We start from the raw sequence: 71,282 nt of genomic DNA on the forward strand, positions 1-71,282 counted from the left end.
AGGTACACCATTCTTTACTACACACTTATACTAAATAGCTTTCAAGTTACGTATTCTCCATACTGACTTAAGCATCGGAGAGGGTTTGCCAGTCTCCGGTCCCTGTCTCACAGTTTTCTTCATTTCCAGATAGCATGAAGTCAACAGACAGAAAGTAATTGGATATTTTGATATCAATTAAGATTATGTATTACATATTTCTACGAGGAAAGTATAAAAATTCTGAAACTTTTGTATAGTTCCAATCTTATTTGAGAAAGAAGACTACTAATTAAGGGTTAATTCAAAAGAAATCTATATGGTTACACAAATGGATGACTTTTTTAGTTTTTTTTTAAATGTGATTGTTTGATATTTGCAAATTGAGGGATATTGTTAAATTTGACGGTTAACGATTTCAAAATGAAAATTTTTAAGAATTAAAATTGTTTAATACTATCATATATACTATAAAATCATATTTTTTATTTTTAAAATTATTATTTTTGGAGCTTTTTATCCCATTATCAAATATTTAAATGATTTCAAAACTTAATAAAAGGTATTAGAAGGTTTTGTTCTTCCTTTGAATACATCAACTTCAGTCATGTTTTTAGAGAACAGAACCGAGTGGCGGATCGTTTGGCGGTTGCTGGACACGAGAGGATGCTGGGCGTCACTGTTGAAACACCTTTCCACAGGATTTTGATTTGACAAAATTAATTAAGTGAAAGTAAATATTCTATAACACACTAAGTTTAAATGCTTTGATTTAGTGTTACTAATGTGTTTGTTCAATGTTGAGTTTATAATTTATCATAAGACATAAAGATCATAAGGCTCAAGCCCTATATGGAAATCAAGGCCCAAGTCAAACAAGCCAAAGATCACTCAGCCCGCGTATCTCCAAAACGTCGCCGTTAAAGTGATGAAACGCATGCTGAGTAAAGAAGGATCGAGAAGATCCACGTAGACAACTTCGGTATGAAGCTGCTGAGCTGTCTCGACAAAACGTGCAAGACAGCTACTGACCATAAGACAGCTTCCAGACAAAGTATTTCCTCATTAGGTAAAGGTCAGAAGACACAACAAGCTGTCTGGTTGACATTACCCAAAATGGTGGAACATACTGACTCACTGACCGAAGAACAGAAGATGCTGGAATCTGATTGGCTAACGAGAACTGCTGGCAGACTTAGTGAAAGCGACCTGTAGCCGTTTGTCTCCAACGGTTATTTCGAAATTCGAAATAACCAGAAGCTCTCACAGCTCTCTATAAATAGTCCATTCAGAATCCACATTCTGCAGAGAACTTTGAGCAAGAGCCGCTACGCTGACCAAACGTATACAAAAGTTCTCCATCAAAAGCAAAGCAAAGTTCTTACACTACAAAGTCTATTCATTTGTGTAAAAGTCTAGAGTGATTGTTTTTCAATCATCTAAGGTGTTCTAGCAATTGTTGTTTAGGACAAAATCTTTATCATTTCTAGAAGTAGAAAGGAGAGGCTGGGTACTCGGTTTTAAGTACTCAGCGAAGAGATTAGGATTGAGTAGAAGTATAGAGGAAGGTACTCTTGTCATACTCAATTGCTGATATTGTAAAAGGTTTGAGGCTCTACCTTTAAAGAGCTCAATAGAGGATTTGAAATCTCGGAGGTGTTCCGGGGAGAGGACGTAGGCTTAGAAGAAGCCGGACCTGGATAAATCTGCTGAGTGAAGTATTTCTAAACCTTAACTCCTTATTCATATTGCTTGCTTAAAACAAACTAAAACTGACCAAGTAAAAGAGGTCAAGCTGAGTTGTGCGCTACCAACGAGAAGGTTCAGGAATAGACTCTAAGTGCTATTTCCTGACCTAAGCAATGAAGCTGTCCTAGTCACTAGTTGACTAAGCCAGTGTCTTGCTGAGTGGTAAGCGCCGTTGTTAGATAAATTTTTTTTGAAGAAAAGAAATCTGCCCAACTTATCTTAAAAAAAAGGTAAAATAGTTCCTAACCCCCCCTTGGAACTATATTTGCAACCTTACAAGGGACTAACAGTCACAACCTTCTCATATCCTCCTGTTTATCTTTCTTCTCTTCTCCTGGAAGATGTGGTGGGGGTTAGCTTCCCTAGGCTAATTCCGGATTAGGTTTTTTTCTGTTTGTTTTCTTTCCTGATCCTAAAAAAAGATTTCAAAACTAAAACGTTAAAAAAATTAAATTATTTAAATTTTTATTAAATTTTTAAATTTTTTTATTTTGAAATCAACGTAAATTTCATCAATTTACAGACAAGCCGCAGTCCTCGATTTGGAAATTGGAATTAACACATTAAATAATTGATAAACAAAAATTACTAGAGTGGAGTGGGTTGCACGTGTGGGTGTGAGAGGTGTTGGTAACTTTGTCTGACAATGACTGACTCATAGAGAAACCCCACCTCACATCACATGTCAACAATATCAATCAATAAATAAAGGTAATTAATTTATGGGTAAATTCCAAAAAAAAACCCTGTGGTTTCACCGATTTCCAAATAAACACCTGTTGTTTGTTTTTACCAAAAAAAAGGAGCGTGTTTACGCCGTTACCCGAAAAACGGAAAATCAGTTAACAGTGTTAAAAATGAGGGGTAAAATTGGAAATTCCGAATTTTTTTAATTTTCTCTTTTTTCTTTTTTTCTTTCCTTCTTCTTCTTCTTCTTCCTTCCTTCCTCCTTCTTCTTCTTCTTCTTCTTCTTCTTCTTCTTCTTCTTTTCTCCTTCTTCTTCCTCTCTCTCTTCTCCTTCCTCTTTTTCTTCGTTTTTTTAATCGAAAATCTCAGATTTCCGATTTCGGAAATCTGGAATCTCCAGATTTCTGGAATTCCAGAAATCTGGAAATTCTAGATTTCCAAAATTGGAAATCTGGGAATTTCCAGATTCCTTATAACATTACTCCTCTCTTCATGAAACCGCGATGACAGAAATGAAAATTCCAGAAATCTGGAAGAAGAAGAAAGTTAAAAACGGAATCGATGGTAGAGTTAAACGGAATCGGCGATTCCAAAAATCTGGAAATCCATGGAAATTTCAGAAATCTGGAAGAAGAAGAAGAAGAAGAAGAAGAAGAAGAAGAGGAGGAAAGTTAAAAACGGAATCGATGGTGGAGTTAAACGGAATCGGCGATTCCAAAAATCTGGAAATCCATGGAAATTTCAGAAATGAAAATTCCAGAAATCGACGGTGGAGTTAAACAGAATCAGCGGTGGAGTTAAACGGAATCCATGGAAATTCTAGAAATCGAAATTCCAGGAATCTGGAAATCCATGGAAATTCTAGAAAACAAAATAAATTGAAATTATTAACTAATTTGTCGTGGAAATTCCAGAAATCAGGAAGAAGAAGAAGAGTGAAATCAGGAAGAAGAAGAAGAGTGGAAATTCCAGAAATCGGGAAGAAGAAGAAGAGTGAAATCAGGAAGAAGAAGAAGAGTGGAAATTCCAGAAATCGGGAAGAAGAAGAAGAAAGGAAAATAAAAAAAAATAAAAAAAATTTGAATTTTCCAAATTTACCCTTCGCCACGTCAGCATTTTTAACGCCGTTAACCGATTTTCCGTTTTTCGAGTAACGGCGTAAACACGCTCCTTTGTTTTGGTAAAAACAAACCACAGGGGTTTATTTGGAAATCGGTGAAACCACAGGGTTTTTTTTTGGAATTTACCCTTAATTTATTAGTCCCTATATTTTAACAAAACACACTATTTAGTCCCTGTATTTTCAAAAACACACGGTAAAGTCCCTAACATTTTTCTCGGTGAACTGTTTATTCCCTAACATTTTTTTCGATGAACTCTTTAGTCCCTGTCGTTAGACTCTCATAAAGATTCTGTTTGACTTGCGTTCTTTTTTTCCTTTATTTTCCTTTCCTTTAAACTCTAATGCATCTGAAATCAACTTTAAGTATTCTTCTTCTTGATTTTCTTCTTAATCGTTCAAATTCGTAAGCATTGGATATGTTCTTTTTCTTGTTCTCCATACAAATAGCTTCTTCTTCTAAATTGGACTTTCTCTTCTGAAGTTTGAAGGTAAATAGTAAAAGGTAATTTAGTCATTTTCGAAGTCATAAAAGGTAAAAAATCTAACAAACAGACGGAAGGACTAAATAGTCCGTTGAGAAAAAGGTTAGGGACCTTACCATGTGTTTTTGAAAATACAGGGACTAAACAGTATGTTTTATCAAAATATAAGGACTAATAAATTAATTACCCAATAAATAAATTAAATGTAATGTTTACCACACCCAATTAATATTATTATTATTAATAATGAAAAGCTCTACATTATCCTCATTTCCAATTAGATTATGCTTATTTTATTTTTTTATTTTTGGGAACATGAAAACCCAATAGAATAGAATAATTTTGCCAATAACACATTATTTAATTATTTAAGTCCATGGCTATACTCATGCTCTATTTATAATTTTGATGTATTAGCTATAGGTTGGCCATCATACTTTCCCTTAACTTTTCAAACAACATACATGAGATTAAATTATATTTTAAAACAAAAAGTTAAGATAGTGTTTTTTTTTCTGAAAGATTTATATTAAAATGATTAATTTATAAATATAATTGATTCGAATAGAAAGATAGTGTTACTTCTTATTGCACAAATATCCGTAAATATGATTGAGCATCAGAAGATAGGATCACCACGATCTTATATTACCAGTGGCGTTCAACTACACCGATAAACGAGAGAGAAAACGATTGATCCACGATGCGTAGAATAGAGAGAAAGATAGAGGGGTGGCAGCTCACTCAGAGGGAGAGCAAGACTAGGTTAATTCATTATATTCTCTTATGCTTTTATGATAATAAGGTTCTAAACTTATCCTTATATATAGAGATGGTAATTAAGATCAAAATCAAAGCATTCCTTATAAGGATATAGTGTAGTCCATTCAGGCACGTCTCTAAGCATGGGCAGGAGGGGCGCCTGCCCAGGGCCCAATGATGAGGGAGGGTCCAAATATAATAGTAGGTTTTTAATTTTACTCAGAATAAAAAAAATACATAATTATGGATAAGTTACATATTAGTCATGATTAGACTAACTATTTACAACTATATGATATTCTAAAAAAAAATCTTAAAATGTCAAGTACATAAAAACTAAATTTGGTTTTAGCAATGTCAGCATTTGAATTTCTTGAGTTTGTCAAAACTATATATTGTTATCCAAATATTTCAATTGTTTTTTGAATCCTCTTAAATATGTTAGTGATCGTTGCATTTGCTGAAAAGAAGTTTTTTGAAGTTAAAATTATTGAAAAGTTACTTGAGATCATTAATGTCAAAAAAAAAAAAAAATTTAATAGTCTAGCCTTTTTATGTACTGAGAGAAGTATGTTAGGACATATTGATATAGACAATATTATTAGTGATTTTGCATCTAAAAATGCTCGTAGATATTGTTTTGTATGAGAAACGGAGTAATTAAAGTGATATAAAATGTTTTTTCCATATAAAATATTTTTTTTTATTCAAGATCGTTTGTTAAGTGTAATAGAAAAAATATCATTCTGAAGAAATTTTTCTTTGGACAATTAACTTTCATAATTTATTTTTTACTTGTACTTTATTTATTAGGGTCCTCATTTGGTTATTCGCCCTTAGGCCCCTAAAATCTCAGGATCGGCCATGAGTCCATTAATGGACAGACCCTAATATTTGGCCTATTATCGAATAAAATTCTAATAAAAATCTCACTCCCACGTAATGGAACTCATTCCGTATGCTAATGGAGCTCAATGGTATCTCCTTTTGGCTCTCATTCCCAATCCCTTTCTCGATCCTTTTCACACTCGCAAATAGTTTGTACGACCAACATGCACTCAAAAGGTCTGGTGTTATATACTCGTTGGAGACATATAACGACTTGATAAACATATATAGCCTTCATGTTTGAATATGTGCAGCTTTGGATGTGATGCCTTATTCTATAATCCATATCACATCCACATGTATTTCTAATAATCTCATTTACAACTTTCTATTATCACAAATATGCACACATGCATAAGTGTCCTGATAGTGACAAATAGAAACTCTTAGATGTGATCAAATGGAGTTATTTCCCTCATACTTAGTTCCTTTCATCATGATCTAATTTATTTAAATGGACATGTCCATTTACAATTCGAATTATCTCATGGACTTCAAATGTTTCTTTCTAAGATAAGCAAAATTAGATCATATTTTCAAAACGAGTTCTAGTCCTAAGGATAAATAAAGGGCAAGAAACCATGGTCTCACACCGTGAGTCTCGGACTAGGAAAAGTTAAGATCCATTATGTATAATACTTTTTCATCTCGTGGTTACTAAGCATGCATGGTATGAAATTCATGTGTCATGGTGTTCAATCCTTTTGTTGCAAAAGAAGAGCATGTCTTTCTAAAAAAACACCATACAAAAGTTTCAATTTACATGTGTCTAAACATCTAATCTCACTCTACACCGCATAGAGACTACTTATGGCTGTAAGGACAAAATATTTCAAGTTACTTCTAACTTGTTACTATATCAGCCTCATATATGTTAGTACAACTTAAAGTACGTACATAATCATTCTACGTTTTAAATGATGCTCATTTCATCCTTTATACAGGGCGACTCTAGCTCATATCCTCATCCTTACTCCTCTTATCACCAAATGACAAGATAAGGGTTAACACTCATTTGAGTGAACTACTTCACTGTCCAATATGCATAATAAAATTTTAACATCAAACATCATTAAATAACATTCACAGTAAAGGTTTTGAAGACTTTTATTGAATAAACATGTTCTCATAAATACATGAAAAATAGAAGTACATTTAGTTTCTACGTGAACCTTGGGATCCAATATGTTTCACATAAACATCTCTCTTAACAGGATTGGTAAGGGGACCAGCCACCATGTCATGAGTAGAGATATACTTCATACTAACTCCTTTATGTGTAATTAACTCTCTAACAAAATTATACTTAATCTCTGTTTGCTTGGTCTTGTTATGGAACCTTTGATCTTTGGAAAATTTTATAGCATATTGACTACCATTGTTTATTACTACGAGTGTATTAGAGTCGGCTAGGTTTAGGTGGCTCATGAATCTGTGCAGCCATACTACCTTTTGTGTCAAATTTGTATAACGATCTTTTTCACTTGTATTAACACTTTATATATACTGATTATAATTTATGGACCTCGCATCATTTGTGCGATAAAAGGTAATTGTCTTTAGTAGTAAATTATAACTATTTAAATCAAACAAACATAAATCAACATTTCGTTAATCAAAGTATCCTAAAATAGATTGTCTCTAAGACACTTATACTAATATATAAGAGTGACTAAGATATATCATCTCCAACAATACTCATTATATTCACTATTTATTTATTATTTCATAATTAAAATTATTAATGATTGTTATATTTACCAATAGTGAAAAGAGAGAGATTCTTTAATAATAAATTATTAATAAAAAATAAAGTTAGGAGACATTAAGAGATGGGGAGAGGCTCTCTATTAATAGAGAGGATGAAGTGACTCTTAGTGATTTGAGGAGCCACTAAAAGGTTGTTGGAGTTGATTTTTAATTCCCTCTCCTCAAATTTTAACTTAAAAGCCAAACTAAGAGGTACTTGGAGATGTTCTTAAAGCATCTCCAAAAGACTCTTAGTGCACTCTCTAAAAATAATATAAATAATTGACTCTTAGTGATTTAAGAGTGACTAAGACATATCATCTCCACCAATACTCCTTGTATTCACTCTTTATGTATTATTTTATCATTAAAATTATAATTGTTGTTATATTTACCAATAGTGTGAGGAGAGAGACCCCTCAATAATAAATTATTAATAAAAAAATGAATTAAGAGGCATTAAGAGGTGGAAAGATGCTCTATATTAATAGAGAGGATGAAGATGCTTTTAGTGATTTGAGGAGCCACTAAGAGGCTGTTGGAGCTGATTTTTCATTCTCCTTCCTCAAATTTTAACTTAAGAGCCAACTTAAGAGATTGTTGGAGATGCTTTTAGCTAATAGTTGTTGTTGTATACTGCTGCAGTATGCTGTTTGCGGTTGTTGTTAGCTGTTTGTTATTGGTTGTTTAATTATTAATGTTTGGTAACATTATATTAAACTGTTGATGTTAGTATTTAAAATGTCTAATATGGACATGTTTTAAATTAATCGATAAATAAATTATAAAATAAAAAATGTAGTATACAAATTAATAAAAATAATTTAAATAAAAATAAAATATTTATAACACAACAAAACCTTGTCCTTTCGATAATTATATTCTAGAAATAATGTTAAAGAAAAAACATATTTTGTGGAAATAAGAAGGATAATTTTATCAATAACAAACAACTGTTCATGAAAAGCTCAGAAATGATGTAGTTTCTAAAGAAAATACTAACCGATACGGTTGTATAAACCTAACTAAACGCTATATTTCTTGCGGTTTGAAATGGAACGCTAAACACTCTTCAGAAAATTGAAACGCAGATCCTTTTAGTAAAATTCGGTTAGGCAGGACCAGCTGGGCCTGAACCGATCTTGCCCATAAACATGTATGATTGCAGGTCTTAAAGAGCGGCGGAAAAGGAATTGCAATGACAGCCAAGCCCCTTTTATGCATATCTTTGTATTCACGCAATATAATTAGATACAGATCATGATTCATGAAATGCAAATCCAACGACCGATTAAAATGATAATGTCGTTTATATTTGATGAAAGCACCTTTACTTACGTTACATATTTAATTATACATATCATTGAGTAGTGTGCTTAAGAAAAAGCAAATATTAAAGTAATTGAATTGATTTTATAATAAAGTTTCAAAGATATATAACTATGAAAGTATGACACAATGGTTTAGGAAATGCACGCTGATTAGTGGTAATAAAAAAAAGTTACATTGTTGAGAATATAATTGAGATATCAAAATTGATGTAACGATCGGTTCGGAGTGAGTGTCGTCGGAGTAGAAGGTCTGAGCAATGAGTGGCTCTAAGAGATAACGATGAGAATATGAATGAATTGAATCCCATATCAGGAATGGAGAGAGAGAGTGTGACTGAGGTTTATTGGCAAGATGAAAATCTAATACATACTGACGTGTTTTAAAGCCTTAAGGGCCTAAGGTATTGGATTTGGGTCAAAACGTACAATATCTACATGGTATTAGGTAGGATGTTACAATTAGTATCAGAGACGACTCTCCACATACGATGTGTGGTTCAGGGACGAACCAGGCGGAAGCTGGTGAGCCTGTAACGGCCGGTCCGAAGTGGGTGTCGCCGGGGTAGAAGGCCTGAGCAATAAGCAGTCTAAGAGATGGCGATGAGGATATGAATAAACTGAATCTCATATCGGAAAATGAAGAGAGAGTTGGATTTGGACCAAAATGAACAATATCTACATAGTATTGGACATGACGTTACAAATGAAGATAACGATTTTTAGTTAAGATTATTGAAGGAGACTGTAATATTCTTATTTAAGTAATAATATCAAAACGTGAAGTTTAAGGTGTTGGATTTGGACCAAAATAAACCATATCTATATAGTATTGAGCATCACGTTACAAATGAAGATCACACTTTCTAGTTAAGATTGTTGAAGAAGACTGTAATATTCTTATTTAAGCAACAATATCAATTACTATATAACAATTATCAATTTTAAGGATTCACAGTTCTACTTTATCTCTAAGTAGTGAGGGAACTGCTCTGTTTTGTTCCTTAATTAATTCATAAATCAACTATACTTTTGTGCCAAAATATTTGAATATTATTTTTATATTATACATTCTCATTGCATTGGAATGTTATTAATATTCACATATTTTTTTTGACAAAGGAATATATATTAAATCTCAATCAATAACACGTGTAGAGATATGAGATTAAAGAGTATTAATTGTATTTAATTTTCCTTAATTAAGAAAGTATATTGATTTGTGATATAAATACAGATATAAACTAGTTACAGTAAAGAATAAAACTCTAACGGGAGGTTTGGTATTCTATTGGGATAGGGATAGGGATAAAGGTTGGGATAGGGATAAAGATAAATGGTTGAGATAAGGATAAAAATATGATAGTCGAGAATTATTATTCAATGTTTGGTACGTGGGATAGAGATAAAGATAAAATGATACATTTTACTATTTTAACCCTATTTAAACTACATAACAATAATTTGAAGGATAAGATGGACTTTTCCATCCTATTAAAATCGTTGGAGCTTATCCCACCTCCTTATACCACCCTCCTCTGGGTATAGGATTTAAGGGATAAGAAGTTTATCCCTCATCCGTCTCACACTTCTATCTCACAAACAAACACGGGATAACTTATCTCGTGTTTTTTATCCATATCCCACCTCCTATATCCCTTCCAACAAACACCCCGTAAGAGATAGATACAAACAGTAACCAAGTTAATATGTTCTGTGATACTTAAGGATATTAACAAAAATATATACGAAAAGATATTCAGAGATAATCTAGATAATATTGTGATTATCTAGCTTATCTCTAACACACACACCCTCAACCTGATGACGTGAGTAAACTGTGAGACGAGAACAAATAAGGTGGAATTGAGTACTCGTCAGAGGTTTGGTAAGTGCATTAGAAATTTAATCATCAGTTGGGATAAAGTGAACAAAAAAAAAAAACTAGAGGTGGTTTGTTCCCGAACAAAATGATAATCAAGTTCAGTGTGTTTCGTCTGAGTATGAAAAACATGATTGCTAGTGAGATAAATAGCCCCAACGTTATCATGCCACAATTGTACTAAAGTAGGAATAGGGTAGCCAAGGTCATTGAGTAGAATACATATTCCGCATTTAATTTACTTTTTTTTACAAACGAGTGATCAATTGATAGAGGGCTGACTGAATATTTTATATAAGTTCAGGGAACTATCGAGATACTTTGAAAATTCAGGGATCAATCAAACTTTTTGGACAAGTTGAGGCGGCAAATGATGTATTAAGCCTTTATATAAAATTTATGTACTAAGATGAAGATGAGCAGTTAGTTTTGATAAAATTCAAAAACTTTTAAAATGTATTTTTTTTTTTTTGGTAGAATTTAAAATGTATTTTTAAAAATAAAGAGATTAACTAATTTAATATATAAAAATATGCAAACTGTTAAATTATTTATTTATTCGCCTTTTATATATTTAGAATACTTTAGTATTTCATTAAGCTTGTATTGGATTTGCGTGCATCTCACGTGATAAGTAGAAATCAGAAATGAAAGTCAAGGGTTGTGAAACCAACACGTGTTAGAAGATGTGAAAAATCTCCATCCAAGCGAAATACACACAAGGACAACCCAAAAAATTAACGGGAAAAAGCAAAAGGCAGTTAAAAGGAAAACATGCATTTTCAATAAGAGGGAAAGATGAGAATTTGGGAATCGACGGAGCAACACAGCATCATTGTGTGGCTGTGGCTGGATGGCGAAAACCTCTAGCTCAGCCCTCCGGCTCCGGCTCAGGCTGGTGGTGGTGCTGTTCCTGCTTCGACAAGAAGAAAATGCCAATTAACTTCCTCTCATCTTCCTCCACTGTCTCGGTACGATAAAAGAAAATCACAATATCGCCATTCTTTTTTCTTTTTATCTTTTATTATATTATCCAACTTCGCCTCTCTCTTCCTTTCTCGTGCGGAGGAGAGAGCTTTTGTTTTGACCGAGACTGTGTTGGTGGTGTGGTGCCACCGAAATTCGGAAATTCCTCTTCTCGATCGCCAATTTCGATTTTCAGAATTTCGTCTTCTTCAATGACTTTGTCTCCTACTTGATGCGTGCATGCATGAATCTGCCGCGCGCTGCTTAGTTTATTGCCCCTCTTTTTAATCTGATCTCACTTATCACCGTGCTCTCTCCTCGTCTTCTGGATCTGGATGGTTTTGAAACCTGACGGTTACTTTTGAAGGTATTGTTTGCAATTATGCTCTCTCCTCATCTTTGCATCTTTCTATATTTTCCATTTTTACATTATGGATCTGAGGTCAGCTTAGTATGATTAAGATTCTGCGCACAATTAGATGGCCTGTTGTTTCTTCTGTTCTGTCAGTTAGTCTTAAATTATTGGAGGACTGTTGTCGTCGTGATCAATGATAAGTTAATTTTTGAATTGAGATGAACATTTCGTCTACTTTTAGTAAAGGCATGTTCGTGTATAGTTAAGCCACATGTATCTGCAGACGATTGTGGTCTCTGTACGACCTTCAAAGTTCAATCTATCGTTTTCGTGGGCCCTGAAAGTATGCGAACCAGGTGAGTCATTATTATTAGGACTGAGTCGTCGATATTCACAGAATACGAGAATAACCTGTCGTTTGCTCGGTGTGAATTTAATTCTTCTTTGAGGCAGATAATTTGTAACGTGGATAGTTACTTCTGCCAAACGACTTGTCGTTTATTTAAGAGCTCAGACTCGGTGGCATTTTCTGTGCCATGAATTGCTTTTTACTCTCAGCTGAGGAGCTTAAAAACTGCACAGAAACAATTTTTCAAATTGGTCCATTTGCGGCTCTAGAAATTCCTTTCAAGTCATTTCCCTCGAATTTATAAATCCGATCTGTTCTGAATCTCCAGAATAAGGAACAAAAGAAGAGATTTTCCCCCCTTTGATATGTACGATGTATGAAGGAGTTTTTAGTTGCGACAAAAGCAACTTGCGGACAAACTGTTTGAACACTTGGAATTTCCGTCGTATTTTTTTATCTAATTAGTGAACATCTCTTCTCTAAGCAGTTAAATCATTTGGATACATCGAAATGGCGTTGAAGGGATTTGTGCGGGAGCTTAGAGAGATACGAGATGACATTAGCAACATATCCATTGGCAAATCACATGGAAAGGGAATAGGTCGGCGTGGACGAGCACACATAGCTCCTGAAGATGGATCTGAATTACCAAGTGAAGTGAATAATCAGAGCGTGTGGGCAAACTTGCCTCCGGAATTGCTCCATGACATTATTCGGCGAGTTGAGGCCAATCAGACTTCATGGCCTGCCCGTAGAGCTGTTGTTGCTTGTGCTTCCGTTTGCAAGTCATGGAGGGAGATCACGAAGCAAATCGTTAAGACCCCTGAGCAATGTGGCTGGCTGACTTTCCCTATTTCGCTAAAACAGGTTTCTTTTCTCTTCTTATTCTTCTTCTTCTTCTTTTAGTTTTTCATGTTCCATAAACTTGCTGATTGCTAATGTATAGTTTCTTTTCCTCTGGGACTACTTTCAGCCTGGGCCAAGAGATGCTCCAATCCAATGCTTTATTAGACGGGAAAGGGTAACTTCAACATATCTTTTGTATCTTGGTTTAAGCCCGGGTACGTATTTCGGCTCATGGATTTTTTTGTGATGCTATTAGCATGATCATCGTCATCATCAAGAAGTGCATATAATTTAGAAAATGGTTTTCCCATTGTTGGGTGGGTTTGGTTTAAATTTCGAAACAAAAAGATGGGCTGTACCCATTCTTGACCTGATCAATTTAGTGTGTATTCATCAATAAGAATTTTTTTAAAATTTCTATTTTCTGTTAATTGACTAAGGTTTCTGTGAAGCTCAGTTGGAACAGCCTTACATTTCTCTATATGGGTGGGTTTTTCTGCAAATAAAAGCCAATCTTTTTAAGTGATGATTCACAATCTGATTGTAACTTCATAAACATGATTTTGGAATTCCATTTGCATAGTACCGCTTTATATTCATCTCTTCCATGATTAGATTCTTAGATGCAATAAACTTTGTGCTTCAGGCTGTGATGTGATGTTATTTTATTATATTGCAGCTCTATCTGGTGATATGAGTAAGCTGCTGTTAGCAGCAAAGAGGATCAGACGGGCAACAAGTACTGAATTTAGAATATCATTTGTTGCAAGTGATTTCTGTCAAACTAGCAATACCTTTGTTGGAAAACTGAGGTAGGTTTGAACTTTTTGTTTTTCTGACCATTGAATTGTTGCATTCTTCTTGGATACAGCTGAGAGTCAAGTTCTTTGCAGGTCTAATTTCCTGGGGACTAAATTCTCCATTTATGACAGCCAGCCTCCACACCCAGCAATGGAATCCAGTTCTAAGCCACGTAGAAAAATACATGCAGTTCAGGTATCTGCATCGGTACCTGCTAGAAAATACAACGTTTCCACTGTTTCTTATGAGCTAAACGTCCTCCGGACAAGAGGCCCGAGAAGAATGCAGTGCACCATGCCCACAATCCCTATCACTGCAATTAGAGAAGGGGGAATGGCTCCTACTCCAATGGAATTCGCAAGTTGCAGCGATGAAGGACGACCTTCATTGTCCATTTCAAAAACTAAGGAGCCACTCATCGAATTCAGTTCAATAAGCCTTCCTGAATCAATTGAACCAACTTTGAATAAAAGAGATCCCTTGGTTTTGAAAAATAAAGCACCAAGATGGCATGAACAGCTGCAATGCTGGTGCCTAAATTTCAAAGGACGTGTTACAGTTGCTTCTGTGAAGAATTTTCAGCTGGTAGCAGCTGCAGAGCCTAACCAAAATTTGCCAGCAGAAGAACAGGGAAAGGTTATTCTACAATTTGGAAAGATTGGGAAAGACATCTTCACCATGGACTATCGGTATCCATTGTCTGCCTTTCAAGCCTTTGCAATCTGCTTGAGTAGCTTTGACACTAAACCAGCTTGTGAATGATGATTCTATCTTAACATCTTTGGCCAGATTCACATCAGTATTCCTGGAAATTTTGTTGTATATATTTTCTTAAGAAAAAGCACCTTGGGAGTCCTATCTTTGTCATAAAATCGACCAGTACATTCTTGTCCTCGCAAGTTCAGCACTTATTTATTTGAAGAAATTCATTTCATCTTATATACTTCATTATTATAATATGCTCAAGCATTGTACATAAAATCTTGATGCATCCTTATTATCTATTTTCTTTGATTCATGTTATTACCATGTACATGGATAAGATACTGTGTTCATTGGTGATAGATGCTGTGAACTCATCTTCAGCTTAGCTCAGAGAATGCCATATTTTTGTCCTTGCTCATCATCCCACAGTTATACCGACAGCCATGTCTTCGGGGCTTTTCAGGATTATCGGGGTCCGAGTCACTTGATTCCAAGAAAAGCCCTCTAAGACATCTCCTCCTTATTGTGGGATCATAAGTAAGCTTCTGAGCAGGGGTGACCCTAACTTCAGCCTTGTGTGTCTCTAGAGGCTCAGACTTGATGGGTTCTGCTATGTTCTGATACAGAACCAGGTGAATACCAGGACTTCCTTCATTTACTGAACTTTCAAGCACCATTGAGTTATTGAGGCTCTGTGCATTGCTGTTTAGAAATGCATTTTTTTCTTCTCTTTTTGGATCTTTTGGTTGTTTCCCTTTTCTGTTTTCTTCTGCATCAGTGGTTGTTCCGGTACTGTCATCCGGGTTGAGCTTATAACCCCGGTGAATGTGTACAGACCCCTCCTTTCTCACTGGTTCAGAGCTCACATGCATAGATGCTCCTCTGTTTTCACCAGTTATTGTCACAATGCTAACCGGCTTATCATCCGTCGGATACTTTAGTTGCCCTGTGGCCAGCTTATGAACGAACTTGGTGATATCATCCTTAATTTCTTTCTGCAATGGAACTTGTTCTCCATTCGACATGCCTGGATTTTTATGAGATTCGGTTGATTTGTTCCTGAGCTTTGGGTGAGTTGAACTTGCAGTTTTTATTTGTTCCCCACTGGAACTGGCAGTGGTTGTCTTCTTCCTGTCAGCTTTGGTTTGCGCTGGCAAATCTTTTGCTGGGCCATTTTTCTTTTCTTCTGCAGGCTTTGGTTCTCCTTGTTGAGAAGGTGGTGGTGGAAACTGAGAGGGCTGAGAATTAACTGTTGGCGGCAATTGAGCAACCCTCTTTGGTGGAGAAGAGGGTGAGGAAATTTGGTTCGAAAGTTGAGAGGTCGAACGGGCTGATGATTGTGTTTGGGCGATTGTTTGCAGTTTTGGTTGAGGTTGAGTAGTAGTTCTAGTTGGCAATGGTGGCACGGATGCAGCTCTGGGCTGTGGAGCTGCACGAGAGGGTGAACGGGCTTGAGAAACCGCAGGGGCTTCACTTATACCACGATACGGTGATGGTGGCAATGAGGCAGCCTTTGCTTGAGTTGTTGCTCGAGACGGTGATGGTGGCATGGAAGCAGCCCTTGTTCGAGATGGTGAAGCTGGCTGGGGATTGATCTGAGATTCAGTAGCTGCACGAGGTGGTGATGGTGGCTGAGGTGGAGCAGGTGGTTGTACCTGGGCTATACCTGCAGGTCGAAACGGAGGAGGACGCTGAGGTTGGGCAGGGGCTAAAATTTCAACAGGGCGAGTAGTTTGGGGCTGGGGTTGAGGTTGAGGTGCAGTTACTGCCGATAGCCAAGGTAGACGGAATCGACCAAATGGCCTCTGATCTGCCATTGATAATGAGAAAAAAGATAATTGAAAAGCACAAAAAGGAGAACAGATGATGTTGAATTATTATTGGAAGAAATGGTATTAATAAGTATGTAGTTGATACCTTGGAAAGCTTTAAGCACTCAAGCACAGGTCAATTTGAAACTCACAGTTCTCATTTTCATTTGTTTGCCTCTTCTAAAAGGCAAAGAAGGTTTTACTTGGGTGTAAAAACATAAAAGGATTCTTTAGATAACTTTCCTTGTTAATGAGGAATAGAATTTTCTTAACTTCTTTTTATTGTCTTTACTCTTCAGCCATTTTATCTCCACTTCGCCTGAATCTTTAGCTCAAAAGTAACTTTTACAACTCTTTCCTCTGCAGACATGACTGTGTATAGGGATGGCAACGGGTAGGGTAACCGCGGGTAATGTCATTCCCAAACCCTTACCCTTTTATTTTTTAATTACCCGTACCCGTCCCATTAGGTATACTTTTTGCATCCCATACTCTTCCCATTTAATTCGCGGGTACCCGCGGGTACCTTTATCCATTAAGAATCAATAAATAAATAAAAATATTACAAATTTAACAAACTATAAATTTAATAAATCATCAATCTAAAAATTGAATAAATTGAACATTAATTAATAAGAATAAAGTAGCTCAGTGGTATCACTCAATTGTTGAAAAATAAATGATTGGGGTTTAAATTTCATGTCTTACATCTAAAAAACAATGATATTTATTAATATAAATTTTTTTTATGACGGGTAACGGGTACCGGGTACCCTAGGGGGTATTCCCATACCCGTCTCATTACCGTAACGGGTAATGATTTTGATCCCATACCCGTCCCATACCCTTTTATACAGGGTACGGGTAGTCCCATTAGGGTCGGGTAGTGCCAGGTACCCGCGGGTACACTACCCGTTACCATCCCTAACTGTGTAGTCAGCTATACCGGATTACTGGATGGCATTAAACAATCCAAAAAAAACAAATATTAAGAAGAAAATGTCTTAATTTTTATCCCTTTTTGTTTTTGACAGACTCATTAGTGTTTTTTTTTTTTTGATAAGGTACCAAAATAGGCCTAAGGTTTTTGGGAAAGTATCAATTTAGGCTCAACGTTCAAAATAGAACTAATATAGGCTTAACGTTTACAATATAGCATCAATTTAGGCCCCACGTACAAAATAGCACCAATATAGGCTTAACGTTTACAAAATAATATGAATTTAAGCTTAACGTTTACAAAATATATCTAATTTAAACTACACGTCACAATTAAATTAACCATATTATATTGTTTTCCTATTAACTTTATATGTTATCTTTTTTATTTAGTTCTATTTTCTTATTTATTATAATACAATTAATTAGTATTCTTGCCCATTAAAATCTTATATTTGTTTTTCATCAACCATTCCATGACTCTTAAATTTCATGGCTCATGTAATATTAGCAAACTAAAAGTAATTGAATATCCACAATATTTCGAAATATTGTGGATATTCAATTACTTTTAGTTTGCATATATTACATGAGCAATGAAATTTAGTAGTCATGGAATGGTTGATGAAAAATAAATATAAGGTTTTAATTGGTAATTAATTGTATTATAATAAATAAGAAAATACAACTAAATAAAAAGATAACATATAAAATTAATAGGGAAAGAATATAATATGATTAATTTAATGATGACGTTTAGCTTAAATTGTATATATTTTGTAAATGTTAAGCTTAAATTCATATTATTTTGTAAACGTTAAACCTATATTCGTGCTATTTTGTACGTGAGGCCTAAATTGATGCTATATTGTAAACGTTAAGTCTAAATTGATATTATGTTGTAAACGTTAAGTCTATATTGATGCTATTTTGAACGTTGAGCCTAAATTAGTACTTCCCTAAAAACCTTAAACCTTTTTGGTACCATATCCCTAGTTTTTTTTTACTAGTTATTCAATACATGTTCAATCTATTTAGATCACTCCAAATCTTTAAAATAAGTTTGTTAACTGAAACAGTTTCGTTATTTATGTATTTCGACAAGTTTGCAACTATGTTAATAGGGCAATAAACATTGGGTGTTGTTAAACCCAGCCCCAATTTCCCACCCCTAGCCCCGTGGAAGGACGAAATTACCCTTTCATAGGTTTTGGGGTGGAAAAAGCTATTTTTTTTTCTCTTTCGATGCACGGGCGTATGGACATCACGCCTCACCTCATGGTGGGGCGTATGAAGATCACACCTTCACGTGTGGTCGGGCGTGATAGGCCTACACCTCACCGTGTGGTCGGACGTGGAACTATCACGTCCGACCACACGGTGAGGCGTAGGGCTATCACGCCCGACCACACGGGAAGGCGTGATCTTCACACGCCCGTGTATCGAGAGAGCAAAAAAAATAGCTTATGTATCCCGTAAATAGGCCGTTAAACCCGTAAATAGTCCGTTAAGCCCGTAACTACATAAATGTACTTAACAAAAAAAATTTAAAAACATAAAAATTAAAATAAACATTAATAAACATAAACATTTATAAACGTAATAGAGTAAATTTAATATCTACAACAAAAAGTGTTTAAATGTATGAATGTGTACAACAAAAAATCAGCTCGCCCGACGCCACGCATCCATAAACTCATCCATCTCCCTCTTAATGCGTGGAACATCCTCGTCAGATCGGTGGGTAGCCGATAGTTGGGTGACACGCCACAACCAGCTAACCCACTGCAAAAAAAAAGTAATAAATAAATATTAAAAATTAAACACATATAAACTAATACTAAATAATAATATTAAATAATAATAAACTTACAAATTCGCTGTTGGCGCGAGCATGCTGTACCGGTCCAGCCTGTGGTGCATGAAGGAGATGGGGATGCGAATATTGCATATACCAATCCATATAAGCAGGATCATAGGCAGTGGGATCGTATCCAACTGGTCGGCATCTCCTCCGATCAATGCCCCGAGCCGATGGAAATTTCCGCCAGGTGTCCTCAACTGTGACTAAGGAATGCGTGAGCCTGTACGATAACGACTTCCATGGTCGTACTGCTTTATCAGGTCTAATACGCTCAGCTGGGATAGACTGAGTATATCCGACCTGTCGCAGCGCTTGGTCGGGCATATACGGCTCGACGATGTCTCTACACCGTATCCAACCGGCGTAGGACACTCGAAGCCGATCATCATCAGCGACAGGACCATAAGGCAACCACGTCACCTGGAAAAAAGTAATACTCAATAAAAAAATAATATACTATAAATAATAATTAAATAAATTCTAAAATTTTATAAAATACCTCTGCCGCGGTCATACGATCCAGCTGCCCCCGAAAGGTATCTAGTCGGGCGGTCGTCTTGCCTGGTACCCCAACCTCCCATCTCAGTGCACGAGCATGGTCAGCTGGGATCATGTGAGCTCCTCTATGCGGCCGAAAAACCGGAAAATACTCATATATCCATGCCTGCAGTAGGGTCAAACATCCGCATATACCTGAGCAGTCTCCTCTGCTCGCTATCCCCAGCTGCCGGTACAACATGGCTAGTGTGGCAGACCCCCATGATAGTCCAGCTGCCCCGCTGACACCGCTGTAAACCTCATGAAGATGGGTCAGCCTAATTGTATCTCCACTCTTGTCAACAAACAGAGTGGATCCAAGCATAAGCCACATCTACGCTGTGGCCCGAGTAGCGTCATCCCTACCCTCGGCGAGAAGCCCCTATACAGCCCCAACAAATACACTTCCACCTCCCCATAAATGACTAGTCGGCAACAGAAGCTCAGCCTGACTCACCCCAAACATCATCATGCACATGGCATGAAGCGAGTCAGTAGGGGGAGACTCGGACACCATCGGACCGTCGATCGGGATCCGAAGAATATGCCACACATCATGCAGCTGGATAGTCATCTCACCGAACGGCATGTGGAAGGAGTTCGTATCGGGCTGCCACCGCTCCACGAACGCAGTCAATAGCGGAGTGTCGAGGTTCCTGAACATGGCACGTGGAAGGTGAGACAAACCAGTCCTCTCGATCATCTCCCTCAGTTGTAAAATGACACATATACAATTTATACAATTACAGAATGTTTTGTATGTTTATAGTTAAAAATACGAATTACAATAAATGTTGACACACTATATTATTCTTACCTCGGGTGACGCACCAGAAAACCACTGACACAAATCTCGGCATGCTGATGATCTGTTGTAGCATGTCAGAAACGACTGAATCTCTCCTCCCAACATCCGTGAGGCAACATGTTCCAGAAAACTAGGAATCACGGAACCATCAACGGGACCACCAGCAACCGGTGCAGTAACTACCCAGCTCTCGTCCTCACTACCTTTGGGACGTTTGCTTGTCCCTGATAATTATAAAATTATACAAAATTATACTAGATTATACTAAATTATACTAAAAAGATACTAAAAAATACTAAATTATACTAAAATTATACTAAATTATACTAAAAAATACTAAATTATACTAAATTATACTAAATTATACTAAATTATACTAAAAAATACTAAATTATACTAAATTATACTAAAAAATACTAAATTATACTAAATTATACTAAAATTATACTAAAAAATACTAAATTATACTAAATTATACTAAAAAATACTAAATTATACTAAAATTATACTAAAAAATACTAAATTATGCTAAAATTATACTAAATTATACTAAAATTATACTAAAAAATACTAAATTATACTAAATTATACTAAAATTATACTAAAAAATACATGTACTCGCAAAACGACCTCCTACGCGCTGGGTCGGCTGTCTCCCCGGGATCGGCTGCTCATCGCTCTCCTCAACCTCGCGATCATGTGCAACAGCGGACTGTCACACTGCCCGGGCTACCACATCCAGGTAGTCCTGAAAAGAATCGCCATCGGGCTCTCTGTCATCAAAATCAGTCGCCCCCTCTGAGCCATGAATATCGGCCTGATCCGCAATCGGCCCCCTCCTCAACTGCTCCGTCGCAGCCCCTCTCCGCCTACGACCAGAAATATCTATACCACGCAATCTCGTATGCCGTGGTGTATCATCCTCGTCGTCCATATCTAGACGACGAGCAGATGACGGGATGGATTTCCCACCCCTAGTAGGCCGTTTCGTCTACAAAAAAAATTACACTAAATTAATAAAATTGTAAATAATGTAAATTATACTAAATTTATAAAATTATGCTAAAATACTACTAAACTAATAAAATTATAATATAGTTATTCTCAATTTATACTAAATTATACTAAAATTACACTAAATTACTAAAATGTTTACTATAATTAAACTAAATTTACACTAAATTTACTAAAATTTTAAAAAATATTAATTTTTATTAAAAAAGGGGCGTAAGGGAATCACGCCCGAACCATTGGTCGGGCGTATGCACATCACGCCCTATCAGTGGTTAGGGCGTATGAGCATCACGCCCTACCATTGGTTCGGGCACCGCAGATCGGGCGTGATGTTCATACGCCCGACTGCGATTCCGGCCGAAATTTTTAAACATCACAACAGATCCAAAACGATCCATAAATCAATGAAATAAAGCGGTAAATCGTACCATTTTAGCTTTTCCTTTACGGTTTCTATCACCATCCATGATTCGGCTCACTAATTTGTCCGGATTTGAGCAAAAATCGTTTCGGCTTCTTGAGAGGTTTTGGGTTTTTTGAAATTTAGTGCAAAGGGTATTTCGGTCTATTCATGGGGCTAGAAGTGTAAAATTAGGGCTGGGTTTAGTAAATCACTAAACATTTTACACATTTAACAGTTTTTTATGATTAAAATATATGGGGCCGACTTTATTGATATTTGGCCTAATACACAAATAACCCTCTGAACTTGTCCAAATGTTATAATTGTCCCTTCCAACTTTCAATTGTAACAACGTACCTCTTAAATTTGTCCAATTGTAAAACATAACCCCAAATTGGGAATTTTTTTACCCCGTACTTGAAGCAACCGTAAAAACGTTTTCCCGGATTCGTATCACGCCAGATATCTGATTATCATATTCCACGAGCGTTGCAACTTTTGTATTTCACGTGTTTCTTCAATTGTAGTCCATGTCAGCACTTTGTGATTATGTTTTACAATTGGACAAGTTTGAGGGTTATGTTTTACAATTGGACAAGTTTGAGAGGTAAGTTGTTACAATTGAAAGTTTGGGGACGCAGTTGCAACATTTGGACAAATTCAAGGGGTTATTTGTGTATTAGGCCTTGATATTTTAAGAGGTTGTTTATAATTGTATTGGTAAAGTGATGTTTGATAAAATTAAAAATTAAAAAAGATTCACACCTTTATTCTGTAGAGAGAGACTCCTCCTCTCTACATTTTCTTCTTCTTTGTTGCTCCTTCTCAAGTTCTCCGTCGTTGACGCCACAGTCACCGTCAACTTCCAATTTTAGCTTTCTAATCAGGTCTATTTTATGTTTTAATTTTCGTTTTTAGCTTCAGATGTACTTTTTCTTGTTAGTTTAAAGTCTATACGTTCTCGATTTTTTTTCCCTTCAGATCTACGCCTGTTAGCTATACTTCTTTCTTTTATTCTTTTTTCGGTCTTAGCAAGAGCGAAAAATGGTCATCTTGCTTCTAGATCTATAGATCTGCGTTGTTGTAAAAAAAAAGGAAATGACTCAGGTCCGAATGTCCGGAAGAGTCTAAACTGTTTTTTAATGAGTTTCGACTTATGAGGAGTATACAATTTCTATTTTTGTTATACTTGTACCTTTTATGGTTTTTATTGCTCTTTGTGATCTAGTTTCTTCCATTTGTGGATCTTATACTGACGCTAGCCTGTATGGATGAGAGATTTTATTCTTCTTAATTATGGTATTGTATTTGTACTTCGTAATTTAATGGAATGTTATATGACATTTTTATCAATAAGTACTAAATTTTAAATACTGAAACTATTAAATGATATAACTATTTAATAAATGCTAAAAATAGATATTAAATATAAAATATTAATTGATAATATTTAACTTAAAATTTTAAGTGATTAAATAATAACAGTTATCAAATACACTTAAATTAAATAAATACTTAATATTTTAATTTAAATTCAAATTATAAAATTGATCTTGCTTAGTATATTAAAACGTTAATGGTAAATTACACTTCCCATTACCAAAATGATTGACACAAATTTAAAACTTATCCAAATAAAAAATTAAAAAACGAGATTAAGTTCATTTTTTCTTCAATAAATTTGGGGCATATTATCAACTTGTAGGGATTGAACCATCAATTCCACTCTCCTTTCGCATTCCTAGATTAACAACGCCATTGTTTAAGGTAAAGCAATTAATAAAATTAGAGTTACTAATAAATGAGTTAAGGTGTAAAAATACCCCTAACGTTTTGGTCAGGAGCAATTTTACCCCAAATGTCTAAAATGATGCAATTTTACTCCTAACGTTTGTAGCCGAGAGCAATTTTACCCCTAACATTGATAAATTGGGTCAATTTCAGAAATAATTCATCAAACTGTCTTCTCGGTCATGAATCATATCATCTACACTTCACATGTGCGTCATTTTTATCAGTAACAAATCATAAACATATGTTGGGATGTGAAAAAAATAATAAGAAAAATAAAAAAATATACTGTCTTTTGTACGAATTAGACAAAAAAATTCAAAAAATTCACCGAATTTATAAATATTAATCTCCAATTCTATTGTTAAATTGTAAAAAACATGAAATCCTTTTTTTTAGAATGAATTGATATGCAATTGGTACAAAATAATGAACAAAAATATCTGTGTTTTATAATAGTGTCTAAAATTGACCCAAATTACCAACGTTAGGGGTAAAATTACTCTTGGCTACAAACGTTAGGGGTAAAATTGCTCCTGACCCAAAAGGTTAGGGGTATTTTTGCACCTTAACTCCTAATAAATTAGAAAAAACTTGAGAAAGTTTCATTAATTTGTTTGTCAGACTAACTGATTCCGAGGAATTTTACAGTACTCCAAAAATAATACACGCAATCACTCAAAAGTTTTGCATATGACTTCATGTGACGATTGGAACTGGAAGTTCCAGAACAGGCGGCTGGTATACCACCATAATGAAACTGCCTTTTCTTTTTTTTATTCGGATAGGATTTATGTTGGCCCAAGTCAACCGAGCGTTCTTCCTCTTTGTTCCTTCGACATGTTGTTCCCCGAAGCATTGAAAAAAGATAAGGGGGAACTAACCTAGTGAGAAGTCTTACGTTTCTACCTCTATTGGCAATCCCTCTTAAGAAGTAAGAAGTGGTGTCCGGTCACCAAGAAATTCGATTGATTCCGTTCAGCGAAAGGGTCGTGCGACATGAAGACATTGATAGCAATATGGGGGAAGTTCCCATCAGGCAACAACGGGGAAAACAAGAGAAGAAAGGCAAAAGAATCTACAATAGACTGCCAAGAAAGCAGCTCATTGCCGGGGCTCGGATATCTGACGCAAGGAGACCATAATGGGCAACCATCAGGAAACTGATGGAATACACAAGATAGCTCGTGCGCTGACCGAGTAGCTACAAGGGAATTCGCTCAAAAGCAGGTCCCGAAAGGGTTAGCGGGGCTGATCAATCCGCAGAAGCGGATAGCGATTTGCGATGAGACAGTTTGCGCCACTGCATATGAGTCGCCGGCTCATTCTTCAACAGGCACGCGGTCAGGTGCCACGAAATGATTGAGAACTACGACGGGGTCGAAATGAATTTGGTTCTTTGTATTCAATAAATATTGCATGACCGAATAATTCAAGGAGAGGCACACTGCAGGGAGGGCTGACCCATCATGCAAAAGGTACGCCGTTAGAGTAAGTGCGCTTTTGCGAGCGGAAGGAACGGACTCCCCAACGTCTTGGTATCGGCCTCAGAGGCACTAAAAGGTCTTGTCGGACGGGAAAGCACATCAGCAGTCGGGTAGGGGGAGGGGAAGGGGAGTAGTTCATCCTGCGTTGACTTTATTTTAATAAGTAATTAAAAAAGAGAGAACAGCAAGAGGGCGATGATTGGTGAACAAAAAGACAAAATATATACAATTAATTCATCGGAATATCTTAAATAATTTCCTGCCGACGACGGCGCTTTCTTGCTTTCCAAGAGGCATGAGCCTAAAGAGAGAAGCAACGTGCAAGAGAGGCTAAAATCTACTATACATTCCCTTTCCATTGTCCAGCCATTCAAGAAAAGAACTCCATGGAAAAACAATCATAAAAGTTAGAGATTTGCTTGACAAGATATTCTTGTGTCTTCTACTTCAAAAATGAGATTTTTGGATCTTAATTTTGTATCTTCATCATCACAACAACATCTACTTGTCTCAATTACTCTAGCTTCCTTTCAAGGTATGTTCATTCTTTCACAAATTTCATTTATACCAATTATTTTCCAAACTCTTGCATAAATGCATTAGATGATTTAATAAATCTAAAACTTTGAATTAATCGTTCAAGCGGCGAATTAGTTAAATTCATTATGATTTTCAGTAAACGAAATAGAATGCAAGGACTCATCCGAGGGGTAAGATCCTGCCAAGAAATACTAAAGCTTGGAATTGAAAAGCATTTAAACGGTGGTAAATTGATCGACAAGAAAAATGTATTGTCACGCTTTGGATGTGTCACCTCCTCTCCTTCAATGCCGGAGAAGGGACTCGATAATTTGACAGTGGAAGATGTCCTGAAAACAAAGGGAGATGAAAAAACCGGGTCTTGGATTTCATGCCTCAGCAATGACACTGTCTATGATGCTGCAAAGATTGTAGGTTAATTTCTATAATGTAAAAGGAATGAAATTAGTCGAAACTCGGAACATTTATGCTTGTATGGAAACTTGCAGATGACACAAAACAATATTGGATCACTTGTTGTTTTGAAACCTGGAGAACAACACATTGCAGGAATCATCACGGAAAGAGGTAAACTTGTCTACATAGATCTAGTTTATATTGGTCGAACTAACTATTTTGTATCATAGTTGAATTTATGCATAAATATCCAGCAACAAAACTCGAGACTGAATGCAAACATGATCAGGCTGAAAAAGTTCAATAAGATATTTTGATACTGTAAGAAGTGATCGGAAAACGAAGATTTCCAAAAGAACGAACTAACTGGGAACTTTTCTAGACTAGGATTTGCATGTATAAAATGTTTCTAATTGTTGTTTATGGACCAAGCAGACTATTTAAGGAAGATAATTGCACAAGGAAGACCCTCTAAGAACACAAGAGTTGCAGAAATCATGACTAGTGAGGTTATTTCTCATACTATATTTCTTCTCTTCGAACTAGGATACGTGTACTCTTATCTAAATATACTTCAGTTTTTCATCCATCACAGGATAAGTTAATCACAGTTACATCTGACATGAATGTTCTCCGAGCAATGCAGCTAATGACAGGTGTGTTTATATTCACGTAGCTGATATACTCTCATAAATATAACTAACTCACTTGCTGAATTTGACAGCATAGCAGCAATGGCAAACTTATAATGAGATTTCCTTTTGCAGATTATCACATACGGCATGTTCCTGTGATAGATGGGAAGATAGTCGGGATGATTTCAATGGTCGATGTTGTTAGGGCAGTGGTAGAGCAGCAAAGTGGAGAACTTAAGCGACTAAACGAGTTCATAAGAGGAGAATACTATTAAAATAGTACCAAAGTTTGTATCTAAAGGCAGCTAATTCATTGGATAATATATATGCCTTCAATATATAAGTTAGTTAAGAATTCTCTAAGTGCCTGATGCGCAGATGTAGGGAACTCAATAGGGGAAACAAGTGAAGAACAGATAAGATTGATATGGTCATCCAACAACAAACTATATATAAGTGTATTCAAAATTAATAGTTAACTATTAACTAATAGGAAATAAAGGAAGCTACTTGTTTTAAATTATTATAACCAATCTCATCGCATCAATATAACCGAATTAGTTCATGCTTTGTGAAAAATGCATAGCAAAACTCAATTGTGATGCTTGAGATGGTAAGCCACTTAATAAGTTACCTGCTGCCCCTCGGTTGATCACATACCACCTGTAAAAGAAGGATTGGAGTTGAACGATGACAACTGTATATGTTCTTGATCATCTCTGCAAGCCAAAGAAAGGCTTAAAAATAAAAGCCACCAGGTTACGAATTTTTTGGTCTCCTGCCGAAACCTTGAGCTGAACGCAAAGACATCTCTAGACGCTCTAGCTCGTCTTTGTGCTTTAGCCTCATGGAGGTAGCAAAATCCTGCTGCATAAGCTCATGTACCCTTTTAGCATCCTGCAGAAAGCCTCCTTCAAGAAGCCCTCTTATGACCCTATCAAAATCATTAAAGTTCAACTGCTCCTTCTTAGATTCAAGAATTCCCAGGGCTTGAAGAGCCTTTTTTTCATTTCCAGCCCTTGCATACATATCACAAAGGCTTACTTGAATCTCAAAAGGAGGAGCTTCACCCTGCTCAGCAATCTTACCCAAAAGCTGCTCAGCCTCATCGATCAACCCTAATTTGCCAAGCCAATCAACAATAACAGTGTAGGTAGCAGGTCCTGGCTCAAAACCATCCTGCTCAAGTTTCAATAGAAGTTCTAAGGCCTTGTCCAACAAATTTTTCCTCTCATAAGCTGCAATCATGCAAGCAGTAGTCTTGTCATCAGGCACATGCCCATTTCTTATCATATAATCAAGATTGGCCCTCGCCTGTTCAATATCACCAAGTCGCGCATGTCCTTCAACAAGCAATGAACAAGACTCCATACTTGGCTTAAATCCAGCAAGCTGCATCACGTTTGCAATTCTATTAACTCCAGCAACATCATCACATTGAGCAAATGAGCGAAGCAATGCCGTGTAAATCTCCTCTGTGGGTTTGATATCTCTTGTCTGCATTTCTCGTATCAACAATTCACATGACTTGGGATCCCCAGCATTTACATATGTCAGGAGCATTGAAGTATAAACTTTCATGTCTGGTTGAATTCCATGGCTCCTCAAGATTTCATATGCTTCTTTAGCACGTTGTACATTCCCTGCCTTGCAGTACATTTGCACCAAAATTGTGGCTGTTAAAATATCAGGAAAAATACCGTCTTCGTTCATTTTCTTCACAACCCTCTCAGCATCTTCTACGCGGTCCTCATTAGCATAGGCATCAATAAGCATGGAGTAGTCAAGAAGGCTTGGTTGAAAAGGTTTCTCTTTCAACAAATATTCACCTACCTACAAGTCAAATCAATCAATAGAGTCTCGTTAAGATATTGCATTTCAAATGAACAGTTCCCAACTTGAACTTTGCGTTATATGACTATATAAAATACAAAATGAAGTTCAGAATGCAAATGAAAAGAATAGTTAAAATGTTTCCTGAACCAGCTGGGTATAAAAAAAATATCAAACCTGCATTACTGGAAACATAAACGAAAGAAACACATCCGATTCATGTTACTGGCATAACTAGACCAGTCAATCTACCAATGCAGGATTTTGGTTACCCAAACCACAATATTAAGCAAGTTAACATCATTATTCATTAGAATAATAGCTTAATACAAATAGTCCTTAATTAGCCAACTGCAGATATCTAATTAGTTCAAGTGACATATTTGATCCTTTCCTTAGAATTTTAATAACCAGAAAAGCTATAAATAATGCATTATCTTCCTACTCATAAACATCAAACATAAGATAGAGGTCACAAGCTGAGGATCATCTAAGTGACACCATAAGAAGAAACGATTAAGAAAAAGAGATTCTAGTATGCCTTCATCCTCAAGGAGTATAAATAACTGAAAGCAATACACCTCAAAGGTAGCCATGATTCTGAGCAGGCATTTTTGAGAGCTGTTCTAGTTTTGACCTTTAGAAGAATGCTCATGAAATTGATTTGAAAGATTGATATCCAAATAAATTCTACGTACTTGTACATTTTATGCTACAATTCTTATTGAACTTTTTCCACAATGAAATTAAATCGACAAGTTATCTAAATAATGTCATGCCAACTAATAGTAATCCACTATGACAAACAGAAAAGAAAATGAATTGTTGTTTTACCTTATAGAATATGTGTCTGTTCTGTTCTTTCAACTTATCAAGCAAAGCCATCCAATCAATTCTGCTAGGTTGTAGAAGCTCTACCCACTCAGCAAGTAGTTGAGAAGGATCATCCTCCTCTTTCAGAGAAAGAATTTTCTCAGTAACTAGTTTGGTTTTCCCATGTATTGGCTTTGCTTCTTGAGGCCAGATGATCTCTCCTGTCTCATGAATCTTTTCAGCAACTTCAGCCCACTTAGGATCGGAGAGATCAAGTCCATAAATCTTGTACTTTATCTTTCCATGTCTCCTAGGAAGAGATATGACCTTCTCTTCCTCCTCACTTGCAATATCCGTTTCACCAAAGTTCTTGGCATTCATGTCATCCGCTTCCTCTTTTTCCATGGATTTTAATTCTTCTTTAAACCCCTCTAGACTGGCATAAAACTCACTCTCTTCCATCTTTTCATGAGCCCATTTAAACCTGAGCTCCCTCAGCATGTCTCCACGGATACCAATTTCACCAGCAAACCTACACATTTCCTTTACCTCGTCAGACTGCAAAAACCCCTTCATCTTCTCTTTTTTCTTTTCTTTTTCCATATCATCCAATACTGAGTAACTCACTTCCCATACTGTTCTCCACAACTCTTCACTAAAATCTTCTGATGGAGTGGACATTGAAGCACTACGCATCTGCTCCAAGCTATCATTTTCAATCCCCGATGCAACTTTTGCAACTATAATTAAAAGCATACTGTCAATTGTCTTCTTATCAAGATTTGAGTAAACTACAGATAACTTCCCTCGCATTGACTGCACAAATCGTGATAGGAACTCAGTCATGGTTCCATCTTCCTCCCCGGAATCACTGGAATTGGATTTTGGCACAATTCTCAATTCGTTTTTATTCCTATGTTGACTAGAGTACAAGTATCTCTTGAAGGAACAATTATGGTTTAAGAATTTAGGGTTCTGCAGAGCAGTTCGATCATAAATACTTGCTGAATAAATGGGACCGGAAGCAGATGCTGTAACAGTAGAGAAATCTCTATACATATAAAATGTGTAAGGACACAGCAATCTTCCATTGAATCTTGATATGTGGTAAACCGTTTGCCTATTGAGTAATAGCTTTAAACTCATTTCTCACAGATTACTCAAACTACTACTGATGCAAAAAAAAAAAAAAAATCCCAGCAAAATCTGCACACAAGTCAGAGATAACGAACTAAGTGAAGAGTTGAAGTATCTGAAATTGAAAAGGTTCAGGAATTATAGGTAAACAAACTGATCAATAAACCATACAATTAGAATACATTAACCTCGATTAGCTTCAAAGGGAGAAACGCAAAATAGCTAGTAGAAAGAATACATTTTACATTTACTTTCCCGAAAACTTAAAATAGATTTGATAATCGATTAATACAAAAAGCTTGGAAGGGAAATAATAGACACGGAAAAGAAAAGAAGAGAAAGAGAAGGAGAAGGAGGAGTACCTGAGTGAAGTAGACGCGATAACCTGAGGGAGGAATAAGTTTGGACGGCCGAGGTTTCACCGTTGAGGTTGCAGCGAACTGTGCAGAAGCTTATGTTTTACTCAAATGAACAAGAAGGAACCATCAAACTAACCGAACCCATTTCGTATCTTACAAAAGCCCATTTCACATTACCAACGTTTTAAAGGCCCATTGGGCCCTAATTTCTCGATTCTCACTCCATCCTTTCACTCTTTCTGACAATATGGATCAAATATTAAAAATGGCTATTTACATAAAAAAAAAAACATATCTAATTATAAAATTATAATTAAATTATAGTGAGAGAAGCTGGGTCAAATACACAATAGGGTAGCCGCTGATATACTTACACAGATCCCATCACCGATTATGAAGACTTAATCAATAAACTATATCTTCCTACCGATCGCCATATCCAATACGAAGAGAAAGTCTGAAGGATTCGAATTCAAATAACTCAAGCCACCATAGCCGATTTCGTTTTGCCTAATTGGAAAAATAAATGGGTTAGTTAGGTTTAAACTCATTCGCAATCGGAGAGCGGATCAGATCTTGAACCCTAATTCCTCTTCTTCTACTCCATAGCCGATTTCCCCAATCCCTAGTAATTAAAATTGATTTCTGCAAAAACTCAATCTAGCCTCTTATTTCCTTCTCTTCGCTTCAATTATGTGTGGGTTGTCGTATAACTTTAGCATTGCTGGTTGAAGGGGAATTATTTTGATTTAGGGTTAAGATTGTTGTTTGTGATGTTTGATGCCAACTCTTTGTTCACTCTCTTTGCTTTCTGAATCTCATTACAATCCTTGCTACTCTCCACTTTGATTTAATGAGATTTTTTGTTGAGGTGACAAATAGAGCTGCTATTGTCTGTTCAAATAAAATGAAATCTGAATATAGTTCATAGTTGTGGTTTTTTGTTCGATCGGTTGGGTTAAGTATAAAAATAATAGTCTCTCCTATTGGAGTGGCTTTAGGTCTTCTCTTCTGAGAAGTTTTTTCGTAGTTCTATTAATGAGTGTCCTGAGCTGGAACTGTCGTGGGCTAGGCAACCCACGCACAATTAATGTATGGAAGGATCTTGTAAGGATCCATAGGCCTATGGTTACGTTTTTAATGGAAACTATGATCAAAGAAGACAAGATGAGAGCGGTTGGCAGGAAAATTGTGTATGGAGGGTCTTTTATGGTTAACGGACAAGGTCACGGGGGTGGATTAGCATTATTCTAGAAAGACAATCTGTCAGTTTCCATTCAATCTTCTTCTATCAATCACATTAGTGCTTTAATAACACTACCAAATGGTCCTAAATTCAAGTTAACTGGTTTTTATGGCTTCCCCGAAAGGCAACGGTGGAGAGATTCTTGGGAGTTGCTGATCCCTCAAGGACCAAGATGATCTCGCCTGGTGTTGCATCGGGGATTTTAACGATATCCTTTGTTCACGATAAAAACGGGGGGGGGGGGGGACCCAACCCAACTGGTTGATGGAAGGTTTTAAAGAAGCCGTGGAGGACTCTGGCCTAACTACAGTTGGTATGATTGGTCATCCATTCACTTGGGAGGTCGGGCGAGGTTCAGACAGGTGGATTGAAGAAAGACTAGATCGGGCTTTTGTTAATATCAAGTGGAAAGAGACCTTCGCAGAAACTAATTCGAGGAATCTTGTTACTGTCTCGTCGGATCACTCGGCAATCCTCTTGGAATGTAAGGTTTCGATACAAGGCTCTAGTATTAAACGCTTTAGATTCGAAAATGCTTGGTTATGGGAGCAAGCTTCTGCGACAATTGTGAACGAAGCGTGGAAGTCGGCCCCAGATGGCAATATTACAAAAAAAATCGATGTGTGTTCAGAGGCTCTCAAGAAGTGGAGTTCGACCTTAGAATTGAATTTCAGTCGGTTATTAAATGCCTTTCGAGTTCAGATGCAAGAGGTTAAGGGGAGACGTGATGCTTATAGTGTGGATAGGTTCAAACAAGCTGCAAAAGCATATGCTGAGATGCTAAGGAAGCAGGAGGACTTCTGGAAACAACGGGCCAAATTGTTGTGGTTACAAGATGGAGATTCTAATTCTAAATATTTCCATGCATATGCTACGGATAGGAGGAAAAAGAACAGTTTCTCACAACTTAGAGATTCAGATGGAAATTGGCGAACGAAGGGCAACGGGCTGGACGATCTGTTAGTAGATTATTTCAGCGATATTTTTACAAGCCAAGGAAACAATGATGCAGCTCTGCTCCCATTTATACAAGTAAGAGTAACAAGAGAGCAGAATGATCAACTGTCTCAAAGGTTTTCTAAGGAGGAAGTAAAAGAGGCTTGTTTTTCCATGCATCCGGATAAAAGTTCGGGTCCTGACAGGCTGAATTCGGCATTTTATCAACATTTTTGGAACATAGTAGGGAATGATGTGTGCGAGGTATGTTTCTCTATTCTCGTGATTGGAAAACTCCCACAAAAGTTGAATGATACCCTGATCGTTCTTATTCCGAAGATTAGATTCCCTCTCGATACCACAATGCCTACTGGTCTGGTGAAGGATTTGCTAAATGAAAATGGCGCTTGGAACCTTGATCTCATCAGTAGAATCTTTAATAGAAGGGATGTCCAATTGATCTGTTCAATTCCGGCGCGAAGGAGGCAGCGTGAGGATGACTGGTTCTGGCCTAACGAAAAGTTCGGTAATTACTCAGTAAAGAGTGGTTATCTCAAAGCACTTGGATCCCGCCCTTCTAACACGGCAAATCTCTCTATGATTAACTGGAACTTAACTGGAACTTACAGGTGGCCCCAAAAGTTCAAAACTGTTTATGGAGGATCTGCACAAGCTGCTTACCGACTATGAGTAACCTGGCATCCCGGCAAAGCTCCCTCCCAAACTGTTGTCCAATATTCAATGCTTATGGGGAAGACGATCTTCATGTGTTTATCAGTTGTCCGCGAGCCTACCGAGTGTGGCAAATCTTCTTTCAGGACAATAGGGTATCGACGGTCACAGATCTCATCTTCTGGATTTCAAATTGCATTGGAGGGGCGTTAGGGATGGGAAATGAAGTAGCGATGCTTTGCTGGAGTATTTGGAAAGCGCGGAACGATAAGGTTTGGAATAACAGGGAACAGACACCAGAGGAAATCCACCGTATGGCCTTATCGGAATTGCACGACTGGAGAGAAGCTCAAATCGTCAATCTAAAACACCCCCAGCCACAGTCGGTCGTAATCGCAAAATGGAAGAAACCGTCGGAAGGAAGCTATGTGTGCAATATTGACGCATGTGTGGATGACCAGAATAAATTCAGCTCCTATGGGTGTCTGCTGAGGGATCATCAGGGTAGATGTTTTGCTGCTAAAATGGGGCACCTTGCGGATGTCACGGATCCCCCGTTAGCAGAGGCAATGGCGGTAAGAGAGGCTATGTCCTGGATTAAGGATTTTAATCTCAGCCATGTGGAGGTCCAATCAGATTGTCTCGTGGTTATTAGTTCCATACATCAGCAAAAACGTCAATTATCTTATTTATCGGATGTAGTGAATGATTGTTGTGATTTGTTAAGAGCCTTGAACTCATGTTCAGTCTCCAATGTAAAACGTTCAGCGAATTTAGCAGCTCATAGCTTAGCTAAGGCTGTTACATCTAGATCTGTTCGTGGTGAGTGGGCCTGTCCACCACCGATTATTTTTGACATTCTCGCTTCTGATCTTAGTTAATAAAGTTTACCTTATTTCAAAAAAAAAAATTTATATTACAAAATTTAATTCTCAATATGTCATTATTTTCTATATATCACAAATAAATTATAATTTTATCCCTTAATTTATAAATTTTAGACTTTAATTCATAAATCCTAAACTCTAAAAAATATATCTTAAACCCCTAATTCATAAAACATAGTTATTAAAATATATGAAAAACAATAATTTTCTTAGTTTGATATTATTTAAATTAGTACTTGATATAGTCGTAAATAATTTTTCAAATCTGAATTTTTATGTAAATTTCTCTATTAAAAAAATAATTCTAAGTCATTAATTTAAAACAATAAAAATTTATCAATTTGTTTTTTTTTAAATCATTAACTGGATTTGATAAAAATGTATAAAATTCTTATATATTTAAAAGAAAAAAAATATGAGATGATAAAATATAGATATAGAAGTTAACTAAAGGAAGTACATCCGCAAACTGTTGTTTCTGATTTTTCTTTTCTCTGGTCAAATTTTCATATTATATTGTAAACTTTTTCTTTTGAAGATTTAAAGAATGAAGTTTTTTCTTCTTCCTCCATCCAGGTTAAGTTTTCTATGTCCTTTTCCAATTGGTGTCCATATATTTGTTTTAGATTTCTTTATCTGTCTGATTTGTATCTGCTTTCTATTATTCTTTTATTTATACCTTTTCCGACTTTGGTTTTTGTTGTTCGTAGTCATTTTCATCCATTTATGGATATTGTGAGATCTTATTTTTTACTTTTTTTTATTGTACTTGTTCTTATTTCATTTAATGAAGATATAAGTATTTTAATAAAAAAAAGTTAGTTAAATGTAAAATAAATTTTAAGCTTCATTTCAAATGTAATTTTCTAAAAAAATTATTAATTTCTCATTTCGTCCTACACTTTTTAAACAAATTTTATCCCAATTAAAGTTTTTTTTTGTACGGCGGTGGGTTTTATCTGATTAGTGAATGATTAAATAAATTTGTTCAATCACCATGATTTATTAAAATTTTAGGACGGAAATTAAAAATCATCGAATGCGAATTGCATTCTCATAAATAATGGAATCATGATTTCCTTCTAGAGAGTAATTAGTTTTGATTCCCCTCAAATAAAAAATAACAACGTGTTTATGAGAAAAACTAACTATACCTTTTGATATTAGTATAATTCCAATTATTTTAAAATATAACTTTCATCTTCTTTGTCCTTTGCATTAGTTAAAATATTAAGAGGTATTTGTTTACTCCATTTTCTCATCCTGTTTGTTTTTCTAGACATTTTGGAAAAACAGCTTTTTTCAACAACAAACAGTAAGTAAACCAAACATATCCGAAAACTGCAATACATTTTACCAGCAACTTCAATTTCAAAAACATATAACAACACATAAATCTTTAAATTCTAATTAATAAATAGGTTTTATTAACTTATACTTAAATTTTAAAAAAAAAGTTTAAACTATTTACCTATCTTAATAAATTATCAAATACATATGCTTTTATTTGTTTTATAAAATGAAAGTTTGACAATAATAATAATAATAATAATTTTATTATTATTATTTTTATCATTGTTATTAATTTGATTAAATTTTGTTACTGTTATTTAAATATATATTTAACAAGTTTGTATTAATTTTGATTCCAATTATAAAACCAAACAATATAATGAAATTAATTATGTTTTCAATTAAACCAAAAAAAATAAAATAAATAGCCATTCCTATTTCAATACTTTCGCATTTTGTTTCTGATTTTCATTTCAGAGTTTGAACCAAACGCTTTTTAAATGTAATAAGCTTAGATCTAGCTCTATCAGTCACTTACTAAGTAAAAATCACTGTTTTTGTATATATTTGGAACTTGAACTCAAAAAGATTAAACGATTTGAAACTAGTAATCACTTAATTCAACTTTATTTGAAACTAGTAATCACTTAATTCAACTTTAATTGATTCTTTAGGGTCTCTTTCAATGAGGATTAGGAAAGATTAAATAATGGAAGGGGAGTTGAGTAAAAGGGGAAGGTGATCACACTTAATCTCCAAATTTCACCAATTTGGTAGGACTTAAAAGTGATTTTTAACCTCTAAGATAATTATTTAACTTAAAAAACGGGTAAATTACATCCATGGCCACTAAACTATACCCATTTTTTACAATGTGGCTACTGAATTTCAATTTTTTCCGATATGGCTATTGAACTTTACATTTTGTTACACCGGTGGCTCTGTCACTATTGACCACCATTTTTCCACCATTAACTCCCCTTTTAACCGGATGTCTCTCTCTTCCTCCTTTCTCAATTATTTTATACCCATTTTACCCTTATGAAACACCATCTCTATCTCCATCTTCATCCCTTGTTGTACTTTCTGGAACTTTTGCAATGTGGTTTGAAAATCTCTTGCAAGTTTAGCATCTTCAATTTTCTTACTCGCCTATACAAATTAATCAGACGATCATGCACAAATAGTAATCATAAAAAAAAGGTTGCTGGGTTACATTGACCTTAGCGTCTCGATCAGATTCACTAACAGATTTGAGCTTAACAGAAGTGTCCTTAACTAACTACAGAATATGGTGCTTCGTATTATGACTGACCATTGAAAGATTGAAAGATACATAGATCTTCATTACATCAGGCAAATTGATAAGCAGTAAAAAAAAATTTTTAAAAAAATCTAAGAACAAACAGCTTGTAAAGGGTTAGGGTAACAACAAAGCGATTAACCATGAAGGGAGTAAGGAGCGAGAGTAGATGGAGATGGAGATGAGATGTAGATGGAGATGGAGATGGTGTTTAATAAAGGTAAAATGGGTATAAAATAATTGAGAAAGGGGATGGAGAGAGACATCCGGTTATAAGGGAGGTCAAAGGTGGAAAAATGATAGTCAACGATAATAGTGACTATCGGTGTAATAAAGTGTAAAGTTCAATTGTCATTTCAAGAAGAATTGAAGTTCAATGGGCACAATGTGAAAATGAGTATAGTTCAGTGGTCATGGCTGTAATTTACCCCTTTAAAAAACCCTCCATCCAAGCTTGATGCTAGTTCAAACTATCTTTGCCATTTATTTTAGGCATAATACTCATATGGATCCCTAGACTGAGATTTCAGAGTTAATTAGAACGTTAAACTGTCAAAATCATCAAACAGGTCTCTAAACTAACAAAAAATCATCAATTGAGTCCTTATTCTAAAGAAAAATCTTCAATTGAGACCTCATCGAAAATCATTTGGTTGAAGAGTTTTAGACTCTTTTCCCTAAACTCATTTTGAACCAACACAGAGATTATTACAATCTATATCAAATAGTCACAATTTTTTATTTTAGGATATGATGAGAATTCAATTAATGATTTTTGCTTATTTCAGGGATCTAATTGATGATTTTGATAGTTTAAGATCTTAATTGTCTTTAAAGCTTTAGTTCAGGGACTCAAATGGATGTAATGCCTTTTATTTTACTTTATATTTCATCCTACTACTTTCTAGTATAAAAAATTGATTGGTTTTAGCTTTTATTTTTTATTTTTTTTTTGTAGGAAAAGGAAAGAAAAAGACAAACAAAAAAACAGCCAAACAACCTAACCCGGGTTTAGCCTAGGAAAGCTAACCCCCACCACATTATCCAAAAGAAGAGAAGACAGGAACTCAGAAGGTGAAGAGAAGGTTGAGACTCCCAACATCCTCACATTGCCCTCAGCCGCAAGACGGTCCGCCACCCGATTCTGCTCCATGAATATATGGCAGAAGCTGATGGAATCAAAGGAAGAACCCATCATTCTAATCCCTTTGATTAAATTCTGGCTACTTAAACAAAAAGCATTATTATTATAGATCATTTTGACAGCTTCGAGGTTGTCAGATTCCACAAGCAGCCTCTTCAAGCCCAGATTCTTAGCAAGCCTGAGGCCAGAAAATATCCTCAAAGCTCCGCAGAAAAGGAAGAACCCATACCCAGATTCTAAGCAAACCCAGACACCCAGGCACCACCAGCATCTCTCAAAATCCCTCCAACATCAATTTTACTGTCCTTTAGACAAGAGCCATCAGTATTTAACTTCATCACTCCTTCACTAGGCCTACTCCAGCCAAGGAGATAAACACCCTTCCTCTGGATAGACCTAGCTAAAGTATCCTCTTTGAAGCTGTCTGTAATACTACCAATCTTTTTAGAGAAGAAATCAAACAAATTAGGAATAACACCAGTTTCTCCTCCAAAAATCTCATCATTCCTCCATTTCCAAATCTGGTGACAGACAACCGCAAAGATGATAACACCATGCTCTAGCTCGGCCAACAGCTTTCCACTAACACCATCTACAAACCAGTCAAGATCAGAATGGGACAAAAAGCAGACATCAACTTTCCTCCACACCTCTTTGCTCTTAGCACAATCTCTAAGAGCATGGCAAATGGTTTCTTCATGCCCTCTACATCTACTACACGCACCAGACTCCACGAAATGACGTCTTTTTCTATCAGAATTAGTAAGCAACCTATTTTTAACACAAAGCCACAAGAAACTCCTAGTGCGGTACGGGACTTTCAAGGCCCAAATATACTTCCAAACTTCTGGGGGCGGAATCTCCAAATTTTGATTGAAGGCCTCAAAAGCAGATTTATAAGAATAAGTCCCGTTGTTTGTCAAAAACCAACAGTGACTATCCCTATCTTCCTCCTTGCTACTAATTTTAACTCCTCTAATTTTCAGGAGCGTTTCCAGACTGAGGTAAGAGTCGAACCTCAACCAAATCCAATCACCCTCAGAATCCACCACATCAGCAATCCTCCAATTCCGAATATCAAAAGGCGACAGAGAGTTACAAACCTCTAATAAAGGCTTCTTACCAATCCAGACATCATTCCAAAAGCTAATAGATTTACCATTACCCACCGCCCAACCAATCCCAGAGCAAAACTCTGAAAACACAACACTAAGGCCTTTCCAAAAAACGGAACAATTAATAACTCTCTCCTTAGGACCCCCAAAAATCCTATCCTTTCTATATTTTCCGCACAATAACCGAACCCAGAGAGAAGACGGAAGTTGCCACATCCTCCACAGAAGTTTCATTAATAACACTTTATTATTGTCCCTGGCTTGTCTTATCCCCAGACCTTCCATATTTTTAGGTTGACAAACCTCTTTCCAAGGAACAAGGTGAATTTTTTCCCCCTCCTCAGAGTCCCCCCACAGGAACCAACGATTGATTTTATCAAGATCATTGAGAATAGGCTCAGGCAATCGACAATCTTGCATTATATGATTAGGAACCGCACAATTGACTGACTGAATTAAAGTAAGACGGCCCGCAAATGAAAGGGTTTTAGCTTTCCAATTGGCACATTTTCTATTAGTTTTGTCGAAAGTCTCCTTATTGAAAGCTTTAGAAACTCTATCACTATGGAGGTGAATCCCCAGATATTTACCCAAAGAATTAGTCAGAGGTATACCAGAAATTTCACTCAACCTTTTGTAGACTCTTTGACTCATGTTTTTAGAACACAACATCCGGGATTTTTGGATATTAAGCTTTTGACCAGAAGCATAGCAGAAACAGTTAAGGATATCCATAATCACACCAATTTGCTCCTCATTGCCTTCCACAAAGATCATAACATCATCCGCAAAGAACAAATGAGTAACAGGGGGACATAATTTATTGATGGAAATCGGATGGAAAATCCCATTGCCAACAGCTTCTTGGATAAGATGAGTCAACCTTTCCATCGCAATAACAAATAAGAAAGGGCTCATAGGGTCCCCTTGACGGATACCCCGGGAAGGAGTAAACTCCTCTGACATATCCCCATTAATCAAAACTTGAAAAACAGGAGAAGAAATGCAGACCTCAATTAATCTCTTCCAATTATCTGGAATCTCTGCTCTCTTCAGACTATCAAGAAGAAAACTCCAGTTAAGGCGATCATAAGCTTTTTCCAGATCAAGCTTCAGAGCCACAATACCCCTCTTTCCCTTTTTGATTTTCATAGAGTGGACCATCTCCTGAGCTATAACCACATTATCCATCATCTGTCTTCCTGGAACAAAACTGCCTTGATTCTGGCTAATAATATCAGGAAGAATACACTGGAGTCTATTGGCCACAATTTTGGTAATAGCCTTGTAAAGTACATTACAAAGACTAATAGGCCTCATTTGTAAGAAAGAAGACGGCTTCTCCACTCTAGGGATCAGGACTAGAAGAGTTTTATTCACAAGCCTAATATCCTCGGAACCATTTAAAACTCCTTTAATAAAACTATAAATACCTTCCTTCACAGTCTCCTAATGTTTATGATAAAAACCGGCAGGGAAACCATCAACCCCATGAGCTTTAGTAGCTCCAATACTAAAGATTGTCTGATCAATCTCTTTCTGGTCAATAGGGTAAAAAGCTTCCAGAACCTTATCATCTCCCAATATGGGAAACGTAGTTCTAGAAAGAGCTTTATCCAGATCCACAAGGTCCTCTTTGAATAAATCTTTATAGAAATTAAGAGCCAAGTGACGAATATCCTCATCCTCATAAACCCAGTCTCCATTCGGATCTTTGTTATCATCAATCTGATTCTTCTGCCTTCTAATAACAGTAGAAAGATGGAAATATTTGGTATTGTGATCTCCATCTTTAATCCAAACTTTCCTAGATTTTTGAAACCAAAGTAACTCTTCCTGCCTTAGCACAGCTTCCAACTCCTTCTGGAGGGTTCTAAGAAGACCATCCAAACTATGATCAAACCTAACCTCCAAAATATGGTGGATGCCTTCAATCATGCTCAAAATTTTGTTCTTTCTTCTGATAATATGGCCAAAGATGTTTTTATTCCAGCCCACCACATTATTTGTAAAACATTAGAATGAGGCTTCCAATTATCCTGAACAAAGTTTTTAAACTCAGGGTGAGATTTCCAAGCCACCTGATACCTAAAAGTTCTATCCCCTTTAGGACGATGACCTCTCACCAGTTTGACTAAGATAGGACAGTGATCAGAGTGACGGAATGGGAGGTTTAACACAGTCACCTCAGGAAATCTACTTTGAGCCGAAATGTTAGCATAAACTTTGTCTAAACGAACAAAAGTACTATTACGTTTCCAAGTATACTTATTACCAGCGGCACCCAAATCTGAAAGCCCACACAAATCTATACTCTGTTTATGATTGAGACACCGATTCACATAGTGATTACCACCCCCTCTTTGATCGCTCATAAGAGCAATATCATTAAAATCACCAGCCACAAACCAAGCATCTGCCATACTCGTACTCATAGTATATAGAACCTCCCACAACCGTTTACGATTGGCCAGGACAGGATCAGCATACACAACAGTGATAAAGAAAGGTTTATTATCAGGATAGATAACTTTACTGTGAATAAATTGTTTATCCATACTAAGATATCAAAATGAACACGATCAGGCTTCCAAAAAAGCCAAATCCCTCCAGCCCGGCCAGTAGCCTCCGATCTGACACACTTCCAATTTCTAAACATTCTAACCACCTCATCAGCTTTAGCTCCACTGATCTTAGTTTCCAGTAAAGCAAAACAAGAAGGGTTAAACTGTTTAATTAAATATTTAACATGGACACAGGTAGTCTTGCTAGCCGCTCCTCTAACATTCCAAACAAACAAATCCATTAAAGACTACTGACCCGAGGCCCAACACCCTAAACCAGATACTTATTAGGGGCTCCTAAAAGCCTAGAAGAGGTACTTGCAGGCCCCTTTTTTCCAAAAACTCCAAAGAGCTTTGGTTATTTTTATGATTACCCTTAGGTTTTTTCATATTCATCTTATTGACACCCATAGCCTTTCCATTTCTAGGCTCAACACAGATTTTAGGGATACTAACCTCTTTGTACTTCTCTTTCACTTGTGAGACCTGAGCCTGGGAGCAACCCTGGACTTCTTCTTTAGACTGAAAGAGAGGATTAACAGCCTCCACATTATTACCCGCCGGCTCATCAGATTCTAAACCTGGCATGCTCAACTCAAGTTGCTCGTTAGAATGGTCAGAGTCTTGTTTATCATCAATAGTTAGAGCCCCAAATCTAGATCCTGAACTGATGACCGTAACATCACGAATACCTTCTTTTTCCTTCGGACATAGCCTCTCCTTATTTCCAGGATCATTTTGAATCAGAACAGTATCCTTAATGATGTCAGGAATGGTTGTTGTTTAATGTTTATTTATATACGGAAGATATTAGTTGATTTTTTTAAAAAAAAAATATATAAATACATGTTAGAAACTTTTTTTTTGGCTCATAATGAAATCTTTTTATATTAAGAAGTGAAAAACTAAATTTAACTAAAAAAACAAACAATTTATATATTTTATTCTTCCCTTCAATAATAACAATAAAATTCATTTCAAAAAAATAAAATAAAATAAATATAAATTAGTTAGTTAGTTTTTAAATGAAATTGATCTAAGTTAATCAACATGTAAACATGGCTAATTCAAACTAAAACACATATTTTGTTTAGCATATACCAAATTTCGCTAACTAATTACAGAGTTACAAAATTAGTAACTAACAATTCAAATAAATGATCAACAGAGCATTATTGATTATTAATTAAATTACTATTGAACAAAATTCGACCCAAATAAAACATATGAGCAATGCAATATCATAATCATAATTAAAACATGAACATCTATTTCATAATAGTGTTGAACCGTGTCTTAAATTATCCTTTGACCAAGGAATGAAATTCAGCCATGCATTAACAAACAAAACCTAAAAGTACAATAATTTTTTTGCATCTTTCTTGAGAGTAGTAGGACTTTCATCTCTACTGCCTCTCTCTGTGTCTCTCTTTTTTCTCAGCTTTAACCTCCATTCAAACTCCCACCTTGCATGATGTCCACATCCTTTAAGTAAGTAGACAAGGTTTCCCTCCATTTCTCAATTCAAGACATGTCTTTGGTAGTTCACAAGATTCCTAGATGGTGAACCAATAGGATAGATTTCTTGAATTTCTCATTGAGAGAATTGGATTTGGAGAAATGAGGTTGATCTTAATGGACTTCTGCATTTTTCTGATGGGAGCAAGAGGTTTGTGACTAGATGGGGCTGACAGTAGCTGTCAGCCGCAGAACCCCTCACCAAAGAAATGATCAAACAACAAAACTCTCAATATAACACTCTCACGGTGGTGCAAGACCAGAAGGAGAGACCTAGCGGCGTTTCGCGTTAGCTCAAAATCCTTATTTCTTTTTCTAGTACGGCTCACTTGTATTAATATTGTTTTTAACTTTAAATGTTAAGTCTAAAAACGCAATTTTATCTCTCTTGCATTTCTCATTCTACATTAAAGACATCAAAACAAATTTTAAAAGAAAAATTTCCACAACAAAACTTTTGTTATTTTTTTTTATGGGAGAAGGGTCCAATTTAATCCTAACGTTTTCAGTAAAATGCATATTTGACCCTTATATATGAAATGATCCAAATTTAATCCTAACATTTTCAAGCAATGCCAATTTTAGCTCTAGATTATCAAAAAAATGAAAACGTTGATTTAATTGTTATTTAACTATCACATCAAACCAACAAAATATTAATTAAGTCTAAGATTTAGTTACAAAAAAACATATTAAAATGTTAACAATTAAGTGTGTCACATACAAGTTAATCACAATTTTTTTTTCACCGTATCTACAATGTTAACTGTGTTACTAATATATCGACTAAAAATATATGAAATTGCTTTAATTTATCGACAAACTTGTTTGGAAGGTATGATGGGAGAGTTAAATAACATACGGCTAAATCGATCTTACTTTAAAATGTTAGACTTGAATTTGCATTATTCCATTCTTTAAAGCTAAATCTACACTTCTTAAAAAAAACGTTACGTGAAATTTGTTCCATGTCTCTTTAGTAATAGAAATAAACAAAAACCTTAGATTCTTTAAAGTAATTAACACCAAAATGAACCATAGTTAGATCATTGGTTCAGTTGGGTGCTTTCTATCTAGCTACCACTGGTACTAGAATCTAGCAGCCAACATGCAAAAAGAATATATCATCTTGAAGCACAAGATTTTACAAGGGATACACTATTAGTTGCCACAAGAATCTCAAAGAGTTCACTCCTTATCTTTTGGAACATTCCATAAGCTAAATTTCTTTTTTCTTTTCAATGCTTTTCAAAAATGAGATTCAATGATAATTAAAATGATGCAACCAAAAACAATTTTTCTTTTTCTTTTCCAAGATTCCCCAAATTGTGGTTCTCTGCCTTCCTAGCCAAAGAGCAGAAGGGTGTGGACTCTTCCAAATCATAGAAAATAATAAGCAATTAGGACCCCAGCCAGCAACTTTCATTCCCTTGATCCTTTCCCAAAAAAAAAATAGAAACTTTTGTGACAAGATAATATTCATGGTTTTTTATGTTAACAAAAAAATATATAGAAATATTGTTAAATCGCAACATATTTATTCAATCATTTCTCTCTACCTAAGTTTTCTATTTCGTTTTTTTTTTTTTTTTTTTTTTGTAGATAACTCAGACTACTTCAAATCGCTATTTTACTGAATTTTTTTAGCGATTTTAGCAATTGAGAGCAGATAATGAGTTTTATATTAGCTGTTACTTTCTGCCACATCATTACTTCAACAGTGATAGATGAGTTTCTCTAACCTTTAATAGTGTAACTAAATTTTTTTATTGAAAACTAAAGGTCTAATACACAAATAACCCCTGAACTTGTCCAAATGTTGCAACTACCCCCTCCAACTTTCAATTGTAACATTTGAACAAGTTCAGAGGGTTATTTATATATTAGGTCAAAACTAAACGTATCATTTTATAAAAAAAGAAAATAGTATAATCTTCAAAGTGTCACAACAAGAAAGGGAAGTTTTTTTAGAAAAGAAACTTTTTTCGGAATGAAAAAAAAGGAAGAAGCATTATGGGTAAGCTTGGACTTATACTGGAGTAGTGCTTCAACCAATCATAGGAACCGAAAGGGCTAAAAAAAAGAAGAAAATGTAGCTCTTAAAGCAAGGAATTTAGCTGTTGACATATATAGCTTTATTTTGGAATAATAAGGTTCTCAAGTGTTTAGCACAAACATAGCATTTTAGAGATTCGTTGCGCGTTTACCTGATTATAGCAGCATATTGATTCTCCTGTACGTTTAGCATCATCTCAACCTAACCATCAGCTCATCTCTCCAATTCTGCAACTCTCTGCAACAAATGCATTGTCTATAAAGTATACTAAACACAGTATATAACCCATAAGAAATTCTGAAGTAAGGTATAGGTTAAATACATTTCTAGCCTCTCCAAATTGGTTATAAAAGCATTTTGACCACTCAAACTTTAAAAACCACCAATTAGTCTGTTTAAAATGACATATTTAATCTCTAAGTTCCAGAGTAAGTGGATATTTGGACAACTTGAAGCATATATTAATTTCAGTAAATTCAAGAGATTAATAAGTTATTTTAAACGAGTTCAAATAAACGAGTCATTTAAATAAATTCAAGGCTTTAACAAACATCTCTCCAATCAAATTATTTGGCAGAGCCCTGATATATTAACTCCAAGTGTCTTCTTTGATGGAGTTAAAAAAAAAAATATGAAAGGGGACAGTAGGTAGGGTGAGGTCAAACTAATGACCTTTATTTAACTTTCTAACTCTTACCCCAATAAGGTTAGCTATCTAATCTTCTATATATATCCCCCATTTACCCTCATCTAAGTTGTTATAAAATATATTTACAGATCTTGCAGAAACGTCAATTTTGATTAAGATCCACCTGAAACAAGACCATAACTTGACAGTGGCATATCATCCTAATAATTAGAGAGCCAGATAATGGAATTAGGTAGAAATTTACCGATATTTCGAATCAAAACTGAATCGTTGATACGATTTGACTTCACGGTTTTATATGATGGTTCATGTTAGCCGATTCCGAATCATTTCGGGACTAACGCTTTGTTGTTATTGTTTATTGTTCGAATCAAAACTGCAGGCCTACTTGGGATCACAGTTAGCTAAAGTCACCTGAGCCAAGCATGTTATTTAGAAGAGACCAGCCCTGCCTTACCTAGGTGTAATTCCCATATGCAATTGACCAAATAAGCAAATATTTCAGAGCTCGTTTTACAACTGAAATATTTTCCAGGGACGCTTTCAACATAAAACTAATTTGTTAAACACATAAAGGAGAAATATTTTAAAAATTCATAAATAATATTTGCGGAGCTATATAGTGAGAATAAATCACTGCTTCATATAAGCTATGGATTGTAGCTCACTTAATAATATAGGCTGAGTTTGTGAAAAATGATCAATAGGCTGAGTTTGTGAAAAATGATCAATAGGCTGAGTTTGTGAAAATGATCTTGTGTTCGATTCTCAGTAGGATATTGTTTACAAAAAAAAAAAAAACATCTCACATGGATGAGACAGATGGTGTAAGGATTTAAGATTGCTACATATATAAACTGAGATTCCAACCTTTACTCTTGGTTAAGGATGGAAGAGCCGTTACCGTTCAAACACATCCTTTAATTATTAATCTTTACTAATTGAAAACAACTTAACCATGTAATTATCAACAGAGATAGTAATTTTCATTGAAGTAGAGAAGTTATAATAACCATTTAAGTTGAGTCCATAACATCAAAAACAAAAGTTGGAAAACACAATATTTTAACAATCCAAACCATCCTTACAGAACATTACCACCAATATCCAACAATTTGTTCTTTCGAAATTAGATAGGGGATCCTAGAAAAACAGAGAGAAATAAGACTACAAAACACAAACTAATCTGTTTTTCTTTAATAATATAGTAATAACTTTTTCTTTTGAAAACAAAATAATAATATAGTAATAACTTTTTGGTAAGTTAATTCTTATTTAAAAAAAAGTAGAAGTTCATAGAATTCAATTTTGTTTAGGTTAAAAGTTATAATTTCACAATGTATATTTTTCCCAAGTGAATTTACTTTTTTATAATTTCCGAATTAACTCTTACCTAAAGAAAGTTTCAGAATAAAATAATTGTCAATAGAATGAATTAAATTCTAGCACAAAACAAAAAGAAAGGTCCTTTACTCTAAACTTAAATGTGCAGCACCGTAATATCTGAAACTGCAATATCTAGTAAGTGCTGATACAGACACAGACAAATGGCATCACCGCTATTCTCTCTCAGATATCCCTTGGAACAAAAGAGAAGTGATGAGACACTATTTTCAAGTTCCAATATCAATGACGTAGCCAAATAAAAGATAAGCTTTTAACGACAAAATCATCCAAAGCATATGGGCATTTCTGTTCAATGATGGCAACTAAACGGTGCAGAAACCTTATGGCGCCGCTTCGTCTCGTGAGGCGGAATTTCAGACTCATCAGGGTTTAAATTAAATTTTAGTCTTAAAAAACAGGAAGATTGAATAAGACAAGAGAAAAGAAGAGAAGAGAAGCAAGAGAATCAGCACTTCCTATCTCTCTGTGCTGTATTGGTCCCAATAATTGAATAGATAAATGATGGACATGATATGAACACAAGATTTTATACCCGTAACTATCGTGGAATGGACAGGATTAGGATTCCGGATGAAGCAGGACTCAAACTTAAGGGTGTTTGGTTGCTCCTTTTCGTGCTCATGTTTGCCGTTTCACTTCGAAATAAAGAGTTTTAGGTGTTTGGTTAATGACCTTCTTGTTTGTCTTTTACATCTGAAAAGCAGCATTAGATGTTTGGTTAGTGACCTTCTGTTTGCTTTTTACACTTGAAAAGCAGCCTTTTACAAAAGTAGAGAATTTTGCTTTTTGAAAAAACAGCTTTTTCCAACAGCAACTAGCAACAGCAAACAGCAAACCATAACAACAAACAAAAATAACAAAAAACGGGCCCTTAATACAACAATTTCGTTTACAATGATTCATTTAAAAATATAATATTAAAATTTCATCTTTAAATCTTAATTCTCCTTATTATTCTTCTATAATTTAGTGGCAACAACTTAGAGAGGCAAATTTATATACGACCAATAACATGACACTAATTATAATTATAGTGTTTCAGTTTAACTTAGATAACGAATTATTTACAAAATTAACATATAAATTTTTTAGTTGAATTAATGTTGACCAGTTAATTTGAAAATGACACGAATATTTAATATTATTATCATGTTCATAATTATAATTATTAATTGCAAACACTATTTGACTTTTTCATGTTTTTGCATGTGACTTGTAAACATATTACATGAACCAAATATGATATATTAGCGGCTAACTTGCAAATCAAAAAACGACGTAACATATTTAAAAGTACTACTATATATATATATATATATATATATATATATATATTTTTAAATATCACTGTTAATATAGATACATAGTAAGTTTCAAACAAAAACGCGCATATAGTAAAATTATATGTGGCTTAAAAACGCAATATAAAATTACTAACCGAATTAGGTTGATACAATTATAACAAATAATTTTTTTAGTTGAATTAGGATTTACTCATTTGACATGATAATTGATAAGACAAAAACACGACATTAATCCAACAATTGATAGGACAAGAACACGCCATCTTCCTCTCTTTCACTTCCCGATAAAGAGCTCGAAAATTATTTTGAACCAAATTTGGATAACTAATCGGGGCCGAGAATGGATACTCGATGATTAATTAGATCCAAGTCTCTTTGTCCTTATTACCATTCCAAGTGTCACTAAAAAGAATGATACTCCATTCAACTTTTCTTTATGTTTATTAATTGCCAATTGCAAGAAACAAATCCAAGATCTTATTCACTCAAAAGAGTGGTCAATAAACAAATGCTATTTATATAAAAGGATAAATTACGGCAAGTTGCCCAAATAACTACCGGCAAGAAAATTCAAGTTCCACTAGTACGTACTGTGAGCAAAAAAGTTGGAATGGTGGTTCACATTTAGGATAGAGTCCGAATTGGGATCTAATCCCCACTCAGTAGCTGCTAAATTCCCTTTTATACAACTCAAGACAAAAACTTCATAAAGGGTCAGTCCTTTGACATAGATACTCTTATATTTTCTTGTCCTTGTTACCATTGCCTAAGCAAGCGAATCCCATCTAGTTTGTTAAAAAAAAAAATATTCCCCAACTTGCAAAATCCCACCTCCTCTCTCCTGCTTATAAGGAGCAGGCATGGCTATCTGTTCCCCATACCATCCCTTGACTCTCACTCTCACCATTTGACTCAACCACCTATTTGGCTTTCTCTTTTTCCTCTCTAAGTTTTTCTTCCTGCACTTCAAGTTCCTTCTCTATTGATACTCAATATATATAGTTAACTTGTCCTATATAATACCAGATTATCATTATTATTATTACTACTTATTGTTTCTGCCCCAAATTAATAAAATGGCATCTAGTTACTTCTGCTCATCTTCTTCTCATGGTTCTAGCTCATCCTGGACACCCAAGCAAAATAAGCTATTTGAGAAGGCACTAGCTATATATGACAAGGAGACCCCAGACCGGTGGCAAAATGTGGCTAAGGCTGTGGGTGGAAAATCACCTGACGAAGTAAAGAGGCACTATGACCGTCTTGTGGAAGATCTCATGTACATAGAATCTGGACAAGCTCCACTACCCAACTATAAGTCTAATGGAAGCAATGGTAGGAGTATTGGTGAAGAGCAGAGGTAGAGTATATATATATTACTTGATAATGTAATGCTAAAACGCCATGTTTTCTTGCATGTTATATGCTTTCATTTCTTACTATATAAGCCTAACATCAACTAATATATATATATATATATGGGAGATTGCATATGTTGTTTTTTGCATGCATAAAACTTATCAAATTCAACTCTATCTATATATATATATATAGAGAGAGAGAGCTGTCAGTTTCTTATACGATTTACCAAAGCAACCTGTGCAACACTATTACAATATATAAATCACATGATATAACACAGTAACCCATTTTTACACCCCCAACCTCTACAACATCAAAACATCAAAGAAAACACATTTTTGCAACTAAATTTTCTTGAAAAAGGCTAGTGTTAATCTATATATAGTGCATGTGGATGTCCTATTCATAGCAGAGAAAAACTTTCAAGAGAGGCAACTTGCTAAGCTGAGTTGCTTTCAATTACTCTTAATAGAAGAGCTTTCAGTAAATGAACATGTATTAGTAATTTTCTTTTTAGGGGTGATGTTTTTTCCCCCTTATTCTTCCTCTTTTTTTTGCCTAGTAGCTATGTCTAAGCACTAGACCAGACACCGACCCTGTTCCCCCTCGAGATGCTTTTATAGATTTTCAAATGTTTTATGGACTTATACTTTATCCATACCATTCAATCCAACTTTCTATGCAATAAGCCCACATGAAATCTAATCCTACTTATTTTAGATCACATGCACATGGTCCATTAATTTGGAGATACTATAAACTATTAATAAATTTGCCGGTGCTTCTAGTTTTGATAAGAATCAACATGTGGCGCAACATTATTTTTTAATCAAGTTTTACATCCCCATGCTCACTTTAAGTTCTCAGCTTAAACTTTATGCATCAGCACCAAATAACGTTAAGAAGATAAAACAAATCATGCAGCCAACGTACCTTACTCCTACTCAAAACGATACTTAAATCTCTACACAAAATTTATCATAAATCAGCACATGTAAGCAATTTGTACACCAGATATGACTCAGTCGTAATTCTATTCAAAGAATCTCAGGTGTCCTAAAGTAAAAATTTGAAACAGGTTGAGAAAAATTCAACTAAAATTAAGCATCTAAAAAAGATATTTCGAGTTCAAAGCCCTAACCAAATTGAATTTACTTAAAAATAATAATTTATATTTGTCTTGTACAGGTTAATGAAGAATCTGAGGCTCTAGTGAAGCACAAAGATAATGTAAAACAGCAAAGACACAATTACTTTCCCTAGCTATGGGTCTGTGGTTAATAGCTATATAATTTGTTTACATGGGTTTTTGTATGTGTAGTTTATAGATAAGTTAAATAACAAATGCAACGAGCACGAAGCCGTCCATGTGTCTGATTGAGGTCTTCATTCTTAAGCTTCTACCTACTGTAATTTTGTTCAATTCCTAATATTACTATAAATGTAGAATGTTGAGTGTTCTCTGTATTCTTTCTCTTTTATTCCAATTAGAGCCAATCTAAACAATCAATAACGAAAGAAAGGAGTTGCAGAACAGTGAATCGAAGGAAACTTCAATTTATTTTGAATCAAAATATGAAGAAAAAAAAAGAGAATAAAATTAAACGGAAATTTAATACATCAAATCTGAACTCACTGACCTGTAAGAAGCATGGTTTTCGAATTGCGGAGCGCAGTGACGTTTAAGCATCCACGATTCTACTTACTGTAATTTTGTTTCCTTTCTAATATTATTCTAAATATCGAGTGTTTCTCCATTCTTTCTGTTTTATTCAAAATAGAGCCAATCTAAACGATCAATAACGAAAGAAAGGAATTGCAGAACAGTTAATCGAAGTAACTTCAATATCTGAATCAAAATCTGAACAAAAAAAAGAGAAGAAAATTAAGCGGAAACTGAATATACCAAATCTTAACTCACTAACCTGTAAGAAGCAGGGTTTTCGAATCGCCGGAGCGCAGTAACGTTTAAGCATCCACGATTCATACGGTTAACAGTAGACAAGTGTTGATCCAAACAGCTATAATAGATAAAAAAAAAAAAAAAAAAAAAAAAAAAAAAAAAAAAGGGGATATTCAAGGGTTTTAAAATTAAGAATCAGAGTATAAAAAAGAGGCGGGAAAAATTAAATAAAGATTGGAGATACAGTGTATCGAACTCCTACCAACAGGCTGTAACGAGAGCATCCTACCATCTAAGCTACAGAATTTTCTTAAAGTCTAATCTCTTAATATTTATTTGTAATATACATCGAGAGTTGAATTTGAAAAATAAAAAAAAAAGATGGAGATGCGGGGTATCGATCCCCGTACCTCTCGCATGCTAAGCGAGCGCTCTACCATCTGAGCTACATCCCCAATTTGTTATGATTTAATTTCTTAATATCTATTAGATAGAGCATAAACTCAAAAATGAATTTTAAATGGAGATGCGGGGTATCGATCCCCGTACCTCTCGCATGCTAAGCGAGCGCTCTACCATCTGAGCTACATCCCCGAATGAAAAGTAATTTACATATTATATTATTATCAAATCAAAATTTCACAATTATAACCTATCTCCGTCCTCCTTATGTTGGTAATTGAGTCTTGAGATTTGCAATAAACTAGTCGAAGGTAGTGTGGGATTACATTTGTTCTCTTTAATAATTTATATAAAATTAATTCATAAATTGAAATCAAACAAATAACTTAAAAGTGAGAGTATCTATTTTGAATGGCAAAAGTAGGACTTTTTTTTTATCCACATTGAACTTATACTGTCATTTCATATAATGGTAGACATGTATATTTACACAAATCTAATCAACTCGAAATAGTAAGGCAACACAATTTACAATTCAAGCAAATTTTGGCATAAATAGAAGTTTGTGTTCAGATTAATCAATTTATGTACTCTCCAAAAAAAGTTCTATGTATTCATGTTAGTATTGCTTCTCTCATTATACCGGTATTATTGATATTGGTGTTCTAGATAGGCTTGTCAGTAGAACATGTAATATCTATATTGATTAGGTTTCGTTCTTTTAGGATTCGGGAATCCTCAATACCCATTTTTATAAAGTTAAGGATGGAAAGCAAACTTATCTCCATTTTCGGGGATGAGTTGGGAACACTAATAACGATCGTCCCATGGGGTTCATTAGATTTGTCTATTCATTTCTATTCTTCGTTTAATAAGACAAGTTGGTTTATTTCTCCTCAACTATACTTTTTTATTTGTTGTTTGTGTTTAATCATTATTAGAGGTTACACAATTTTATATTTATTTTTTAAAAATTAAATTATATTTAGTAAATCGTATATATTTGATATTAGTTTAAAAAAATTTACAAAACAGGTATATCCATGGGGATTTCCATTACCTATTGGTACAGGGACATGTACAAATTTATTTCCATTTTTCTCAACAGGGTGGTAGTGGGGAATCTCCGTTACGAATGGGAATGAGGATGGAATTGCTCGCCTCATCCCCAACCCACCCGATTGACAAGCCTATTCCTAGACGTCATTTGACTTGTTTCTCCTCTTATTTTTATGTTGTTGTTTTATAAAAAGGGCGAGCTGGATGGGGATTACATTTCTAATCCCTCCTCGTCGATCTATCGGAGATTTTCTGTTTCAGTTTTCGAAAGATAATTTTGTTCTCCTTTCCATGGAGATATGCATTCCTCGTTCCATTCTATTTTTTTATATATATAAACTTTTATTCTATTTTTTCCATATTTTTGGTATTTAATGTAGTATAATGACAAATAATAATATTTTTGAGTTTGAATTGAGTGACGGAAAAAAAAGAATCAAATTTACCTAACCTATAACTCTAAAAATAATATATATATATATATATATATATATATATATATATATATATATATATATGTATATATATAACAAAAAAAATAAATGTTAAATGAGGAATTGACTTAGGAATCCACATGGATTCCCGTGGAGCCATATCGAGGAAGAATACGACACAGGGATACATGTATATGTTATCGTTTGCAGGGGAAAACAATCTCCATCCCTGCTCTATTGGGATTCTCCGTCCCTGACGAGACGTATTCCCGACGAGGATGGGGAAACCACACCCTGTTTGCAACTATGTACTCTGGGGTATTTTCATTTTTATCCCAAATCCGTCACATATAGTTTTTTTAAATCCTATTCTCGTTTTAAATCTTTTTATATTGGGTTCTAATAGTCTCATTAGAATTGGATAATACAAAATACCATCAAACTTATATTCATTCTCATCTATGAATATACACCATAAATTTATTAATTTGAATTTTTAGCAGATAATATATGTACTGTCGAAAAAAACAGATAATATATGTTAACTAACACTACGCCATTTTCCATTCATATGACACAAGACGTATGACATACATTTGTTTTCGTGTCATCTGAATATTTTTTGTGACACTATATTTGTCATCTAAATGCTTATGTGAAAAGAACCTCAAAGCATATGCGGCCTTATAATGACACACGTCTGTCATCTAAAGAAAATGCGTTTTTAATTAAAAAGTTACTAACCATAAGATGACACCTGTTATATATGAATGTCATGGTTGTCTGAAAACAAAACAAAAAAAACGGCAAATGAAATTAAGTTACGCAGCCAAAACGCATCTCAAATTTAAGGCGCTCAAAAAGTTTGACTAATATTTCAGCTCATATATAAATCAAAACCTACAAAGTAAATTAGATTTCTTCTCCTTGAGCTCAATTCTTCAGGGTTTAGCTCCCCCCCCCCCCCTCTCTTTGGCCCTTCCATGGAAGCTTTCTACATGTAAATCTATGTTTCTGAGATCGAAACATAGAAATGGTAAGCCATATTTACTTTGTTCCTCTGTGTATTATGGTTTCATTATTCCTTAATCTATCTTTTTTTGTGAAAACCTGTAATAATCGTGATATTTGCTCTTGTAGATGTGTATTTCAGCTGCTGGAATAAGGATGTATTAATTGTCAATGTTAGACCTTTCACTTTGATACACTGATTTCTTTGTATTAGTTGTAAGATTCACTAATGAAAAGGATGGGTCTACACTGATTTCGCCATTTCAATTCATGTTACAGGTGGACAATATGCTTCATGATGCTATTGTGGATGATGCTGAGATAGGTAGATCTTGCTCTTTTTATTTGCTAATATTATTAACATTAGAGATTATGAACTAATCTGAGTCTCTTTTTATTTGAAAAAATATTTGCAGGGATATTAAAAATGCTTATGTACATGGTAAGATTGATTGAAGAGTATATAATATGAGAAGATTGTTGGTCCCGTGTGATTAGTTCCAAGGGGGGGTTAGGAACTAATGTAACTTTTTCTTCTTAATTATGATGTCTTAACAGTTTTGGTGAGTTTGTTAACTCAGCTTTTGGTCAGCACGGGCGATCTTGATATAAGACAGCTTTGGTCAGATGTTGACTAAGGCTGTTTTACTTGTGAGTTGGGAATTGACACTTTCTGTGGTCAGCTTCCAACTCATCACTCTAATTTACTTAGTATCAGCTTAAATGATTTATATGCTGAGTAAATTCAACAGACAACACATGCATATATATATATATATATATATATTGAGAGAGTTAGAAATTACTCAGTACGACTTATCCTGGTTCGGCCTCTCCGCCTACGTCCAGTCCCCAGAGTCCTCCGGGCTTTTAGAATCCAATACTGAGCTCTTTAAAGGTAGAGCACAAAACCGTTTACAAGGCAGTTGAATATGCAAGAGTACCGTCCTCTATTCTTCTTCTCAACTCCTACTAAGCACCACAACCCGGTACTTAGATTTTTCTACCACTGAGTGTTTACAACCAAACACTCAGCACAACACTCTCAATATCACGATTGATACAATTTGTTCTTTTTCAAATGAAGAACACTTTAGATGATTACAAATAATCAATCTATCATTTACACAGGAATAGAAAATGGGTGTAAGATATCTTTCTTGTTTTTTAGTGCTTTGAACTTGTATTTTTCTCTCTTGTATTTTTCTAGTTGTAATTCGGCAAATGATCCAAGGATTTTGATTGTCCTTATATAGACGAAAATCTGGAGGTGGATCATTTGAAATGATTTAGCCGTTAAGTCCAAAACAGCTCTTTTAGGAGACAGCTTCTGGTCAGCTTCAGGTTTTGCAGGCCAATCCTGTCCTTTGATTTCTTCAGACGTCAGACTTGTCTTCTTCCTGCAGTCATTGTCCTTTTGTGGCAGTTGTCTTTTAGCAATAATCTGTTGACCCATGCATCTCGGAATGTGTCTTTTGCGTAATTCCGAGGATTCAATTATTGGTGCAGAAGGTTTGCAAAACTTGTCTTCTAGTGAACGGATCTCTCATGCTGTCCTGAAGATTTACTCAGCTTCTACTTTATTCGTTGTCTTCGTTTGTTGTCAACTTCTATGTTGAGTGATGCAGATTCCGCGAAGAACCCGATCTGAGGGATAAGTGTACCCCGTCGTTATCAAGTAATAAATTTCTAGTTTAAGTCCAGGTTATCGTCCACAGGATTTATTTCTGCAAGTACCAAGCTACTCGGTCTCGGATGTTATCTAGGCTTAGGGGGGGTTTTGAGTTTGGTTTGTTTAATTAATCTACTCCTAGGTTGAATTATACTAATCCTAGCTAAGTTATCTAATTCTAACTAAATTATCTAAGTTATTCTACGCCTAACTAAGTTACTCTACCCCTAATTGATCTTTTACCAAAGCAATTAACTGAATGAACATGAAGGAATACAATGATAACAATGATAGAATGTTTAAGCAATTGAATTGAAACTAAGTCGCTTGTGTCCAAGGCGATTAACCCGACCTATCCTCCTAAAGTCCCTAGTTCGTGATTCCCTTGTAAGGCCGAAACTAGCTCTAAGGCTCAGTAATTTGGGCTTAATCTTCTATAGGTTCATCAATCCTATAGGCACTAACTAGGTCAGATTCAGCTCGCAATATATGCCAACCTAATTTTGGGATTATCGAATGAGTTAAACCAATCAGACTAAGCGTGAGACAAAGATTAAAACATCAAAACAATTGAATGAACAAAAACTATATTATATATCAAAGATGAATGTATTGTCACGAAGTTACAATAAACCTAGAATTCATAGCATGTATCAGAGGCTAGACAGAATATAAAAGAAGAAAAATCCCTTTCAGGGAACCTGTCTACCAATGCAGGCGTCTTTCTAGGATTTAAGGATGGAGCTTGAGTAATCCTCGGTGAACGGAGCTTCGAAGGTATCTTCAATGGAGGTTTGAAGGATATGGAGGAGGTGGAGAGGATTTCTCAAGGTGGAAGCTAAGCTAATTACAAAAGTAAAAGATATTTAATTTACAATTGAAAATTCCTATTTATAGACGCGTCTCGGGCCTCGTTTTGACCTGTTTTCGTGTCCTAGTTGGTGTAGGAAGACGTGGGGCCGAGCGTGGCTTCGTGGGGGCGGAATTGGTCTTTTTGACCAATTCCCGCAGGGCTGCTCGCCGAGCAGGAAAGGCTGCTCGGTGAGCAGGGCTGCTCGCGCCGAGCAGCCCCCTGCTCGCCGAGCAGGCGCCTGGTGGCCTGCTCGCCGAGCGTTTTCGCCCGAAGCGCGCTCGATCCAAGCTCGATGAGTTCCGCGACCTTTTTCGTCCGACTTCACACCTGCACATGCATAAAAACTCCGGAAAACATTAGTCCAAAAGCCAAATTGATCCGTCAATCGCTTATTTTGAGCAAACGCTTCGTTTGGTGCGACTTTTGACGGACCAATTAGCTTCAAAAGATAACGGAATTCTAATACGCATGCTATTTCGGCCGTATTTGCCTAAATTGATTACAAAACGAGCCTAAACGACGAAAAGTAAATAGAATGTTCTCAATTCCTAACTAACTCACACAAAAGCATTTAAACGCGAGAATTGCTCGCTTATTAGCCAAATAACTCTAAAAATCGTCCTAAAACCGTACCCAAAGATAGGGGTTTTTGACCCCTATCAAACCTCCTCGCACTTAAAACTTTACTTGTCCCCAAGTAAACTAAAAAACTAAACCTGCCATCACAAGCAAGCTAGAAAACTTCCCAGTTTGACTAGGTGCTTGACACAATTTCGAGTATCTGTAATTACATGCATTCGGAAATACAAAGTAGAGACACGATATCCAAAAGCCGCATTTCAATTACAATAGGTCATAGTTTTAAGCAAAAAGGACACATGTTCAATTAAACGAGCTTAAGGGGATCGCTAAGTAAAACACCTCACCATAGGTAGTTCACTCATTCACACAATTTTTGGTGGCTAAGGTGTTTACTCTCGGCTTATGTTCTTGCTTAGGATTACGTTGATTTTGCACGTTCATCCGAGTTCCTCTACTATGCTATATGACTCCGATGATATCAAAAACCGCCTCTAATTGGGGTTGTATTGTGGTTAGAGGGTTAAAGGTACAACAAATGTTAAATGTTCTAGTGCTACAAAAACAAAGTTTAAATGGCTTTAACAAATATGAAGTGACTGAGCTTTTTATTCATCCCTTATTATTTTCGTTTTGGGGTGTTTTCTTTGAGACGTTTTTTATTTTTCTAAAAATTGGGGAATGGAGTTCTTCCCTTTTGTTCGTCTCTTTTCTTTTCTTTTTCTTTTTCTGTTTTTCTCTTTCTTTTCCCCCTTTTTTTTCTTTTTTTTTCTTTTTGGGATAGTGATGCTCATTCACTTTTTAGTCTTTTGGCTTGCTACTGTAATGCCATAAACAAAGACAAAGCGCTAGAAGAAAACAAAGGCTCAATTCGAGCTTTGCAAAAACAAAAGTTAAGTGGCGAACCAAATTGTGGTTCGTAAAAACGGGTTAGAATGAAAGAAAAATCTACAAACTACAAAAATGTCGGCTCAAAGGGGCTTCCTAGAGTGGATGAAAAAGAAAAACAAGGTAAAGAAAAGGGTTAATTCTAATGAGGCTGATTCATCGTTTACCATCTCAAATCATTGCATGTAGGTTCAACACAGTATTAGGTGCAAAATCTGTAATCTTCCACAAGTCAAAGCATTCACACAAAAATGTCAAGAAAAAGAGCTTTTTGATGTTCGCTCTTAGGCTCAAATTCAGCTCACAATTCTTTGGGTTTCACTTTTGTGTTTACTAGTTTTCCCCAAACTCAAGTTTAATATCACATGCCTTCAATTCTTAAGTTATCTACCTAAGTAATGATTTTAGCATTTCTTCAAAAGTAGGGTCTAAATGCAAACTGTAGCTCATGCTTTTACAGATATAAGAGTTGTGTCCTACGCCTAAACTAGTTGTCATGCAATTTTAGATTCGGTTCTCAGCCCTCAAAGATAAATAACGAAGTTTAGATTCGAAGGAGGTTCACGGTTTTAGGTCCTAAACATGAGAAAAAAAAACATAAACAAAACCTAAAAACGCTAAACTAAACTAGACACGACGCAACAAAAATTTAAAATTTATACAATTTTTGTAAGTTTGTCTACCCCTCCTCCTCACACTAAAACATGCAATAAGTTCCAATATTGCATCACAAATCATGAAGTACGAGTGTAAAGAGTTAGGGTGGAGAAGACAACTTACTGATTGGCCGGGGGGTATGGCCAAGGCATGTTGTAGCGCTCGCAGTAGTCTGCTGTTACGTATTCAAGACCCGAAAGCCTTCAGTCCATATTCTGCTCAAAGTTGGTGAACCGTCGGTCCATCTGCTGAACAGTGTCACAGGTCCGTAGGTTAAGATCTCGCATTTCTGCCATCATAGTGTTGATGGCTTGGAACTGGGCCTCCGTCCCCGACGCTTGGTGTTCCCTTTGGTCTCCTGCTGTCGCAAGTTCTTCTTCCTCAGGTTCTTCGTCCCTTTGCTGTTGTGGAACTCGTGCTCTTTTTCTTCCCCCTGCGCTAGAGCTTGCTCCTCCGATTGGGTTCCTGTTTAAGACTTCTTGAAAAGTAGATTTCCCCAAAAACTTGGAGTTAAGAAAAGTGGGGTAAATAGCAATTTCGGGATTGTCCAAATTTTTGAATTGGCTCTCAAGTAGGTTGGTAACTAAGTGCCCAAGGCCTAGGGAACCGCATTTTCTACTTGTTTGGCTTGAGAAGCCTTCAAATATGGTCTTGACATTGTCCACGTGTTTGTGGTTGGCCACGCACCATAGTATGAGCAATTCCGTCTTTGAGACTTTATTGCTCTCGTTTTTGCCCAATAAGTTGTGGGCCACAAATTTGTGAACAAGATTGAGAAGTGGGTCTAGGAGAGCGACTGGGCTAGCAGTCTGGGAGTTAAAGTCTGATATGTTTGTGAGTTGTTCCCAAGCTATATCTTTTGTTATAGGCTTCTCAAAGTCTGAGATTGCCTCTGGGTCATTGTAAACTCCCATTAGGGCTGCTAGTGTGGTGCCATCGAGACGGTAGGGTTTACCGTTTAGTCTAAAAGAGTATTTCCCACCGCCCAAGGGTAGCTCTTTTTTCCAAGTGGTCAAGAATTCCATGGTAAAGTTGTGATAAACTGTAGTCTGTTTGGTGGCTAGTCTATACCAACCGTGGAATTTGAGGATTTCATTGAAATCCTTTTTTAAACCTATACTCGATAAATAAGTTTGATCAACAACTATGTATGTAGCAAGGTCTTGCTTGGAAAACCTATCGTACAATATTCCCTCACATTCATCAATAAGACCAAAGGGTGGATCATACTTAGCTTGGAGGCTTTCGTCGAACTCGACCTCAGATTCGGCTTCATTCTCGACGACGACCTTAGCTTTGCCTTTTCCGACCCATAGTTCCTGAGGAATAGACCAAAAATGGAAGAGTTAGAACATATTTACAAGTTTCAACATAAACCCACAAACAATCATTCATAGGCAAAAATCATAGCTTTAGGAACTTAGGGACTAAACCATAAGTATTTGGTCCCTAAGTGTTTCACCCGAAATTCACAAATTCATGCAAAATTTGAGATACCCAATGACTAAAAAATAAAAAGAATGCAATTCACAACTCCATTGATACGTTTTTAACTATAATTTGAATAGTTGAACTTTGAGCTAAAATGGGGATTTTACCCAAATTGAGCAATTTCTCCAAATATCCACAAATTGAGAATGGAAATCACACCCAAACTATAAATTAATCATCATGTCAACACAAATTGCAAGGAAATCAAGAATTTAAAAGCAAACAAGAGATTAATTTGAGAAAAGAGAGAGAAACCTAAAACCTAGGTTTTTCTTAAAACTCAAAAATTATCACCCTAAGCTAAAATCTAAGCCTAGAAACATGTTAGAAATCAAAAATAGGTAAAGATTCATACCTTATATCTTGAATTTGGGTTAGAATGGTGAATTTGGGGGGTTAGGTTTTTGAAGAAGCAAAAGGGGAAGAGAAGGGAAGAATGGAAAAATAGAATAAAAAGAAAGAAGAGAGAAGGGAAGAAGAAGGTGGGGAAGGGGATGATGAGTCACCCCCCTTTTTTTCTTTTCTTACTCTTTTTTCTTTTATTTATTTTTTTCTTCTTTCTTTCTCTCTTTTTTTTTTGGTTCGGGATTTTTAAAATCCCGAACAGCCCGTGTCGGCCTAGCCGGCTGACTCGGCCGACCAGCCCGGCGAGCTGGGCATTGCCTAACTCGCCCGAGTTGGGCGAAATTTGTTTTTTTTTTTTTAGAGTGCGGGTGAACAAAGTTTGACAGTGTAAATAAACAAACGAGATCAAAATTTAATTAACCAAAATAATAAAAGAAAATAAAAGCAAAATAAAAGCAAAAAGAAAAGAAAATGCAGAATCAAATTGTTCAAACTTTGAATTAAAAACCGAGGAGAACCCGATTTCTCCCCCTTACTCAATCCTTTCTCAGGATCTTTGGGTTCTTCTCCGTTGTGCTCGGGAGAGAACCCTGTGGCCTTTCCTGCCTGTCCCTATTAATCTGAGCCACCTGATTGCTCAAATCCTTGCAGAAGGCTTCGTTGTTGGCAAGCCTAGCCGAGATCTCCTTCAAAAGAGTGATCACTTCATCAGATTCCTTAGGGTGTTGCACTGGCCCTTGATTTTGCTGTTGGTATGGGGGCATGCCAAGCCCCTGCTCTCTATGCTCTTGAACAAATCCGCTAGGAGGTCGGAGCACATTTTGATTTGAATTCCCGTAAGAGAGGTTCGGGTGCTGAGGCCTCCTGTAGTTGCCATTGTTGTTCTTGTTGTAGGAGTTGTAGTTGTTGGGGTTGGAGTTGTTATAGTTCTGATTGTATCTCGACTGCCCACCAACATAGTTGACCATCTCCACCCCATCTCCAGTGAAAGGGCTACCTGCTTGACAATCTTTTCCATTGTGGTCGCCGCCACAGTGCACGCAGGTGGGAGGTCGGCTGAGCGTAGCCAACAGTACGTCCATTTTCCTACTCAAATCCGCAACAACCGGATTCTGTTCCTATTCTTCCACAGCAAATACCCGCTGTCTTGTGGGGCCAGTGAGCTTCTGTTCTTGCCACTGCACACTCTTCCTAGCCAGCTCGTTAATCATGTCATATGCCTCTGTTGCTGTCTTTCTAAACAAATCTCCACCCGCTGCGGAGTCCACAATGGCTCTGTTGGTGGGTGTTAGTCCGTGATAGAAGACGCTCACTAACTGATGCTTGGGTATGTCATGATGAGGGCACATGCGCAACATTTTCCTGAATCGAGTCCAAGATGTGTGGAGCGCCTCATGCTCGGGTTGGTGGAAGGATGTGATCTCACCCCTGAGCATTGCTGTCTTCGAGGGAGGGAAGTAGTAGGACAAGAATTCCTTCTCCAACCCTGCCCATGTCGTGATTGAACCGGGCTCTAGTGTTCTCAGCCATTCCAAAGCTTGCCCCGTCAGAGAGAACGGGAACAGTTTTAGTCTAGCAGCATCTTGGGGGACCCCATTGGTCCTTGCAGTGTCTGCGCACATTAGAAAGCGATCCAGATGATCATTCGGGCTCTCGTGTGCTTCTCCTCCAAACAGTCCGGTCTGTTGGATCAAGTGAATTATACCAGACTTGATTTCGTATGTGTTTTCCGGAATGTTTGGAGCAGCAATGCCTGACAGATGCTGATGTCGGTGGGGTGCCAGGATCTCACTCATCAGACGAGTGTCGCTCTCTTGTCCGGTGTTCTCATTGTTCCATTCATTGTCAGTCATCTTGATGGGCTCGATAGGCTCGATGATCTCGTCTTGCTTCAACTTTCTGATCTGTTTGCTCCTGCGAAGAGTACGTTCAAGTTCAGGGTTAAGAGGGACAACCGGTATTTTCGCTGATCTCGTAGGCATACGCTGAGAAAAGATAAGTACAGAAATAAATGAAAGCTGAAGGGAAATCATACAAATCATACAGGTTTGTACAAGTATAAGAACAATATAAAAACACATACAGACATGTATAGATGAAATTAATAACTATATGTTCGTACAAACGAATATAAACAAGCGTGAGTATTAACAAGGATGGTTATCATAAATGAGTATATATAAATATATGTATATAAACAAGTATAAACGGTATAGATACGTAGTAAAAAGAATCATGATTATAAATAGGTATGTATGATATTAACAAAGGATATTCACAAAGAATGCCTAAACTAACAAGTCGACCTTTGGTTCGATATTGCAGAAGAAATAAATCCCCGGCAACGGCACCAAAAACTTGATGCGGATTCCGCGAAGAACCCGATCTGAGGGATAAGTGTACCCCGTCGTTATCAAGTAATAAATTTCTGGTTTAAGTCCAGGTTATCGTCCACAGGATTTATTTCTGCAAGTACCAAGCTACTCGGTCTCGGATGTTATCTAGGCTTAGGGGGGTTTTGAGTTTGGTTTGTTTAATTAATCTACTCCTAGGTTGAATTATACTAATCCTAGCTAAGTTATCTAATTCTAACTAAATTATCTAAGTTATTCTACGCCTAACTAAGTTACTCTACCCCTAATTGATCTTTTACCAAAGCAATTAACTGAATGAACATGAAGGAATACAATGATAACAATGATAGAATGTTTAAGCAATTGAATTGAAACTAAGTCGCTTGTGTCCAAGGCGATTAACCCGACCTATCCTCCTAAAGTCCCTAGTTCGTGATTCCCTTGTAAGGCCGAAACTAGCTCTAAGGCTCAGTAATTTGGGCTTAATCTTCTATAGGTTCATCAATCCTATAGGCACTAACTAGGTCAGATTCAGCTCGCAATATATGCCAACCTAATTTTGGGATTATCGAATGAGTTAAACCAATCAGACTAAGCGTGAGACAAAGATTAAAACATCAAAACAATTGAATGAACAAAAACTATATTATATATCAAAGATGAATGTATTGTCACGAAGTTACAATAAACCTAGAATTCATAGCATGTATCAGAGGCTAGATAGAATATAAAAGAAGAAAAATCCCTTTCAGGGAACCTGTCTACCAATGCAGGCGTCTTTCTAGGATTTAAGGATGGAGCTTGAGTAATCCTCGGTGAACGGAGCTTCGAAGGTATCTTCAATGGAGGTTTGAAGGATATGGAGGAGGTGGAGAGGATTTCTCAAGGTGGAAGCTAAGCTAATTACAAAAGTAAAAGATATTTAATTTACAATTGAAAATTCCTATTTATAGACGCGTCTCGGGCCTCGTTTTGACCTGTTTTCGTGTCCTAGTTGGTGTAGGAAGACGTGGGGCCGAGCGTGGCTTCGTGGGGGCGGAATTGGTCTTTTTGACCAATTCCCGCAGGGCTGCTCGCCGAGCAGGAAAGGCTGCTCGGTGAGCAGGGCTGCTCGCGCCGAGCAGCCCCCTGCTCGCCGAGCAGGCGCCTGGTGGCCTGCTCGCCGAGCGTTTTTGCCCGAAGCGCGCTCGATCCAAGCTCGATGAGTTCCGCGACCTTTTTCGTCCGACTTCACACCTGCACATGCATAAAAACTCCGGAAAACATTAGTCCAAAAGCCAAATTGATCCGTCAATCGCTTATTTTGAGCAAACGCTTCGTTTGGTGCGACTTTTGACGGACCAATTAGCTTCAAAAGATAACGGAATTCTAATACGCATGCTATTTCGGCCGTATTTGCCTAAATTGATTACAAAACGAGCCTAAACGACGAAAAGTAAATAGAATGTTCTCAATTCCTAACTAACTCACACAAAAGCATTTAAATGCGAGAATTGCTCGCTTATTAGCCAAATAACTCTAAAAACCGTCCTAAAACCAACCCAAAGATAGGGGTTTTTGACCCCTATCATTGAGTTCCATTCCACTTAGCTTTTGTTGAACTTCAGGCTTCTATTCTACTCAGCTTGTTCTTTGATCTCATGCTGACTTCGTCCTGTCTTACTTTTTATATCTTTTTTGTATTTAAGTTTATACTCAACATTGAACAAACAGATTAGTACAATTAAATCAAAGCACTTAAATTTAATTGTCTCTTAATCGTGGATGATTTTGTCAAATCAAAATCTTGTGGAAAGGTGTTTCAACAAAGATTTCTTTAATTTATTTAGTATATTAAGATCCTTTTTTGTCTATTTTTTATGTAAATTTATTAATCGCATCCCACGTGTCATTCTACTTTCCAAGAAGCTAATTTAGAGAATGTATTTCTTGAAGCATTTGGACCTCACTTCTCCAATCTTCTCCATACGTTTTGTATCATCTCTCGTTGCGATTGGAGTTACTGAAACACTCTAAATCTCCTGACACCCGGCTTGCATGAGGTAACCGATTACTTGGAGAAAGAGTTATATTGATTGTAAGGTGATCCCTGATGAGAGTACGACAACCCAACATAGAGTAGTGGTGCTTGATTTTCGAAGTAAGAGATGTATAAGAAAACGAACACCATGAGTGGATACTAAGATTAAGTGACGGAAACTACAAGGGGAGAATCAACAAAAATTTGTGGATGAGATGGCCAAAAAAGATATTTGGACTTATATTATGGATTTAGATATAGATTCAATATGGACTAAGATGGAGCATATTATAATAGAAGTAGCGAAGGAAGTTCCAGGGGAATCTAAAGATAGCATGCTACCGGGTAAGGACACATCTTGGTGAACAGAAGAAGTACGATAAGCAGTAAAGAGTAAGCGAAAATCCTATAAAATATTAGGGAAATGCATGAGCGATGAGAACTACGAAAAGTACAAAGAGGCTAAAAGGGAATTAAAGAAGATCATACGAGATGCTAGAGCAAAGGTGAATCGGGATCTATATACAAGGTTGGATACGAAGGAAGGGGAAAGAGACATATATAAATTGCTCGGATGAGAGATAAGAAGACGCGAGATCTCGGAAAAGTTTAATGTGTGAAGGATGTGGACCAAAAAGTCCTAGTTGGAGATAAGGATATCAAGAAACAATGGAGGTCCTATTTTGATGACTTATTTAATGGAGATCGCGGACAAGATGTTGGAGATATAAGTATCCCTCATGATATGATAAATCGTGACTGCATGTGGAGAATTCAAAAGGGTGAAGTCAAAATGGCATTAAATAAGATGAGATTGAAGAAAGCAGTATGACCTGATGGCATCCTTATTGAGATTTGGAGATGTTTGGGAGAGAGAGGAATTGAATGGTTGACGACGTTCTTTAACAAAATTTGGAGAAACAATAAGATGCCATCAGAATGGAGGAAAAGTATCCTAATCCTTTTGTATAAGAACAAAGGCGATGTCCAAGATTGTGCCAACTATCGATGAATCAAATTAATGAGTCACACTATGAAACTTTAGGAGCGAGTGATCGAACAAAGGCTAAGGAGGACGGTGAAGATCTTGGAAAACTAGTTTAGCTTTATGTCGGGAAGATCAACTATGGAAGCCATCCATCTAATGAGACAATTAACGGAGCACTATCGAAATAAGAAGAAAGATTTGCATATGGTTTTCATTGACTTTAGGAGCGAGTGATCGAACAAAGGCTAAGGAGGACGGTGAAGATCTTGGAAAACTAGTTTGGCTTTATGCCGGGAAGATCAACTATGGAAGCCATCCATCTAATGAGACAATTAATGGATCACTATCGAAATAAGAAGAAAGATTTGCATATGGTTTTCATTGACTTGGAGAAGGTATATGAGAAGGTACCAAGGGAAGTACTTTGGTGGGCTTTAATAAAGAAAAGCATTTCGTGTAAATATATAAAGGACATGTATGAGGGAGCATGCACAAGTGTACGTACTAGTGTTGGGAAGACTGAAGAGTTCCCTATTACGATTGGAGTGCATCAAAGTTCCGCACTAAGCCTATTTCTTTTTGCCATCGTTATGGATGAACTAACGAGTTCACTTCAAGATGGTATACCATGGTGCATGTTGTTTGCAGATGATATTGTGTTGGTTGATGAGACGAAAGAAGGCGTGGAGAGGAAGTTCGAACTATGGAGACAAACTTTAGAATCTAGAGGCTTTAAGTTGAGCCGAAGTAAGACAAAATATTTGGAGTGTAAGTTTAGCGACGATAGGAGTAGAGAGGCAGGGACAATCACCCTAGATAATAGAGTTGTTCAGGCCTCAAATTGCTTCCAGTATTTAGGATCTATTATCCAAACGGATGGAGAAGTGGATAGAGATGTTGCTGATAGGATTACATCTGGTTGGGCGAAGTGGAAAAGTGCTACGGGTGTCCTTTGTGACCCCGACATGCCTAATAGATTGAAGGAAAAATTCTACCGCACGACAATCAGACCGACATTGTTATATGGTTCGGAGTGTTGAGCAGTTAAACACTGTCATATTTATAAAATGTCGGTGGCGGAGAGGCGTATGTTGAGATGGATGTGTGATCATACAATAAAGGATCAGGTGAGTAATGAAATAATTAGGACAAAAGTCGGCGTTACATCTATTGACAATAAAATGAGGGAAAATCGACTAAGGTGGTTTGACCATGTAAGATGAAGAGCGCTTGATGCGCCGGTTAGGAGGACTGAAGAGTGGCAAAGAGATGTAGTGGTGAGGGGTAGAGGAAGACCTAAGCAAACGTGGAGGATGGTGATCGAGAGTGATATGAATTTATTGGGGATTGAGGAAAATATGGTAGTCGATATGACAAAATGGAGGGAGAGAATTTGTATCACTGACATGACTTGACTTTATGGTTTTATATGATGATTCATTTTAGCCGATCCCGAATAATTTTGAAACTAAGACTTTCTTGTTGTTGTATTACTTGATTACCACAATTTAGGATACCATGGTTGATGCTAAATTGATTTGGAGGTGGAGCTTTGGCCATTTTTGGGCAGTAACTTCGGCTACTAAAAATAGAATAAGAATCTTTTGTCATATTGTTGAGAAATTCTACGATGATTTGCAGCATCAATTTTCCACAGTCTGTTTAATTTTTCATATTGAAATCATCAACCTTTGACATTAATAACGTCCATACATTTATTCTTCATTTTTTTTTTCATATTTATTTCTTGTTCATTGGATTAATACCTTTCTAGCCTGAACTTGTCCCCTTTTTCACTTAACCCCCGGTAGGCGGCCTTTTAATCCATAAACTCAACAATTGTAACACATTTAATTCATATAGATAAAAATGGATTACTCCTTTTGATCCTTGCATTTTCATTTCAAAACGGTGAGTTTTAAGTGTTTTGGTTAGTAATCTCTTTTTTGTCTTTTACACATGAAAAATAGCATTTTACAAAAGTAAAGAATTTCTGCTTTTTGGAAAATCAGTCTTTTCCAACAGCAAACAGTAAACCATAACAGTAAACATCAAACAAACAGCAGGTTAAACAAACATGCCCTAAATGTGTTACAATTGTTGAGTTTATGAAGACGGAAATGTTAGCCACTAAGTACATGGGATGAGATAAGGGGGTGTTTGATTACTCCATTTTCTCATCATGATTGTTTTTTCACTTTAAAAATAGAGTTTTAAATGTTTAGTAGAGATTTCCTATTTGCTATTTATACATGAAAAGTAGCTTTATATAACAGCATGAAATCTATCCTTTTTGGAAAAACAACAGTTTTTTTTTTTAACAGAAAACAACAAAAAACAATAAGTAAAACAAACGAGGCTAAGTGGAAAAGGGACAAGTTTAGAGGCTGATGAGGTATTAAGCCTTGTTCTTTTTTTATTATTATTATTAATTTGTTCATGAGGTGATTTCCCCCCCCCCCCCCCTAGAAAACACTAGGTTTATTTTGCGGTTAATAAAGTAAAATAGCTTTTTTTGGAGGGTTAAATGTTAAATATGGTTTTTCTTTTTAAAGCTCTAAATTGGAAAGTTGTCCTGACAATTCATGGTAGGTAAAAAGTATTTTGAGACCTTAATCTTTCATTTTTTTATGCATTAAGTTTTGATTTTTTATTTGGACACATTAAACTCCGTATCTTTTATTTTTTATCATATTAAGCTCATGATAACCATAAAAATCAGTTTTGAATATAAAACTCAATTAATGGAGAGTTATTCATTTCACTTGCGTTAATTTTTATTTTTAACAATTTGAAACAGTTTTTAACATGTGTAATGTAGTTATAGGAAAATTGTAAAAACTTTATTTTGAACTGTAAAAAATATAATTTCAAACATTGATGAAATTAATAACACTTTTTTAACTGTATTTCACAACCGACCAATTTGACAAACAATAACTTAATACGACAGGAAATAAAAGATATGAGACTTAATATGTCCAATTAAAAGATTAAAAGCTTAATAAACTCAAAAAATAAAAGATGCCTATTTTCATTGTAATGTAATTTATGTTACAAAATGTTTTATGAGATCCGTGTATTTGGTTCAAAACTTCAATTTCCGTCTTAAACATTCAATAGTTCTAATAATTTCTTATTCTTATCCAATTGCATTCGATATCTTCATATTTCTAAATAGAATTGATTGGATGTATAGTGAGAATCATTTATGTTACAAAAATGTTTTTTGTTTCCTTATATGTATTTTGGTTTAAAATTTCAACCGCCCTTAAACTTTCAAAAGTTTGAAATGATTCTTTATATTCTTATCCAATTGCATTCAATACCCACATTCTTATCAAAATACTCGTCATGTGTTAAAAAACGACAAATAGGCAAACAATTAGAAAATTTTGAATGCACATTGCAACCGTTAAAGTTTTGCGGTTATTGAATTTAATTGGACAAGAATATGAAATTATTGAATGTAATTGGATAAAAATTTGAAGTTATTGAATACAACTAGCCAAGAATTTGAAATCATTTGGAACTTTTAAACGTTTATGGGGACAATTGAAGTTTTGGACGAAGTATATGGAGCAATAAATGTACTAAGCCTATTTTAAACTAATAGGTTCAGTTTGTTTTACCTATTGTTTGCTGTTGGAAAAAACTGCTTTTCCGAAAAGCAGTGATTCTCTGCTTTTGTAAAAAACTATTTTTCATGGGTAAAAGGCAAACATGAGGTCACTTACCAAACACCTAAAATTCTCTTTTTTAAGGTGAAAAGGTAAACATGAAAATGAAAATGACCTACCAAACACCCCCTAAAAGTGATTCTCTAATAGATCATTTTATCACGAGATACAAAAGGTTCGATGTTGTAGTCAAATGACAGTCAAACTAGCTATATTCAAGTTTTCTTAAATAAATAAATTGAGCTCTCATTGATAGATAACCTATAAATTCCACTGCAAATTATCGCCTGAGGTTCATGGTTTATCTTGACCTTGGAAGTGGATGGACCTACCTTACCTAAACTGTAGTTAGCCAGAACAAATTTAACACAACATGAATAGCAAAAGGAAGATCAAAACAAAACTGGACGGCTTTTCTAATGTTGTGAATTAGCTCATTTCAAGATGATTACAAGCCAATACGACTATCAAA

At 35.8% G+C, this 71,282-nt stretch overlaps 6 protein-coding genes, 1 long non-coding RNA gene and 2 other non-coding genes across 13 annotated transcripts; 3 read left to right on the forward strand and 6 right to left on the reverse strand.

Annotated features, from left to right (window-relative positions):
• The first annotated feature begins 11,383 nt into the window (after nucleotides 1-11,383).
• On the forward strand, nucleotides 11,384-14,885 carry LOC136235167 (tubby-like F-box protein 5). Of its 2 annotated transcripts, none has more exons than XM_066024716.1 (5): nucleotides 11,384-11,600; nucleotides 12,787-13,166; nucleotides 13,273-13,360; nucleotides 13,825-13,957; nucleotides 14,039-14,885. In XM_066024716.1, exons 2-5 carry the CDS (start codon nucleotides 12,810-12,812, stop codon nucleotides 14,706-14,708), a joined length of 1,248 nt encoding a protein of 415 aa, XP_065880788.1. In that variant the 5' UTR covers nucleotides 11,384-11,600; nucleotides 12,787-12,809; the 3' UTR covers nucleotides 14,709-14,885. The 2 variants fall into 2 exon arrangements, with proteins under 2 accessions (XP_065880788.1, XP_065880787.1); XM_066024715.1 differs by having other exon boundaries at nucleotides 11,386-11,962.
• A 65-nt stretch (nucleotides 14,886-14,950) lies between these two features.
• On the reverse strand, nucleotides 14,951-16,501 carry LOC136200418 (vegetative cell wall protein gp1). Its single transcript, XM_065990801.1, has one exon. The coding sequence runs from the start codon at nucleotides 16,466-16,468 to the stop codon at nucleotides 15,029-15,031; it is 1,440 nt and encodes a 479-aa protein (XP_065846873.1). The 5' UTR covers nucleotides 16,469-16,501; the 3' UTR covers nucleotides 14,951-15,028.
• A 9,236-nt stretch (nucleotides 16,502-25,737) lies between these two features.
• On the forward strand, nucleotides 25,738-27,151 carry LOC136235615 (CBS domain-containing protein CBSX3, mitochondrial). The gene is made up of 6 exons (XM_066025422.1): nucleotides 25,738-25,840; nucleotides 25,982-26,255; nucleotides 26,334-26,412; nucleotides 26,677-26,750; nucleotides 26,837-26,897; nucleotides 27,009-27,151. The coding sequence occupies exons 2-6, from the start codon at nucleotides 25,995-25,997 to the stop codon at nucleotides 27,149-27,151; spliced, it is 618 nt and encodes a 205-aa protein (XP_065881494.1). The 5' UTR covers nucleotides 25,738-25,840; nucleotides 25,982-25,994.
• A 159-nt stretch (nucleotides 27,152-27,310) lies between these two features.
• On the reverse strand, nucleotides 27,311-31,149 carry LOC136235614 (pentatricopeptide repeat-containing protein At4g31850, chloroplastic). The gene is made up of 3 exons (XM_066025421.1): nucleotides 31,022-31,149; nucleotides 29,544-30,728; nucleotides 27,311-28,709 (listed from the first exon to the last, which is right to left on the reverse strand). The coding sequence occupies exons 2-3, from the start codon at nucleotides 30,666-30,668 to the stop codon at nucleotides 27,636-27,638; spliced, it is 2,199 nt and encodes a 732-aa protein (XP_065881493.1). The 5' UTR covers nucleotides 30,669-30,728; nucleotides 31,022-31,149; the 3' UTR covers nucleotides 27,311-27,635.
• A 13,219-nt stretch (nucleotides 31,150-44,368) lies between these two features.
• Nucleotides 44,369-52,678, reverse strand: LOC136201176 (uncharacterized). 4 transcript variants are annotated; one of them, XR_010673715.1, is made up of 6 exons: nucleotides 52,640-52,678; nucleotides 52,400-52,495; nucleotides 52,115-52,237; nucleotides 48,341-48,501; nucleotides 45,904-45,989; nucleotides 44,369-45,132 (listed from the first exon to the last, which is right to left on the reverse strand). It is a non-coding gene; the product is annotated as an uncharacterized lncRNA (long non-coding RNA). The 4 variants fall into 4 exon arrangements; XR_010673713.1 differs by lacking the exon at nucleotides 48,341-48,501; XR_010673714.1 differs by having other exon boundaries at nucleotides 44,369-45,989.
• LOC136201175 (protein RADIALIS-like 3) lies at nucleotides 49,918-51,939 on the forward strand. The gene is made up of 2 exons (XM_065991767.1): nucleotides 49,918-50,472; nucleotides 51,663-51,939. The coding sequence occupies exons 1-2, from the start codon at nucleotides 50,189-50,191 to the stop codon at nucleotides 51,685-51,687; spliced, it is 309 nt and encodes a 102-aa protein (XP_065847839.1). The 5' UTR covers nucleotides 49,918-50,188; the 3' UTR covers nucleotides 51,688-51,939.
• Nucleotides 52,679-52,759: 81 nt separating the features above from the next.
• TRNAA-AGC (transfer RNA alanine (anticodon AGC)) lies at nucleotides 52,760-52,832 on the reverse strand. The gene has a single exon. It is a non-coding gene; the product is annotated as a tRNA-Ala (tRNA).
• A 66-nt stretch (nucleotides 52,833-52,898) lies between these two features.
• On the reverse strand, nucleotides 52,899-52,971 carry TRNAA-AGC (transfer RNA alanine (anticodon AGC)). The gene has a single exon. It is a non-coding gene; the product is annotated as a tRNA-Ala (tRNA).
• Nucleotides 52,972-57,578: 4,607 nt separating this feature from the next.
• LOC136200755 (uncharacterized) lies at nucleotides 57,579-61,852 on the reverse strand. Its single transcript, XM_065991185.1, has 2 exons — nucleotides 61,779-61,852; nucleotides 57,579-61,251 (listed from the first exon to the last, which is right to left on the reverse strand). Exon 2 carries the CDS (start codon nucleotides 60,955-60,957, stop codon nucleotides 60,136-60,138), a length of 822 nt encoding a protein of 273 aa, XP_065847257.1. The 5' UTR covers nucleotides 60,958-61,251; nucleotides 61,779-61,852; the 3' UTR covers nucleotides 57,579-60,135.
• Nucleotides 61,853-71,282: the final 9,430 nt, after the last annotated feature.

Source organism: Euphorbia lathyris, chromosome 7, assembly GCF_963576675.1.
Source record: "Euphorbia lathyris chromosome 7, ddEupLath1.1, whole genome shotgun sequence".
Taxonomy (NCBI): domain Eukaryota; kingdom Viridiplantae; phylum Streptophyta; class Magnoliopsida; order Malpighiales; family Euphorbiaceae; genus Euphorbia; species Euphorbia lathyris.

Bases quoted from the DNA above. Each gene is read 5' to 3' on its own strand.
- LOC136235167 (XM_066024716.1), top strand. From the start codon at position 12,810: ATGGCGTTGAAGGGATTTGTGCGGGAGCTTAGAGAGATACGAGATGAC. The intron at 13,167-13,272 runs GTTTCTTTTCTC...GACTACTTTCAG, and splicing joins TCCCTATTTCGCTAAAACAG to CCTGGGCCAAGAGATGCTCC. The intron at 13,958-14,038 runs GTAGGTTTGAAC...AGTTCTTTGCAG, and splicing joins ACCTTTGTTGGAAAACTGAG to GTCTAATTTCCTGGGGACTA.
- LOC136201175 (XM_065991767.1), top strand. From the start codon at position 50,189: ATGGCATCTAGTTACTTCTGCTCATCTTCTTCTCATGGTTCTAGCTCA. The intron at 50,473-51,662 runs GTAGAGTATATA...TGTCTTGTACAG, and splicing joins AGTATTGGTGAAGAGCAGAG to GTTAATGAAGAATCTGAGGC.
- LOC136235614 (XM_066025421.1), bottom strand. From the start codon at position 30,668: ATGAGTTTAAAGCTATTACTCAATAGGCAAACGGTTTACCACATATCA. The intron at 28,710-29,543 runs GTAAAACAACAA...TTTGACTTGTAG, and splicing joins ACAGACACATATTCTATAAG to GTAGGTGAATATTTGTTGAA.
- LOC136235615 (XM_066025422.1), top strand. From the start codon at position 25,995: ATGCAAGGACTCATCCGAGGGGTAAGATCCTGCCAAGAAATACTAAAG. The intron at 26,413-26,676 runs GTAAACTTGTCT...TGGACCAAGCAG, and splicing joins AGGAATCATCACGGAAAGAG to ACTATTTAAGGAAGATAATT. The intron at 26,898-27,008 runs GTGTGTTTATAT...TTCCTTTTGCAG, and splicing joins AGCAATGCAGCTAATGACAG to ATTATCACATACGGCATGTT.
- LOC136200755 (XM_065991185.1), bottom strand. From the start codon at position 60,957: ATGGAATTCTTGACCACTTGGAAAAAAGAGCTACCCTTGGGCGGTGGG.
- LOC136200418 (XM_065990801.1), bottom strand. From the start codon at position 16,468: ATGGCAGATCAGAGGCCATTTGGTCGATTCCGTCTACCTTGGCTATCG.